Source organism: Hemiscyllium ocellatum, chromosome 25 (assembly GCF_020745735.1).
Source record: "Hemiscyllium ocellatum isolate sHemOce1 chromosome 25, sHemOce1.pat.X.cur, whole genome shotgun sequence".
Lineage (NCBI taxonomy): Eukaryota > Metazoa > Chordata > Chondrichthyes > Orectolobiformes > Hemiscylliidae > Hemiscyllium > Hemiscyllium ocellatum.
Window position 1 is genome coordinate 3,477,993 of NC_083425.1, and position 72,089 is coordinate 3,550,081.

A 72,089-nucleotide genomic window follows, 5' to 3' on the forward strand; every position below is an offset into this window, starting at 1 on the left:
CCATTAGAGTCACTGATCATCAGAAAATTATTTTAAGAACACAATATCAACAAAGTCAAGCTTCAGACAAAAGGAATATGCAGGTGAGGGTTTCGGAAAGATTTCATTTACATCAAGCAAGGCTATCCATCGATGTAGGCAATTGTTGCATGTTCCTTATTTTCTATGATAGTGCACAATGAAACCAATACTAAATATTAAATGAATATATTAATACTGTGAAATAAAAGATCTCCTTGATCTGCATCTGGTCTCATTTTACCAAACCTTTTCTCAGTGAGCTTTCCAGTAAATTGGACAGGAACAAGAAAAGGCACAATTGTCCAATTCAGCACCAGTTCTAAAGTTTGCTTTAACTTGGACTTTCCTGCACAACCATGCAAGAAAATGCAAAAACCAATCCGTACATAGAATTAAACTCTTGTGCCAAGGTGGGTCTGCTCAGTCTGAGCTAAGTGGGTGCTGCACTGTCAATGGTACTGTCCTTTTGATGAAATATCCATCTGCATGCTATTCTAAAGCAGGTGGATGTAATGAATCACAGAAAATCATACTGAAGAAGTGCAAGGTCACTTCATGTGTCCCCGCTATTACACCATTTTGCAAACAATATCAATTTTCAAAAGGCAAACTCACTCTTCAGCTTATCCTCATTTTCAAATCCCTCCATGGCCTCACCCCTCCAACTCTCTGTCATTTCTGTTATCCTATAATACCTCTTCAATCCTCCCTATAACATTTTGACACCAAGAACAGCAACACAAGAATCCTATATTGACTACAGTTCAGCCTTCAACACTATTAATCCCTCGAGACTAATTACTAAACTTAGTGATCTTGGACTAAGCCTCAGTCTCTGCAACTGGATCCTCAGTTTCCTGACCCACTAGCCGCAAAGAGTGAAGACTGGGGACCATATTTCATCCTCACTAGCACTCAACTTTGGAGCCCCCCAGGGATGCTACTGTACTCACTGTATGACTGCATTGCCAAATAGCAGACTAATACCATTTACAAGTTCGCTGATGACACAACCATAGTTGGTCCAATTTCAGATGGTGATGAAACAGACTACAGACAGAAAGACCTGGAAGAATAGTGAACTGAGAACAACCTAGCTCTCAATGCCGACAAAACCAAGGAACACATGATTGATTTTCGGCAGGATGTTACTCATTCCCCCCTACACAATAACAGCACAGAGGTGGAACGAGTGGAGAGTGTCAAACTCCTGGGAGTGATCGTCCACAACAATCTTTCTTGGACTCTTCATGTGGATGCATTGGTTACAAAGGCCCAACAACGTCTCTTCTTCCTCCGACAGCTGAGGAAATTTGGCATGACGGTGAATACCCTTGCCAACTTTTATACGTGCGCCATTGAGAACATTCTGTCTGGGTGTATCACTACCAGGTGTGGCAACTGTACCATTCAAGATCGGAGACGGTTACAGAGAATGGGGAACTCAGCCCGGACAATCACAAAGGCCAACCTCCCATCGATAGAATCCATCTACCAGGCCCGCTGTCAAGGAAAGGCCGCCAGCATTCTCAAAGATCCATCCCACCCTGGCAATGCTTTTCTACAACCTCTACCATCGGGGAGAAGGTACAGAGGCCTGAACACACGCACGAGCCGGTTTCAAAACAGTTTCCACCCGACTGTTGTTAGAATACTGAGTGGACTCTCAAACACTTAACATTCGCCTGTACCTGTGTTTTCATTTTTGCCGCTGTTGACCTATTATTTACTATTGATGCTATTTAACTCTGCGACCTGCCTGTATTGCTCACAAGACAAAGCTTTTCACTGTGCCTCAGTACATGTGACAATAAACTCAATTCAATTCAATTCAATTCAATACCCTGATTCTCTGCACTGCTCCAATTCTGGCTAATTGCATATCCCTAGTTCACACTGTGGTATTATTGTTGGAGGTTCCTTTAGGCTGCGCTTAGGCCTTCAGCCCTGGAATTTCCTCCTTAAACCTTTGAGCCTCTTGCCTCTTTAGGGATACTATTTAGAACCGGTGCCTTGGGAAAGCTTTTGATAACGAGCCCTACTATCTGCTTACATGGTTCGGTGTTAAAATTGGTTTGATAAGGTTACTGTAGTATCTTGAAACATTTTACCATGGTCAAGATGTGATATAAATATGAGTTGTTGTTTATTGTATGATTGTAGAATTTAATCCGACCAAACCTGGATGCTTGATTTGGCTACTAAAGTCACTGTGCTGCATTGCATGTGACTTATTTTGAGATATTTGAGATGATTTTACAATATCTAAGATTTTTCCTTTCTTGTTATAGGATAATGAAGACATTTTCGATATTGTGAAGGAAACTGTCAAACTCATCCTAGAAGATCAGTACTCTGTCTACAGTATTTACAGATCATTGAAGACAGGACAAAAATTCGGAAGTTAAGAACAAAATGGGAAATTAGACTGACATTTTTCACAAAAAGATTAATAAAGCTGGTAGTAGGTTACTGAAGGTTACTGAAAACAACAGATGAACAGAGAGGCTCTTGAATAAGAGTATGAGGTGGGAAACAAAGTTGGACTGCAGAAAGGGACTGAGGGTTTGTGGGAGAGAGGCATCTAATGTTCTCTTTCTGTGGATAAAATTTATAGTATCTGAATCCATAGAAATATTTACATCCACAAAATACTAGCTGGCTTGGACCACATTAGTTACCACATTAGTTACCACAGACCTCTGATATATGGCAACACACTGATGCAGGGAGAACAGCATGATCTATCACTGCTTCATCAGGACTACTGCTCTTTCTTAGTTAGCATGGCCAGGGCTTTTCATTAAACAATATGTGTTGCAGCCAGTCCATCTTGAAGATTGGAACTTCCACCCTGATATTGGACGAGATTGCAGGTGGGTGTGTTGGCACCATCGCACCCTTGAGCTATTTTGCGGGAGGCTGGGCTAGGAGCCGAATCTGCAGCTGTCCATCTGTAATTTATTCTGAATTTGATGACCCCTGCACAAAACCTATTAAATGTGAAGTTTACAACAAAATTGAGACATGCACACTTCTGTCAAGGAGAAATGCTAAAATCAAGCTGTTTCTGACAGCACACTAAACAGCTGTCACACGGCAGACAATGAAGCATTTGGTGCGATGATCCAAGGCCAGATTATCGCCCTCAGCCCAAATATCGTTTCAAAAACTTTAGGGTGGCTTTCAAATAAGATCCACCCCCCAGTCCTCTCTAGTCTCCGGAATGCTGGAAGACAGTGATTTTTGTGTTGTAGAGAGCCCCGCAGCTCCAGCACTCGATGAATACTGTCACATCCATAAAGATCCTGGTTAACAATGACTTACACTAAAAAATTTCCTGCCAATTTCAGCAAAGGAACCATTCCACCATCACAGTCACATCACAAAAAAGGAAGAATACAAAAGTCAGAATTTGAGAGAGAATACATGGCACAGAGAAACATGGTGACCTTGCAGATAGATCTGTTTCAAATCCTATGATCTAACAAAGGAACAAATACACTATCCTCTAAATTCAAATCTTGCTCTCAGTTTCTAATGAATTTTCCAATCAGGGTTGAATCTATTTCTTGTCCTTGCTGCATGATGGAGTTTCTAACAACATCACAACACTGCAGCAGAATATTAAAGGCTAGGAAAGCTGTTGTCCTCCTGGGAAATGGAACAATGCTGAGCATGTTCTGCCTCTATAGTCTGCTGCTTTTCTGTTGCTCAAACCCTCAATTACTAATGCCTCAAAACAGCAATTTACCGCTGGTTTTACAGCCCAGCGTTCACCCTGACATCTATTGTTGCCATTTACTATACCGGCCTTTTGCAGAAGCTAATTGAAAAAGAAATCCTCCTGTCTATTTCTCTGCCAAAGATATTTACTTGTTTTGGACTATAATTTTACAGAAGTCAGTCATCATCTGGTGGCTACTCCCTGTGGTCAGTCATTAGTTCTGCCTGCTCCAGAAGTGTGTAATAACATCTGTGAACAGGTTGATTAGAAAATATCTATATAATCTTAGACACAGTGTGGGGACAGGCTGCTCAAACCCAGGGTAGGAGGATCATAATTGCCCATGACCTGTCCTTACATAATTTTTGTCACACACACGCGCCCTCACACATTAACACATGCACACCACCCCTCCCTCACATCCAAACCCTCACAAATACCCACAGCCTCACAAATACACCTGCACAAACATATATCCATAGACACATACTCTCATACAAACACATACACACGTTCAGAAACATATGCTGATGTACACAGACACTCATAGACATAACCCATACTTTCACACACAAATGTGCCCTCACACACATTTGTCAAACACAACAGCAGTGGTGCTTTCCAAAGTGAACTGTAATATTAACTGTACTTTGCTGACCAAATTCAACTTCAGCTTTTCTGCATTAAACATCATAGTTTTTTGATTAGGAACTCTGAATAACTGGTAATGGGATGTAAGTTTGCTCGCTGAGCTGTAGGTTTGATATCCAGATGTTTCATTACCTGGCTAGGTAACATCATCAGTGGCGACCTCCAAGTGAAGCGAAGCTGTTGTCTCTTGCTTTCTATTTATATGTTTGGCCTGGATGGGGTTTCTTGGAAGTCGCCACTGATGTTACCTAGCCAGGTAATGAAACGTCTGGATATCAAACCTACAGCTCAGCGAGCAAACCTACACCCTAAACCTCAACCTGAGCTACAAACCTTCACAAACCTTACAATAACTGTTAATGATTTTCAAGTTGCGATAAGAGGTCACTGCTGGTGGATACAATTTCCAATTTCCCTTGTTTGAGGCATTAGTCAATAACAAAAATAACTTGTCTCACAATTTCTGATGATGCTGGATGACAGTACTTTTACTTCTGCCTCAGTTCGGCTACACTTTTATTTGCTTGGCCAGCTTTGAGTCACTCTGACTTTCATTCCTGGCTTCAATGTGCAATTATGGGTAACTGTGGTGCTGTCACATTTTCCATCAGCTTCAGTAACTGGTGATGCAGTGACTCAATGCTGTCCTCTGCTGTACCTTGAAGTGTGAAGGTGGCACCAATTACTCTTTTTAGCTGGCATACCTTTTCAGAGCACCAATGCCAACATACCTCAAACAATCTTCCAGAGTGTGTACTTGGGAATTAATTTGTTTTCCATTTTCCAAACCCAGACTTACTTGATTCAAGATTCTCATATTCCAGAGAGATTACACTTGAGATTAGATCCTCCAAGACTGGGGGGTGTGGAATGTCTGGTTCATTCATACTGGTTACCTTCCTCCTTTTTACATCAGTATATTGATAGTTTTTTAGATTCCAATTAGATCCAATTCTTAGATTAGATTAGTTACAGTGTGGAAACAGGCCCTTCAGTCCACAAGTCCACACCGACCCTCCGAAACGCAACCCACCCAGACCCATTCCACTAGATTTACCTCTTCACCTAACACTACGGGCAATTTAGCATGGCCAATTCACTTGGCCTGCACATCTTTTGGACTGTGGGAGGAAACCGGAGGAAACCCACGCAGACACGGGGAGAACGTGCAAACTCCACTCTGACAGTTGCCTGAGGCAGGAATTGAACCCGGGTCTCTGGCGCTGTGAGGCAGCAGTGCTAACCACTGTGTCACCGTGCTGCCCTTATTCTACGTTGGAAAGATAGCATCATTTGTTCAATGCATCTACACAAACATTTAAACATGCCTCCAATTCACAGCTTTATCATGAAAGATCAAATTTGATATTTTTCTAAGATATCATTCTATTTTAAAAATGTCCCAAAGTATTTCACACTTTTATAGAGGTCCCTCACAAATGGCAACAAAGCAAATGATCAGTTAAGATGGTTTTGTGGTGTTAATTAAAGGAGAAATGTTGCACAGGGGGAGTTTGCTGCATATTTTCTTGAGACCATAAGACATAGGAGCAGAAATTAGGCCATTTTGCTCATTACGTCTGCTCCGCTACTCAATCATGGCGGATACATTTCTCAATCCCATTCTCCTGCTTTCTCCCCGGAATCCTTGATCCCCTTGATACTCAAGGACCTATCTATCTCAGTTTTAAATATACTCAATCTCTGTCTTAAATATACTCAATCTCAGTCTTATATATACTCAATCTCTGTCTTAAATATACTCAATCTCTGTCTTAAATATACTAATGACCCGGCCTCCACAGCCTTCTGTGGAACTCCACAGATTCCCCACTCTCTGGCTGAAAAGGTTTCTCCTTATCTCCATTCTAAAAGGTCTTCCCTTTACTCTAAGTGGTAAGTTATTGTGATATCCTGGAGTCTTTAACATCCATCTCAGCTGGCAGAGGGCTTTGTGGCGAAACTCTCATTTGATAGCCATTAGTTTGAAAAGTATGATCCTCTGTCTACCAGGACTGATAATGGATCCTTTGACTTTCAAGGTTGATTCTATTCTAATCTTCTTTCTCCCTCTCTCTTTTCCTCCAGTATTCCATCAAGTTAAATTTCTCCAATAGTAACTCATAGCTACTATGTGACAACACAAACATGTACTCTTCCACAGTTAAATGTATACTGTTAGCAATATATTTGATTTGTATTTTGCAAGACTCATATCCAGTTAACTAAAACTCCATTATTAATGGTTACAGTGTAAGAATTCAATTGTTCTATTGTTGGATATCAATACAAATCATAAAACAGTCTATTGACCAATGTAAAAATATTATAAAATGGCATTGAAAAATTTACAAGGACGTTTGTAAGGGGTTCTCGTTTTGAAAACAGCATTGTGTGAACTATTCAAATGGATTATAGCCCTATAATCACTGAAGAAATATGCACAATGTAAAAATGTATACATTTCACCTATTTCAGTGATTCATCATTTCATTTCAATGTTTTGAGTGAAACATTTGCAACATAGCACTGGCAAACGGGAGCATGCAGCTTAAATGCTATTGATCCAGAACTTATTCGGTAAATAAGCAATATCTGTTCAAAGCATGTCCACAAAATTTGCTGAACTATTCCTATGATTGGAGACACATTGATGCTAACCAATCAATTTAAGAGAAATTTAGAAGGGAGATGAAGAACTAGGTGAAAACTATCCCAACATCAGTACCATATAAAACCTCGTGAAGACTAATTAAACATTTTTTTCTTTTTAACCATTTTACTTGATTTGTTTGAAATATTTTGAATGAGTGAATGCTGCTGATATCATTAGCACCTCCATATTAGTAGAGTTGATTGATCCCAACCATATAGGGAGGGAGCAAGGCTGATATGTACAGATGTTGTTACGTTCCCCCTTACAGCTGAGTCGACAACTTTTAGCATAGTGTCCCCACAAGCACAGTGGGTTCAATTCCCACCTCAGGTGACTGGTTGTGTGGAGTTTGCACATTCTCCCTGTGTCTGTGTGGGTTTCCTCCGGTTTCCTCCCACAGTCAAAAAATGTGCAGGTCAGATGAATTAGCCATGCTAACTTGCCCGTAGTGTTAGGTGAAGGGCTAAATGTAGGGGAATGGTTCTGGGTGGGTTGCTCTTCGGAGCGTCGGTGTGGACTTGTTGGGCCGAAGGGCCTGTTTCCATACTGTAAGTAATCTAATCTAACCTAAGCAGTGTTCATAATACCTCCAAGTCACTATCCTCAATGAGCCCACTGTTTACAGTTCAACCAAAAACTCACAGTAAATGCAGAAAACCAAAAAAGAATGAAGGAAAACAACAAAAACACACCTGGATAGTCAGCATCTGGAAAGACTGCTTTAAAAAAACACTCACTTATGCAATATCTCTAAAGTGTAATTATGTTACTACAGTTTAGGGAAACATAATTGTCAATTTAAGTATATTGTACATTAAAGCTTCAATTCCTAGAGTGTGGCTCAAACCAAACGTAATTCAACCAATACATTTAATTTTTCCAACTGGGTTTCTCCACAAAACTTCAGCTCGTTGTTTTGAGTTTCTGATGCTGGAAGCAGTAATTTGTCCTTTTATAGATTCATAGAGATGTACAGCACAGAAACAGACCCTTCGGTCCAACTCGCTCATGCTGACTCTAAACCCTTCCTGTTCATAACCCCATCCAAATGCCTTTTAACTGCTGCAATTTCCATCATTTCCTTTGGCAGCTCATTCCGTACACATACCAATGTCTGCAATTGTGGCCGTCAATGATCAAAATCTGTAGCTCCATTTGCATATCCATCAAGAACAACTGAAGATCTGCACCAACATTGATATACAAAGACATCCAGGCAACCAACGCACCTATGAGATAACATTTCAGTCTGTGTGTGTGAGGAGCCACAGTTAGCTATAAAGAGTGGCTGCAAAGGTTAGGGCATTGCATTTGGGTTGAGTTGCATAATGTGCAATATAATGAGGGATGTGATTATAGACTGCAGCTACTGGTCAGTGATGAAAAAGTGAAAAGGAAAAGGGATGTTAAAAACAAAAGTAATTATTGATAGACTCTGCATAGAATCTATAATTTCTGCTCTCGTTCTTATTTTACAGCGCATTCATTGCTTGAACAAAGAATAGAGGACTTTATCTTCCCTTATTTTGACAGAGACATTTTCGTTGAGTTGCACGGATCTAATGGGTTTTCTCACACAATGGTCTTAAGGTCCTTTCATTAATTACTCACCACGTCCCTGTGGTGTCCCTCTTGTCTGATACTAGCCCAAATCTCCCCCTTACTGGAGCTGGAAGTATTCACCACTGCTGGGAATGTCTTGCCTTCCCTGGAACCGGCACTCACTGCTGCACATCCAGACAAGCTCTGTCAGTCTGGAGCAGCTCTGCACAGTTCCTGATATTTGCCCCATACAGGGAGGCTAAGGGGAAAATGGTGGCCTTTCAATATGGACAGGGAACTGGAAGTCCTGGTGGACAGGGTGGACCACAGGAGTACGGTCCTCTTCCTACAGGACACACAAGGGGGTAGGGCACAGAACCAGATGCTGCCAGCCTGCTCTGAGGTTTCCACTCAGGTCGGTGTGGTCTCGGCCATTTGCAGGAACACGCAGCAGTGTGATAGAAGGTCAATGAGCTGTACTGCTCTGCCAGGGTAAGTGTTACCATCATCTCCCAGCTACCTCACACTCACGCTACCTCTGCCACTGCACACAGCTCCCAGCAATGTTCATGCTCTTTCATCCTCTCTGTTCCCTGCAACATCTTCCCTCACTCTCTCTCACCCACACAACTCCCCCACACCACTAACCCTGCAAGACTCCTGTGCCTGTAACTCACTCACTCAGGACACCTCACCACCTTTACTGACCTGCACTAGCACCAACAGCCATGCTCCTACTTTCATCTCACTCAATCCCTCCCTTTCTCTTATTCCAGGTGAACATATTTACATGGCTGTTTGCCTGAAGTACATGCACTTTGTTTAATGCATACAATGCTAGCACAGGGAAAAGATGTGAGACTGACATAGCAGCATGTCCACCTCTTGATTCAAAACCGCTGGGAACCATGACAAGCTTTGAATCCATGGTTAAAAGTAGGACACAGAGAGCTACTGTGCGCCTGTTAGCTCTGGGGTAAAACACTAAAAGGCATAAAGATGCTAACAGCATCTAGGCAGGTACTGATTTAGTGAGTACTCAAAGAGCAAGTGAACAGGCCTGACAAGCAGCCTTATCCAACCTGTGAGCTGGGCAGCTGACCCCCATTGCAATGACAGTTGCTAACGTGCCCCTAAGTATGACAACCACCAGATGAAGGAGCAGCGCTCCGAAAGCTAGTGCTTCCAAATAAACCTGTTGGACTATAACCTGATGATTTTTAACTTTGTCCACCCCAGTCCAACACCGACACCTCCACACCATAAATATAACATGACAGTGTATAAAGATATTGTAAGTGGATTGGGTCACGATGGTGTGGAGTGGCTGGCACATGTTAAATATCAGCACTGTGCACACGGAATGCATACAGCCACAGCCCCTCGGCAATTAGGGATTTTCATCGGAACTTCACTCCATTTGCTTGTGGCTTGGCAATTAGATCACTTTTCAGGGGAAAAGCGATTTTTTCCTGGTAATATGGTTTCAAGAGAAGTTGAGATTAGTGGCAGGTTTTAGCTGCGCATGGAGTGCTTGTTGTTTTCTGTTCCAATGTTAAAAAGCAAACTCAGGAAAAGAGTTCAGAACTGTATAATCAAAGACACTGGAAAGCCCAGAGTTTTAAACATGTGACAGTGCTTCTGGATGAGACAGTTCAAGCTAATGAGGTGGTTATGATATTTCTTGTCAAAAGGCATTGTGTATTTTCAGAACTAACTGTCAGTCTCTTGATGCCACCTCAGACATAATGAGTTTCAACAGCTTTCTTTCATGGACACTATTTCATGGGAATTAAAATTGTTACAGTCAGGTGAGGAAGGTGATTGGCCCTTTTCTTTTTAACTCTCTGTTGATCAGTTGCAACAAATGTTTTAAATTTCTTTTTTTTAACACACAGCTTTGACATTTTAATTAAATGAGATCCAAATAAAGGAGTAATTCTTGAGTTAGAGAAAGGAATGTTTTTCAAAGAGTGTGGTGCTGGAAAGACACAGCAGGTCAGGCAACATCCGAGGAGCAGGAGAATCAATGTTTCGAGCATAAGCTCTTTATCAGGAATGTCTCATCCCTGATGAAGGGCTTATGCTCAAAACATTGACTCTCCTGCTCCTCAAATGCTGCCTGACCTGCTGTGCCTTCCCAGCACCACACTCTCGACTCTGATCTCCAGCATCTACAGTGCTCACTTTCTCCCAAAGGAATTTTATTACCTAGTATTCTGAAAAACTAATAATAACGTGATATCAAACGTGAACATTAAAAAGAGGCGATAAGCTTAGAAATAAGTAGAATGGGGATCTGTATGAATGTTAAATGATTACAAGTGATTAATTATTCATTTTCACTAAAGCGGATGTATGTGAACATTATCTTTCTATCTTGTTTATGGTGAGCTTTCAGTTACAAGGTCAACATGAAAGAACAATACAAAAAAAAACTGGAATGAGAACATATGCACACTCTTCATTAACTCTCTGCATCCTAACTTGGATTTAACACCTGTTTGGGACTGGCAGACATCTTGCTGGCTGGTCACATTCCCAGTTTTCACTCTTCACCACTATATATCAGATCCAGGCATATTTACAAGTTTGGTTTCTAGGAGATTGGTCGGTGGTAATCTGAGATTTGCTTCCTATATGGTGTCTAGACTTGCATTTTATATCTCACTTCCACTTAACTTTACATCATTAAACATAACTGCTTGAGGTCTAAGTCTTGGTTCTATTCCTTGATCCTCAAGTGGGTAATTCTGTGTTTAACTCCCTGGAATGTCCCCGGTGAATTCCACCAGTGGTGTTTGCTATAGTGTATGCTCCCCTTCATTTTGCTTTGTTTTGGGCATGAGTTTTCCTCTAAATGGATCCACTTTCCCTGGAACACTAATGTCACCAGTAGCTTTCCCACGGTGAGACTTCACATTCATTTTCTTGCCTTCCTTTGTCACTATTGGCTTAGGTCTTGCCTTCTCGTTCCTTCCAAACCAGTCTTGGTATTTTCTGACACTTCTATCTTGACAGCCCTATCCGAATTGATTCACCCTTTTGGGGCTAGGGCAGGTTTTACAGCTGCCTGTTAGGCATACAAACTTCTTTTGATTCCTGGCCTCTTTGTCACTTTGTGCTGGTTAAGCTCTAGTGAGTCTTCATTAACCATCCCAACCCCCATGCATTTTGATACAAGCTGTTCGGTTTCCAATCCTAGTTCATTTTCTCTCCCATTTTCCCAGACCCACTGGGCTCTCTTTTCTCTGTTTAAAGCAAACATTTTGCTGCAATAAAAAGTATTCCTCAACAAAATATCTATCGCTGACATTGGCAAGTTTGCGATGATCCCAGACCTGTAGGACATTCTCTCTATACATGAACATCAACCAGTAGCATGTGTGTCCTCTTTTCCATGGACCTTATTATCAGCATATTGGAAGTTATCTGCTCCAGGTGAAACATCTTCTATTGCCCCCACTGAAAGGCCTATAAACACCTGATATTTTGGAGAATACTGACCTCTTTCTCCGGAAGCTTAAAGCAGTCAGATGTCACCATTCTTTTTGACACTTAACCTGACAGCTAGCCAGGTCAAGAGACATGCCTGAACAGACACTGAGCAGCCCTTAATGCTGTGGATGTTAGGTTGGCAACATGAGTTTCTGTTAAATGCCAAAACCAACAATTTTACTTCACATGTCGTGGTTTCCCACCATGGAAGCCCAAGGGGTAGCTTCCCTGTTTCCCATCCGATTCCCACTTTTCAACGTTCAAGGAATCTGTCTTCTCCATCTGGCCTCTCTCTTCTCTCCAGTTTATCTCAGAATCAGAGAAGGCTGACTGTACATATGGAGCTTATTCAGCACATCAGGGGTAACTGCTTCATCATTATCCATCTCTGGCCCTCAGTTAATTCATAGCCAGGACGACCATTTAATCCCGGCGCTAATTTTTCAAAAGAGAGAACGAAGGTGTCCACCGCTTCCTCATCAAAGCAGAGGGGAGACAACAGCCTAGTGGTATTAATGCTAGACTGTTGATCCAGAGACCCAGGTAATGTTCTGGGGACCTGGTCTCACATCTTGCCATGGCGGATGGTGCAGTTTGAATTAAATATAAATCTGGAATTAAGAGTCTAACATCATCCATAAATCCATTGCTGATTATTAGTAAACACCCATCTGGTTCACTAATGTCCTTTAGGAATTTCTTTAATTGCTTGCAGCTATCCAACTTCAAATAAAACTTCATTAAATAGATCAAAATTAAAGACTATTAAAAGGTTTCCCTTATGTAAAGTACATTTAATTGTCTATTGCCTTGAAAAAAATGAAGACATCCAGGTATTTCTGGTATAACACGACAGTTGTGTTTCTCTGCAACCTTGCGCTATAGGAAACTGTGCTATGAAAAAAACCACAATAGAAAATTGCGCCCCAGAAGACCACTATACAAAAATCAGCATACCCATAGAGTACAAAGTTCACATTATCCAAATAGAGTCCACAATTCATCAAATGCATCATTGCCAATTTGCATTGATGAAACACACGTGATACCAAAACTACTTGTATCATCAAACAGGCAATAAACTTAAAAAGAACTGGATATGGTGGAGGGTTGGTGGTGTATACAGACAGACAGACAATAAATGCAGTTGCGGCTTCAAGATTTTAGTCCTTAGTACACAAAGAAACGTTTAGTTTCTTCAGATAACCGTGATTTTCCAACTTATGGCACTTTTCTACCAATGTTAGTTTCTGTGATTGAGATAGAGAGGAAGAGAAGAGTTCTCAGTATCCTTACTGATATCATTCCATGTTGCTTTCTCTCCCCCTTGTTTCTCAAAGGCAGCTGTTGATTTATAGTTCCTTTGTGGTCTCTATGCCAGTATTTCATTCTAAGCTGGATAGCTGTAGGAAACTTCTCTAAATATGTGATTTTATCATGTAAGTACAAATAAAACAAGAATACAAATTCCTTGACCCTTCACTAAGATTCAGTATCTCAAAATTAAATTGAAATTGCAGTGCAACTATTTTTGTATAATCCATGTGGGCAGCCAGTTTATGTCAAGTGATCACAGCAACTAGGTTTGGTTTGTAGTGTCTTTTTTAAAAAACATTTTTTAGTACATAGTAGTCTTAAGTATTAAAGTCAAATTGTGCAAGTTGAAAATTGATAACCTCTTTTCACTACAATCATAACAGTCCAGAAAGTCAATGTCCAGTTAAGGTACTTGCAACTGTCTGTTTTTCCATAATTCCCTTTTCGTAGAAATTTGGATGCAGGTGGTTGCAGATGGAGGTGCAGCAATGCAATTCTTACCGAATGGAAGTGAACTTATTAAGATTAGAAGTTTCTTTCCCAGAAATCAGGTTTCAAAGAGGTTGAGAGTAGAGGCAAGATGGGGCTCAGTCTTACAGAATTTATAGTTCTCTGTTGCAAGGTCAAAAGCAGACTGAAAGCTGTATAATTAAAACTACTCACAAATTGTGTATTTCAGGGTCCCTGGATGAGGCAGTTTAACTTAATGAGATGGTTTGGTGTTTCTGGTCAAAAATCATTGTGTGTTAAAGAACTGGTTGAGCAACAGAGAGTAGTAGTTGAAGGAAGTTTCTCGAAATGGAGAAAGGTGACCAGTGATGTTCCACAGGGATCAGTCCTGGGCCACTGTTGTTTGTGATATACATCAATGATCTGGAAGAGAGAATTGTTGGTATGATCAGCAAGTTTGCAGATGACATGAAGATTGGTGGAGTAGCAGAAACCATAAGGGACTGTCAGAGAATACAGGAGGATATAAATAGACTGGAGAGTTGGGCAGAAAAGTGGCAGATGGTTTTCAATCCAGACAAATGTGAGGTGATGCATTTAGGCAAGTCTAATTCTAGAGTGAATTATACAATGAACGGAAGAGTTGATGGACAGATAGATCTGGGAGTGCAGGTCCATTGTATCACGAAGGTTGCTGCACAGGTGGGTAGAGTGGTCAAGAAGGCATATAGGATGCTTGCCTTCATTGGACAGGGTATTGAGTATAAGAGCTGGCAAGTCATGTTAACATTGTACAAGACATTGGTTCGGCCGCATTTAGAATACTGTGTACAGTTCTGGTCGCCACATTACCTAAAGGATGTGGATGCTTTGGAGAGGGTGCAGAGTAGGTTAACAAGGATGTTGCCTGATATGGAAGGTGCTAGCTATGAAGAGAGGTTGAGTGGGTTAGGTTTATTTTCATTAGAAAAAAGGAGATTGAGGGGGGACCTGACTGAGTTTATAGAATCATGAAGGGTATGGACAGGGTGGATAGAGACAAGGGTAAAGGATTCAATAAAGAGAGGTCATGCTTTCAAGGTGAGAGGTGAAAGTTTAAGGGGGATACACGCGGTAAGTACTTCACACAGAGGGTGGTGGACGTCTGGAACATGTTGCCAGCAGAGGTGGTAGAGGCAAGCACGGTAGATTAATTTAAGATGCGTCTGGACAGATGCTCAAGTAGGTGGGGAGCAGAGGGATACAAATGCTGAGGAATGGACCGACAGGTTTAGACAGTACATTTGGATCGGCTCGGGCTTGGAGGGCCGAAGGGCCTGTTCCTGGGCTGTAAATTTTCTGTTTTTTGTTTGTTTTATCAGCCATCGATAACCATGGAGCCATTAACATCACTTCAAGTATAATGAGATTCAATGGGGTTTTTTCACACCAACCCAGCTGGGGAAAGGCACTGTCTATTGCTCCTTTTTAAGGGTGACATTGCAATGTTCACACAATGGGAGGTGTGAGATTCCAGAGAGTTAACTTTTGTTCTCGTAACTGCAAGAAACTGCCTGAACAAGGGTTACACAGAAAGGCTGACGTAAGCACCTCCAGGTGCTGCCTGGCTTGCTATGTTCTTCCAGCCTCCTGCCTATCTACTTTGGATTCCAGCATCTGCAGTTTTGTTGTCTCTAAAGAAATTTCTGTAAGTAACCAACGTGCTCATTCTGGAGTTGAAGTAGCCATTTCAAACCAAGCCGAGGGTCCATTTTTAAAACTGACCAAAAGGTAATACTTTTTTAAAAAATGAATAATTTCTCTTCATGTCTTGAAAGTCTGAGCAGATATGTATAAGGTTTGGCATGCCTGTTCCATTGGCAGTTTGAGGAAGCTGTAGTGGGTGATGGAGAGGTGATAGCCGAGTGATATTATCAATGAACTGTTAATGTAGACACCCAGCTAATGTTCTGGACAGCTCGGATTGAGTCCTGCCATGGCAGATGGTAAAGTTTAACTTCAATAAAAATCTGGAAATAACAGTCTCACGATGACTATGAATCCATTGTTGATTGTCAAAAAAACCCATCCGGTTCACTCCTGTCCTTTAAGGAAGGAAATTGTAATGGACTGAATGAATCCAATTTAAGCTATATCATTCTATGATCACTAGTATATAACCAAAGCAAACTTTGCCAGCTGCAACCGTAATGTGTCTGCACTATAAGGTGCAGCTATAAGGTGCCCTACAGCAATCGACTGTAGCTGTATGGACTGTACATATAGTGTGGTTAGAGTGGTCAGGTCTTCATATTCAGTTGACTCTTAACTGCCATCTGGGATGGACAATAAATGCTGGCCTAGCCAGTGAGGACTTATCTGTGAATGAAATGAAAAAAAAAGGTAAATTATAAAAGATGAGATCACACTGAGGTTCTTGATTAGTTGCCCATGAGTCAAGGTACTGTACTTGTTCAAACATCCAGTGGGGAGATTTCCTACTAAGATGTCTTCCAATGTGAGGTGCGCTGCCTGAAAGAGTGGGAGAGACCGAATCATTAATATTTCAAAGGGAATTGGAGAAGTATTTTAAAGGAAAAGATTTGCATTACTCTGGGAGACAGCAGAAGGGGTGGGATTCTGGCACAATGGGTTGAATGATCTGCATTTGAGCTATAGTATTCAATGATCACTAGTGTATAGCCAAAGCAAATTTTGTCAGCTATAGCCATAATGTGTCTGCGCTATAAGGTTTAGGTATAAGTTGCCCTATAGTAATTACTTACAGCTGTGATATATCCTACAGGAAAAGGACTGTATACATAGCCTGCTTAGAATGGTTAGCTAATGTTAAAGCGAAAGCATATCAACTATATTTTAAAAATATTAAATTTAAAATAATTATGTCATGCTTTTCAACTAGTTTAGACAAAATATATTTGTACTGAAGTATCTTAGGCAAAAATATTGATGTAGATATGGTTGAACTGGAAATGCTAATATTCCATGTGAAAGAAAACTGCATTCTGCGATAGGCAACATTGAACCAGCTGACATTGAAACAAAGACGATTTTGAGATATCCTACATGTGTTGGGTAGGTTCCCTTTTCATGAACGCCACAGTGTATGAGAACTGGATGAACGATATAGTTGATATGATCATCAGAATTCTATTAAAGGTATAAGTGAAAAGATCTCCACAGATACACAGACCAGAGGCTGACTGTTATTGAAACATCACCTTTAATTTACATTGAGTCGACAGTAAAAACAAAGGCTGTAATGCATGACTAACCTGTGGCAGCATTTATACACCCGATATCTCATCCTCTAGCCCAATCAGCAGATCTTCCATTTGCTTCTGAGACCTTTATCCCATTTCCCCTTAAACATATCCATGTTATTTACTTCAACCACTCCATGTAGTGATTATTTTCACATTTTTTCTGTAGTCTGGGTAAAGAATTTTCCCCTAATTTTCCTTTTGGTTCATTAGTGACCACCATGTAGACCTCTAGGGTTGGATTCCACAAAACTGGAAACATCTTCTCTATATCTACATAAACTTCTCCAGTGCCTCTTTGTCTTTTATGCAGTATGGAGACTAGAGCTGTTCATAGTGGTTGTATTGAGGGTAGGAAGGGGTGTGGTGGAGTGAAGGTTGAGACCAGCCAATCTGATTGGCTGGAGACTCCAATGAAGTAGCCGCAACATGAAGGCTCAATTGGATGTCCAGATCAGGTAAGATGGGTTGGCAGGGGTTAAGCACCTTAGGAAGGGGAGTTAGAGTGAAGGGGATGATGGTGACATGGAGAGATGTGTCTTAGTTCCAGCCAGGAGGAAAGAAGGAAAGCACTATCTTCTCTGTGCCCCAAATGTACAAAGGGCACCCTCTAACGATTGTACCCTGACCTTCCCCTCCCACCCTTTAAAGCGTTCAAGATATTTTACCCACCTGACCATACCAAATATATTATGGTGTGAGCAAGATAATGGGACCAATTGATCCTTAGTTATTAATTTACATATGTGCACTGGCTGTCAATTTTAACACATGGTCAGCCCTTGGTATTGTGGTCAACCTGTGAGTGGGTTGGTAGATGGTGACCTGGGCACCCCGTATTTGAGTTGTAACTCCTCACTAAAAAATGTCTCATGGAGGGAGGGGTGCAAAACCCAGCCCAATAATCAGAACCTCAGTTTAATTAGATCCAACTAGCTATAATTGAACTGAAACGTTATTTTGCTGACTTTTTTAGATTAGATTACTTACAGTGTGGAAACAGGCCCTTCGGCCCAACAACTCCACACTGACCCTCTGAAGAGTAACCCACCCAGACCCATTCCCCTACATTTACCCCTTCACCTAACACTACGGGCAATTTAGCATGGCCAATTCACCTAAGCTGCACATCTTTTGACTGTGGGAGGAAACCGGAGCACCCAGAGGAAACCCACGCAGACACAGGGAGAATGTGCAAACTCCCCACAGACAGTTGCCTGAGGTGGGAATTGAATCCAGGTCTCTGGCGCTGTGAGGCAGCAGTGCTAACCACCGTGCTACCCCATAACAATATTCCAAAGTTGCGAACTTGACAAACTGTTAACTCACAGCTGTAGCATGCAGATACTCTTTCCAATGGGTAACATATTTTTATTTTGAAACTCAGAAATGATGTTGACTTTTTTTGAATAAAATTTGGATAAAGCTGCACATATTCTCCCACGAGGGAGTTGCTCAAAAAATATGCTACAAATCTTTACATAGTGTTGAACCAGCGATGGCAACACAAAGCCTAATATATATTCAGAAACTGAGGAACACTGAAAATGGTGAAACATTTCACACATCCTTGGGAACTAAACCAAAGCAGAAATCCATTCTGTTATATAGTGTCCAAATTAATTAAAATAATTAACAAAACATGAAAATCACCATCTAATCTGGCCTCTTGGTCAAGCTTTTAGAAATAGCCTTAGCAGCATCAACACCCACAGTGCTCCCCTCTAACCGCAGGGCACAAAGACAGGACAACTGTGCAAATGCTTCTGTTACCTTCACAGCTAAACAAAAAGGGAAAACAGAAAGTAGGAGATTCATTCCCGAGTGTGACCATGTTTGTGTTCCTTCTGAGGGAGGGAGATTCAAGACGCTTCTGTTTTCATGCCTGCTCAAGAGAAAGCAGTTTCAATATTCAGTCTTCCAGCTGCAAGTTTCAAAGAGTAAATTGCATGTAAGCTGCAGTTCATATCATGGACCATCTAAATGGAGCACTGGACCAACACCCAAAAATGCAGAAGTTAATCAACCTCCTGCAATTAGAAAAACAATGTTTGAACTAAGAGCGTATGAAGCATTGGTCAGTGCAATTCTCACCTTTCCTCCTATGTACTGCACAGCCCTGATCAACGCAGCTCTGGTTAGAATAATTTCAAATCTGTTTAGAAAGAATTGGACGGGAGACAATAATTGGCCTGGTATGGACTGAAAAGTGTTTATCATGTTACAGCAATCTTATGCAGAGACGGACATGATCGTTGTTTCCAAAGACCAAGAGAAGCCTAACTAAGCTTCTTCCTGTTCTCTCCTGTCAATGGAGCATCCATGAGTAGCAAGGAACCCCTTGATCATAGTCACAGAGGCAGAGATCTACTGCACAGAAAAAGACCCTGTAACCCATCGCATACACGCCAGTCAAAAACCACCATCTGGCTGTTAGAATCCCATTTTCCAGTTCTTGCTCCCACTGTCATCGCAAATGCACACTGAAGTGTTCTTTAAATGTTTTGAGGGTTTCTGTTTCTACCATCCTGATAAGCAGTGAGCTCCAGATTCCCACCACCTAATGAGTGTTAGTGATGAAGGAAGGATGATGATAAACTCGAGTCAGAATAGCAGGCTGTAAGCGTTAGGATTAACGGTTGGAAAACGTTCCAACGTTCAAAAGCTTGCTGATCAAGACCATTTCTGAAACTGATATATTGGCAGGCAGAAAGCAACTGAGAGTTAGTAAAGACTAGGGTTATAAACCTTCAGGAGTGTTGTCTGCATGAGAGAGCAGGGAAGCCAGTGAAAGGAACAATATAAAGAGAACTGAGTCTACACGTACATGGGTTACAGTCTAGTTGGTTCAAAACAAGTTTGTAATGAGGAAGACAAGCAGAGGGGGGCCAATCTGAGCACAATACACAGTGATGCAGACTTTTCCATGGCCTGACAGGGGACCCGGTCAAAACCACCTCACTGCAGGTTCCGAAATAATGGTTTGGGGAATTGAATGTTTGGTGAGCAATACCGGCTCCTGCTGGAGCCTTCTGAAAATCTCCAATTAGGTGGGTTCTGATGAAATTAAAAAATAATTACTCAGGTGAAGTTAGATTATTAAACATCTAGTCTAACTCCTGAGTAACTGTTCAACAGACCCTATACTTCTATCATCCACACCAACACCTCTGCCAGACTCCTGACAGCCCCAGACCTGACCAGACATCTCCTGGGCCCCATTACACTCTTTTGCAGCTCTGCACCTAAACAGCCTTTCCCCAATCCAGGGCATGACCCTCCCCACCCCCCCTCCACCTCACCCTACACTGCTTCACATCTGACTCCCTTATCTCTTTGTCAGACTTTTGCCCTCCCTCCCATGCTCTGCACTTTTCTTCTGCCATTGGATGTGTTTCCCCTTCCACTGCTCTGAAGCCAACTGCCCCTTCTCCTGATTTTCTTTCAAACCTCTGACCCTGCTGCTGATTTTAAACCCATACCCCCCTCTATCCCCTGGACTCAATTTCTCCCATCCACCCCAACCTACTCTAAACACTGCATCTTTAATTAGCCTCCTTGCCAACTTGAAACCCTGGTGCCTTGTTCACTTGATATCCTACCTACCTGGCAATCTACCATTACACCATCATTGTCTCAGAAATTACCCACCAGGCACCTGACTCACCTGGCACTCAAACCCAATACACTTCTGCTATCCTATACTCCTAGCATCCCAATATCACAGTAATTTTGTAGATTTACTGTCTAACAGCAGTTGTGAAAGTGGCTGTTTGTGAGTCAGGACCTTCGGACTAACTTCAAAGTAGCTGTATTTCCATTACGCCAACTGCCTGCAGTTTGCCTTCCCCGAGAATTCTGCATTTGCAGACAGTTGTTATAATGGAAATACAGCTCCACATTTCTGAAGGAGTCCTGATTGGAATCTCTTCTTAAAGATGCACAGCTCCTTCTTTCAGAGAGAAGAAGGTACAGAGTGCGTGTGATCAACTTTCCTTAAAAATCCAGCCCATTGTGTGGGAAAGGCAAGGGACAAACAGAATCATTTCAAAATGTGCACATGAATTTGAATGACAAAAAAAGACAATGGTGCATCAAATATCTTGTTCAGATTTGAACTGAGAAATCCACTGCCAGTCTTTTGTCTTGCTACCATAATTTGTGGGTGAAATAATGCAAGTTTTTAGAAGATTATAAAAAGTATTTAAAAATACTGTTTTCTTCAAAAATACCTGAAGGAAATATGAAGGAAAAATGCCTGAATTTACAGGCACTTTATAATGCTGTGTTTCTAACAATATGGTCTCAGTGTAAAGGCCTGCATGGGCTGTACTGTACATCTTTAATGTTGGATACCAATTGCCCAGATTGAATAGAGACTTAATCGAGGCAGTAACAGAATCCAGATTAAACAGTTTAATCAGTGAAACAGGCCACCAACGTAGGACAAAACACAAACAAGTCGGCACAGTTTGAACGATGAAATGGTTGAATAATTAGCAATTAAATGAATCTTCAATAACTATGACAAGCAAGGCGATTACTCCTTGCAAAGAAATCAGCAGTTTCAGTTCACATTCGAACATTAGGTGGCATTAACCTGACAGCATGTAAAAGACACCTTAAACTGTGGGTATGTAACCCGCAGGCTTCTAACAATCTGGCTTCAAAGTCCCAGGCAATTCCATCCTAATTATGTTCGTATTTCTCACACACTGGTTTGTCTTGTAGTTTTGCACTACTGCCTCACTACTGGCCAAATAAGTAAGTATTTGAAATTTGAAATCATATCCCTGTAGGTGAGAACATGATGCTTTGCTCGTTTCACAGCTTGAGATATAAGCCAATATTATGGGCAGCATGGTGGCTCAGTGGTGAGACTGCTGCCTCACGGCAACAGGGTCCCAGGTTTGATTCCAGCCTCGAGTGACTTCTGTGTGGAGTTTGCATATTCTCCCCGTGTCTGTGTGGGTTTCCTCCGGGTGCTCTGGTTTCCTCCCACAGGCCAAAGATGTGCAGGTCAGGTGAATTGGCCATGCTAAATTGCCCATAGTGTTAGATGCATTAGTCAGAGGGAAATGGGTCTGGGTGAGTTACTCTTCGGAGGGTTGGTGTGGACTTCCTGAAAGGCCTGTTTCCACTCTGTAAGGAATCTAAGGAAACAAATGTAGATACAGCAGGCCGGCGGTATGCCCTGGTTGCTCTCAAGTGTAAACAAGATGACCCACAGTAAACCCAAGATTAATAAACAAGGTTCCAACACTTCATCATAACATGGACCCTAGTCTTAAACCTGTGTCATCCAGTTGGTTGTCCCCATTTGGTTAACTGAAAGCCCATATGTGGATTAACCATATTTCTAATTGATAACTGTAAATTAAGCAATACTTATTTGCACAACGTGAACTTTAACCTTTCTATGTGTTGTTAGTCAAATGGCAAAATAAGAGCAGAATAAGTTTTTTTTAAAAGCTTTGCAGGAAACAAAATAGTTCTGAAATGTAGGGAATGTATTATAATGTAGGGAAGAGGCAATAAATTTCCATATGGTAAGCTCTCACAAATTGTAATTCCATTCATTAGCTAACGGCTTTTAGCGATGTTGGTTGGGAAATAAATATTGTCCTGGGCACATATGAAGTATATTTAGTTACATTTACTAAATACAAATCAAAACATTTCCACTAAAAATGGCAATTGTGATTAAAACAATATTCCTGGCTACATTTCTGGCGAGTCAGCTATTTCCACTGAACAGGACTGCCTTAAGTGATGAACACTGGTCATTCCATCACTAGGCACTGCATTTTAATCACTTGTTAAATATATTACGTCTGTGCTGTCTTTATAAAGCAATTAAGGGAGATGGAGAATGCATACTAACCAGTTTATCTGGCATGACTAATTGAATGACTGATAACTCTGAACACAAGTGAACCTTCGGAAGAAATAAAATTTGATGCAGCCTCGAAGCTGCCAACAGAAATCTTTCTGTTGAGAACTGTCACGAGTTTGAGCGACTGTGGGTTAAATATTGAACATAATAATGGCCCTGAAATTGCTGAAATTATTTTGTTCATTTATCTACCATTTATCTGTCAAGAGATCATAGGTGTTGCAGAGGATATACATCAAATGAGACCTGGAATGACAGATTTCAGTTCTTGCTGAACCTGGAGAAGTTAACCTTCTTTTCCTAATGCAGAGAAGGTTAAGAGGAAACTTAATCGAGCTGCTCGAAATTGTGAATAGTTTTGGAGCAAGTTTCCAGCAGTGTAACTACTGATGACCAGAATACAAGGATTTAGTATCATGGAAGAGAAACAGTGGGAACATAAGGAATATTATTACTCTATAAGTTGTTACAACCCAGAATCCATGGTCTGAAGAGGTAGTGATAACAGGTTCAATCATAACTTTCAAAAGGAAATGAATAAATACTGGAAGGGAATTTTTAAAAACCCACAGTGCTAGATGGAGAAACATTAATTAACAAGCTCCAACAAAGAGTTGGAAAAGGCATGCTGACCTCCATCCGTACTGTGATACTGTGAAATTAAACAGAGTTAGACAAAACCATTTCATAACATCTTCAGCAATTGATATGGAAATACCATACACTTCCGCTGTCTCGAACAGACTAACTGGGCAGTCATCCGTGCTCATTCAAATAGGCTGAAACTGTGGTTGCTGGTTTGAAGGAGCACAACATGCAATGGACCTCCTTTGTAAGTTAGTAAGGGCTAAGCTCCAGTTCCATCCTGGTTGACAATCTGAGTTGAAGCATTCTGGAGGGTCTGCAGCCATCTGGTGCAACAATCTTAGCCTGTGGAGGTTCTGCTTTTCTAAGGAGGTCAGGGAAGTGGCAGTGCTGACTGTACACATGCACCATTGTCCAGCTGCAGGTCCCAGCATTTCCTGCTATAGATGGTAATTGGGCTCCACATACAAGGTTTAAAGCGACCATTGCAGCCAACTATTCTGAATCCTTCTGTTGTGAACACCTCCAAATTTTGCTAGCACGTCTTTCACCCCAACAATGCTCAGCAAACCACTCCCCAGATGAGAGACAGCAGCTGGAAACAATGTGTCTGGATGTAGATTTGCTCACTGAGCTGGAAGGTTCATTTCCAGACGTTTCATCACCGTACTTGGTAACATCTTCAGTGGGCCTCAGGCGAAGCACTGCTGATAATTCCTGCTTTCTGACCATAGGAAATGACATCACCACAGGAAATGGCATCACCAACCCAAAGAAACACAAACATATAAATAGAAAGCAGGAATTATCGGCCCACTGAAGATGTTACCTAGTAGGGTGACAAAATGTCTGGAAATGAACTTTTCAGCTCAGCGAGCAAATCTACATCCAGAACCTCAACCTGAGCTACAAATCTTGTCAAACTTTGCTAGGAAATGATGGGTCTTTCTTCACATGAAGACACATTGGCTGTTACTAGCCCTGTGACACATACCTGTGACTTGTAGCTAAAGGAGAAAGTGAGGACTGCAGATGCTGGAGATCAGAGCTGAAAATGTGTTGCTGGAAAAGCGCAGCAGGTCAGGCAGCATCCAAAGAACAGGAGAATCGACATTCCGGTCATAAGCCCTGTTCCTTGGATGCTGCCTGACCTGCTGCGCTTTTCCAGCAACACACTTGTAGCTAAACCTCACCTGTGTTTTACTGCTGTTTGGTCCAAATCCTGAAGACCACTACCCCCACAACCCCCCACACCCTAAACTACAGCATAAATCCTACCCCTCAACACTTCACTTCAGCTCTGATGAAGAGTCATCTAGACTCAAAATGTTAGTTTGCTCTCTCTCCACGGATGCTGCCTGACCCGTTGTGATCTCCAGCATTTGTTGTTTACAGTTCAGATTCCAGCATCTGCAGGAATTTGTTTATATAGCTCTCCACACTCTGGATTCTACATCAAATTCTTTTCAATAATTGTTTTTAACTGCAAAAATGAAATATTGCTCAGTTTACAAAAATCTAATTTATGACTGACTCGAGTTACGTGGCAGAAAAATCAGAAAAACAACATCAGAAGAGAATTTAACTACAAAAGATTGCTGTCAGTGAACTTGACAACAGTACAGGGTTCTGCAATAGCAGAAATAGAAGTATGGTTCACTTACATTCTATGACCAAAACGTTTCTAGTGCATCTCTACTAAACACTCCAGAGAAGCAAAAACAATGTTTGACATTATTGTGAAGTGTAAAAAAAATTACTCTAACTGAAAGTTCTGCTGCGACCCCAAGAACAACCAATTCCCTGCTTAAGATATGTGAATTACCACCAGCCAGTGATGTCTGTGCTGTGATTACACTAGGGACCATGTCTGTGCCTCTCCCAAATCCCGGTCATATTACTGCGATTGGTGGACAATAACTCTCTGATTGATAATACGCACATTGCTGAACAACAACCATTTTCTCTTAACTAGAAGCAGATGAGCTCCTGATCGCTTAGAAACTCCGAATCTAACACTGACACGAAAGTCAGAGGAGACTGATTTTATTTTATTTCAAAACAGAACTCAATTTAAGACTGAATATGTTCCAACAGACATGGGAACATTTTTATACACATTTTTAAATGTATTCTGATCATCATTGCACAGTAGAGGTGATACTGGAGCTGTTAATACTGTGTGGATACATAACAAGCAACATTATATGGTGTCTGCACAGGACAACAAGCATAAAAAAAGGAGGAACTAGAAACATTAATTTTAATGAACCTGTGCAAACATATCATGACACAGCTCTGAGGCAGGTGGGGTGTGATCTGGCTGATATTCCACCACTAGGACACAAGATCCTCAGGTGAAAACCCAAATAAAAACTCATGTTTCCAATGCTAATGAAACACCCTGGCTGGTTTTAACTGTTAGCAACTGCAAATCAGTTATCCGTTAAACACAATTGCTTTGTTGTTCCTATTACCTCCTCCAGATTTACAACTATCTGAAATGCTCCTCCAATTTTGGACTCTGCCACATATTTGCAGTTTTAAATCCCCATATCATTGGCAATTGTGCACTTAGCTACCTAGAAGGAACCATTTGTGATCTAATATCAGCCTGGATTGCTGCATTAAAGTCTTGGAGCGGAACTTGAATACACCACCATCTAACTCAGAGACAAAAGTCTCACCAACTGAACCGTGCTGAGACACAAAAGTGAGACACTATTGTAAATAAAATGCTAACATTTACACACAAACTGAAAGCCAGAAAGAAAGAGGTGGTGTTTATCCATAGTCCAAGTTTTGGAGCCATTCAGAAGAGTCAGAAGGATGACTGCCTTATACATAAGGATCTATACCAGGTCTTACAGGATTATGCACTCACACACACACAGGCACAGTGCATTCTCAAGCTTTCACACAGATCAACTCAATCAGGTCGACACACAAACACATACATCAAGTTCCTGATCTCATCCAGGACACTCACCGTTTTGGGACTGACCAAGTGAGTAAGTGGTGGGACAAAGGCCTTACAGGGCAGTCCAAATTGACCTGTAGCAATATCTGGAACACTGCCGGGGTTATTTAAGAGCCATTTGAAAATCATTATATTTTTTCAGAAAAATGTTGCTTGTCATATAAAAGCTGAAATAGGTTAAAAGAAAGATGATGGTTCTATTCTCATAGAATCATGGATCTGTAGCATTGGGTCTTATAGCGTGCATTGAACAAACATTCGGTGAATTCATTCCTGTTTCTGGCAGGAATAGAGATCACACTGTACAAGAGGGAGATATTATGTACCAGTAATTAGAATAATTTGGGTTGTTTTTAATTGTCTAAGGGTGTCAAAGGAGAGTTCTTCCACTTTGGTTTAAGCTTTCAACCCAATATGATGATGATCTTTTCCAGGAGACCACATTTCAGGTGGAGTGAGGATTGTACATTTTTGTGAAGCACCACATAGCCCAATTGCACTGGACAGATGCAGTGTTGGAAAAGCACAGTCAGTCAGGCAGCGTCCAAGGGAGCAGGAGAGTCAATGTTTTGAATAAAAGGTCTTCATCAGGAATGTCCTCCTGCCTCGGGTGCTGCCTGACCTGCTGTGCTTTTCCAGCACCACACCTTTTGACTTTGATCTCCACCATCTGCAGTCTTCACTTTCTCCCAGATATACTGGACAGCCTAAATTGGCCAGTTAGGCTTTTTCTGTCCATCATATTTTTCATACAATCATAATTCTCACAGTTCAAGGGCAATAGTCACCATTTCTACCCTCCAGTATCTCCAAATGAAGTAACTATTCTTTAAAGATTCAAGGTTTGCATAGATATTTGGAGCTTGGGTATCAGTTGTTGTAGTTGTGGGTATGTTTGATGAGCTGGGAAGTTGATTCGCAGATGTTTCAACCCTGTCTTGGTGACATCTTCAATGCTTTGGAGCCCCCCTCCTCCCCCTGTGATGTACTGCTGTACTGTCTCTGCAGGAATTTATTTGGTTCTGTCCCTGCTGCTTCTGGTTGTTCATTGTAGTGGCCGGTATATTGGGCCTAGGTCTATGCATTTGATTGGATTAGATTACTTACAGTGTGGCAACAGTCCCTTCGGCCTAACAAGTCCACACCGACCCGCCGAAGCACAACCCACCCAGAACCAAATAAATTCCTGAAGAGACAGTACAGCAGTACATCACGGGGGGAGGAGGGGGCTCCTGAGCACTGAAGATGTCACCAAGACAGGGTTGAAACATCTGCAAATCAACTTCCCAGCTCATCAAACACCCACAACGACAACAACTGATACCCAAGCTCCAAATATCTATGCAAACCTTGAATCTTTAAAGAATAGTTACTTCATTTGGAGATACTGGAGGATAGAAACGGTGACTCTTGTCCTTGAACTGTAACCCTTTGTGAAGTGGTGAGAATTATGATTGTATGAAAAACATTCACCCCTTCACCTAACACTATGGGCAATTTAACACGGCCAATTCACCTAACCTGCACATCTTTGGACTGTGGGAGGAAACCGGAGCACACCCATGCATTCACGGGGAGAATGTACAAACTCCACACAGACAGTCGCCTGAGACGGGAATTGAACCCAGGTCTCTGGCACTGTGAGGCAGCAGTGCTAACCACTGTGCCACCGTGCCACCCTTTTGAACAGGGACCCTGCTTGTGTTTATTCCACACCAGTTGCATCTCACATTCCATCTATCTCCTCTCACCCTTTCAACACTTTTTGCTTCCTTTAATGTTCAGGTTCTCATCTAGTTTCTTTGTGTAAATAACTAAATTATCAACTTCGTCATGTCTTTCCACATTGTTAAAAATCACACAACACCAGGTTATCGTCCAACAGGTTTATTTGGAAGCACTAGCTTTTGAAGTGCTGCTCCTTCATCAGGTGGTTGTCTAAAGCTAGTGCTTCCAAATAAACCTGTTGGACGATAACCTGGTGTTGTGTGATTTTTAACTACGTCCAACCCAGTCCAACACCGGCACCTCCAAATCATTTCCACATTGTATCCACTCTCACTGAGTAAAGACATTTCTCCTTAATTCTCCATTGGATTGATTATAGAGTCAAAGAGATGTACAGCATGGAAACAGATCCTTCGGTCCAACACATCCATGCTGACCAGATATCCCAACAAACTAATCCCACCTGCCAGCTCCCGGCACATATCCCTCCAAACCCTTCCTATTCATATACCCATCCAGATGCCTCTTAAATGTTGCAATTGTACCAACCTCCACCACTTCCTCTGGCAGCTCATTCCATACACGTACCACCCTCTGTGTGAAAAAGTTGCCCCGTAGGTCTCTTTTATATCTTTCCCCTCTCACCCTAAACCTGTGCCCTCTAGTTCTGGACTCCCTCACGCCAGGGAAAAGGCTTTGTCTATTTATCCTATCCATTCTCCTCATAATCTTTCCCCTCTCACCCCTCAGCCTCTGACACTCCAGGGAAAACAGTCCCAGCCTGTTCAGCCTCTCCCTATAGCTCAAATCCTCCAACCCTGGCAATATCCTTGTAAATCTTTTCTGAACTCTTTCAAGTTTTACAATATCTTTCTGATAGGAAGGAGAGCAGAATTGCACACAATATTCCAATAGTGGCATAACAAATGTTGTGTACAGTTGCAACATGACCTCCTAACTTCTGTACTCAGTACTCTGACTGATAAAGAAAAGCATACCAAATGCCTTCTTCACTATCCTATCTACCTGTGACTCCACTTTCAAGGAGCTATGAACCTGCACTCCAAGGTCCCTATGTCCAGCAACACTCCCTAGGGCCTTACCATTAAGTGTATAAGTCCTGCTAAGATTTGCTTTCTCAAAATGCAGCACCTCGCATTTATCTGAATTAAACCCCATCTGCCATTCTCAGCCCATTGGCCCATCTGATCAAGATCCTATTGTAATCTGAGGTAACCCTCTTCGCTGTCCACTACACCTCCAATTTTGGTGTCATCTGCAAACTTACTAACTATACCTCTTAATCTAGAAGTAGGGTTGGATTCTCCCACACAGGGAAACATCCTCCCCACATCTACATTAACCAATCCATTCATCATTTTATAAACATCACTTAGGTCACCTCTAACTCTCTTCTTCTAATGAAAAGGACTGTAAGTAACAAGGGTAATGAAACACTGCCCTCAGTCCATGGTTACTAGAATTATCACAAATGTAGCAGGAACAGAAAAAAAAATTGGTCAAATACTAATAATGGTACTTCTGTGCACAGTTTTCCAAAAGGGAGACAGGTTTTGATAGATCTTGGCTTCCAATTTCATTTTTCTCTGTCCCACAACAAACCTTGACCTTTCAACAATTTTTACAAAATCAATAGGGTTGGCTTTTAGCCAAACACAAACTGCGATTTCATCACAAAACTTCACTGTCAGAGGGATTCCAGTCAGTGAAATATTCAAAAGCTCCTGTGAATCAATAAAGTTTGAAGACACACCACCACAGATCTCATGCCACAGGCAAGTCTGCTTTCAGAACATGTTGGTGTCTCACATTTTACAATGGAAAAGTTAACTTCTCTTTGAGACATCTCAATAACTGTTCCACTAGCCCCTTTATGCTACTGTGTAATATAGTGAGTTGTAGAAGTTGCTCCCTAAATAGGTTTTAAAAAGCTTATGCAAGTTATGTAGTGTATGTCGACCATCCAGGGGATAATTTGGAAAAAAAATGCATATTCACTTTCGAGACATTTGATCTTGTCTCTTCCCAGTTTCCCCATAACGAAAAACAACAATCCAATCCACTATGGAATCAGACTGTCAGTGGGCAAGTATCCAGTCTGATCAGCTTGTGTAAACCTCAAAGGACAGATGAGGTAAAGCACAGCCAGAATTATTCATTTCTTAAGAACACATTTTGGACCAGGTGGCTGTTAGAATTTTGTCAGTTAGTAAGCTGACATCTGCAATTAAAGAATATTACAATTCTAAAAGCAAAATGTGCTTGACATCTTTTACCACACTGCCTACAGAAATTTGGCCACACAGCAGAATTGTCAAAGTTTTATTTTAGTCGTGAAGAAGACTTGTCTTGTGATTTATGACAAACTCCTAGTCTGAGAAATACGAACAAGAGTCTTTCACTCATCAATAATTAAACCCAAAACATTTCCTTTTTTGATCATTACTAATGGACAGCCTTTTGTTCTACTTATGTTTAGTTCCAACATGTATTACTAAACCTTTATCTAAATTAAAATCAATTCAACATTTCTTAGCCCATCTGATTAATTGTTTCAGACCTTGTTTGCATATTCAGACCTGCCTCTAAACCATCCCATCACTGCTAATGGACTCACCTTTGTTAAACTATGATTCTCTTCCAAATTGTATTACAGATATTTATCTAAATTAAAATCCATCCAACTTTCTTTGTGCAGCTATTTAATGGCTCCAATCTTTGAGTGGTGTCTCTTCTCTTTGCATTACCTGTTACTTACTTTCAGAAAGTCAGCAAATGTTGCAATGCTACAGGTAATGCCCTCAAAACGGTGAGTAGCAGAAGGTCCAGAGCACACCTCTGTAGAATTTCAGAAATTATGGGTGGCCAGTCTGCATATTTTCCATTTGTAACCAGCTTTTGATTCCTATTTTTAATCTAGTTGCTAGTCAAAGTAGCACAATTCCCAATAATGTAGTGGTTCTGTTCACCGAGCTGGAAGTTTTTGTTGCAAACGTTTCGTCCCCTGGCTAGGAGACATCATCAGTGCTCTGGAGCCTCCTGCGAAGCGCTTCTTTGATGTTTCTTCCGGTATTTATAGTGGTCTGTCCTTGCCGCTTCCGGGCGTCAGTTTCAGCTGTCCGCTGTAGTGGTTGTTATATTGGGTCCAGGTTGATGTGTTTGTTGATGGAGCTTGTGGATGAATGCCATGCCTCTAGGAATTCCCTGGCTGTTCTCTGTCTGGCTTGCCCTATGATAGTAGTGTTTTCCCAGTCGAATTCATGTTGCTTGTTGTCTGAGTGTGTGGCTACTAGGGATAGCTGGTCGTGTCGTTTCATGGCTAGTTGGTGTTCATGTATGCGGATTGTTAGCTGTCTTCCTGTTTGTCCATATAGTGTTTTGTGCAGTCCTTGCATGGTATTTTATAAACTACATTAGTTTTGCTCATGTTGGGTATTGGCTCCTTTGTTCTAGTAAGTTCCCAATAATGGCACAAGCTTTATTTTAATTGAGGTTCTATCTCTGAAATGTTATCAAATACTTTCTACAAAAAAAAACAAGCAAATTGCATTAACCAGATAGCAAGACATAATCTATTACTACCAAATCAATGCCAATTGCTCCTTTAAGCCTCTGTGCTCTTTAAATTAAAATTGGCAGCATACCTTAATGCTCTCAGGCACACTACCTATTACATGCTTAGCTAACTGGTCTATAATTCCCAAGTTCACTTTTCTTTCAGACATCAGGATAACATCTGCTATCCTCAAGTCCTCAACACATGTGCCAGCATTCACTTTTACATCTCTCTCTGTTCAAGAGTCGTTAATACACAGAGTAAACAAGCCAGAGGTTTTCACTTTGAGCTTATGTTTGTGGGGAATATTTCAAATGGACTTGAATCAAGGAACTTACAGGCACCTAATGATTGTGACCTTTACAGACTCCTGGCTGAGGGGTGATGACACCTTCTCTATAAATGCAGTCTCTCACCTGTCAATACCTTCCTCTACTTGACTCACTGAGACCCTCACAACGGCAGTACGGCTTTCATCATCAAACTACACCATTACTGCTCCAATACTCTCTGCTTCTTTCACCCCCTCACCTTATTCTTTGTCAGTCATCCCATCCCCAATGCTTCACTGAGGCATTCCTCAGGCACTCCAAGGTAGAACTCCTCATAATCAATTATTTCAATGTCACTTCTCTGCATTTAGTGTCCTGATATCCTAAATGGCTCCAAAATTGTCTGAAATTCTACTTAATTAACATAAACTGCCATCATTCCATGTCCTGACAGCCAAAGAGAACACCTTTGTGTTCCTCCAAGGTGGATTTCGGGACAGGCAGCAGAGGAAAGTGGCCGAGCAGAGGCTGATAGCTAAGTTCGGTACCCATAGGGAGGGCCTCAACCGAGACCTTGGGTTCATGTCACATTACAGGTGACCACCGTTGCACTACACACACACATACACACACACACACAGATATTCCTACACACACACACTCTCACATACACACGGACACAGGTACACACAGACGCGCACACAGACATCCTCACACACCCTTATAGACACACACACTCCCACGCTCACACATGCACCCCCTCTCAGACTTAAGACATTCTGCACCCACTACACACACACACACACACACACACACACACACACACACACACACACACACACACACACACACACACACACACACACACACACTTCACCCCAGACAGACAGACACACACACAGAGAGACAAAGACCCACGTGCACACATATATTGTGTGGGGTGAATTTGTATTGCACATTGCTCAAAAACTGCATACATTCATTTGGAACTCTGAGCTCAAAAACTGCAGGAATTTATGTAAAACACTGTTATCTCACTTATTAGATTAGAATCAATCTAAACATCAGGTCATAGACGAGAACACAAGGGGCTAACATCTTCAACATTTTGTCTAGCAATCACCATTGTTAACAGCTAACCCGAGAATGCAACTTTAAAAAGAAGGGTTTTGTGATTTACACATGAAAGAAGTGAAACTATCACTGTATTCTAACAGATGAAAGGCTTAACAGACAATCAATTTTTCAATGTATAATTTCAGTTACATCACACTGCAAATTTTTGCTATAAATTCTGTGTTACGATCGAGCCCTCCACTATCACCTGATGAAGGAGCGTCGCTCCGAAAGCTAGTGTGCTTCCAATGAAACCTGTTGGACTATAACCTGTTGTTGTGTGATTTTTAACTTGGTGTGTGTTCAACAACCACGATCAGAAAGACTTAGGTCTGCACCTGCTGTGGGAATAGGAGCAGGTGGAAGGAAAAGGAGGACACTGTGGTATGGCGAGTTCTGCAATACATTTATGGTGTTACATTACTGGTCATCCACTTACCAAAGCAGGGAGACGTCTGTCTCTCACAATTGTTTAATCACATTTCATAGATCCACAAAAAGGCTCGTCTTCTCTCTTTCTTTCTTAACCAACTTGTCACTGGAAAAACACCGGACTTTTTTTCAAAATAAAAGATCATTGAGTCAACCAATGGAAATAAAGGTAAAAAACCAGCCCTTTTTAAAAAATTTAAAACAGTTCCATTTATTAATAATCAATGACAACCACGGATAACGACAGCTGATTCTTGCTCCATTGAGCCTCAGCTGCTCTCTACGATCTGTGGAGCATTTCCTGGATAATTCTGGTAACACCATGGCTCAGTGGTTAGCACTGCCACCTCTCAGAGCCAGAGACCCAAATTTGATTCCAGCCTCAGGCGACTGTCTGTGTAGAGTTTGGTGTTTCAAAAGGGAAGTGGTTATCATGCACTTCACATGGGATAGGTTCATCATTTCAAAACTGGGCAGAAACAGCACAGTTGTCTCATCCGGGCAAAGTGCGTTGTCTGCATTTTGAGTACTCTTATGACTAAGACACTCAGGTTCAAGTCCCGCCTTCTCAAAGGTGTAATAACATTTCTGAGCAGGTTGATGAGAAAAGTAGATTAAATGAAAAACACGTTCCTGGTTAATTCTTTACGAATTCTTGTGGTGCATTGGTAGTGTTGCTACCCATAGGCTGAGAGACCCAGGTTCGAGTCTCTCCTGCTTCAAAGGTATGTAATAATGTCCCTGAGCAAGTTGATTTGATACTATCTTCCTGGTAAATTCTTAAAATCATTTACAACATTGTCAGCCAGAACGTTTGCATATTTTTCAAATCAGGTCAAGGTAAAGTTTATAATATTCCTACACCAAGGCAGCCATGAAACAGCAGGAAGGAAAATTGATGGAGGATTGTGTAGTTCACATGGTGAACATAGAGTTTAGCAAGGCATTTTACAAGATCTCACATGGTAGACTGCTTATATTTTTTTAAAAATGGGATCCAGGGCAATACAGCAAGCTGGATACAAACTGAGTCAGCAACAAGAAACAAAACACATTTGTTGACAGGTGATATTGCCATTGGAAGGCTGTATCTACTGGAGTCCTGCAGGTTCAGTACTAGCCTCATCTTTTTGAGGTACATATTAATGATTTGGAATTAAATGTAGAGGTATGATGAAGACGTTTTCAGACAACACAAAAATTGACTGCGTAGTTGATAGCCATGAGGAAAGCTGTAAACTTCAAGAAGGTACCAATGGACTAGTTAGATGGACAAGAAAGTGGCAAATGGAATTCACCCCAAGTGAAAGAAGACAAAGGAATAAACAGCAAATGGAGATGTAGAGGAAAGATAGGTTACTAAGATAGGTTTAAGAAGGCACTTGGAATGCAATCCTTTGTTAGCCAAGCATAGAAATTACAGCAGGAAGGTTAAAATAGAGCTATATGAAGCATTAATTGGCCACAACTTCAGGCAGCTGACCATGTCACGATTATGATAAGTTGTGAAATCAATCATACAAGAATAATTCTATAATGATAACTCCCAGGCTTTTGTCAACAGATAGGGAGACATGGCAAGCATTTTTCAGTTAGCACTGCAGGCAATTCTTTTAAAATGTTTAAAGGGTCACAAATTTAGATGCTTTGACAGTTCCCTTGACAGTTCCAGTGAGTTTATTCACTTTCTCAGACATGCTCATGTCTACATTTTACAAACCTAAAGTACACCCAATCTCACCTAAAGGAAATATATTCGAGGATCATATCCAAAAGGGTACCTTAACTCTGGTAATACTCTGGTAAGTTTAGTCATTTTACTTATAAGTCTAAAGTACAAAAGTGGTGACTTGGCCATTCCACAGAAATGGGATGTGATTGAACACAGCTGCACTTTAACATGTGAAGGTGCCTCTGTAAACCATATATGTGATTCGGGGCAGTGTAGTGGTCAGTGGTTAGCACTGCTACCTCACAGCAGAGACCAAGGCTTGATTCCACTGTCTGGTGATTGTCTGGGTGGGGTTTGCCCACTCTCCCCATGTCTGCATGGGTTTCCACCAGGCGGTCTGGTTTCCTCCCACAGTCCAAAGATGTGCAGGTTAGGTGGATTGGACATGGGAAATTGCCCGTAGTGCTTAGAAATGTGCAGGCTAGGTGGGTTAACCATGGGAAATGTAGGGATATGAGAGTGGGTCTGGGTGGGAAGCTCTTTGGAGGGGCAGTGTGGACTCAATGGGAGAAATGGCCAGCTTCCACACTGTAGGGATTCCATGTACAAAGTAGAGTCCACCTTCAAAAATGATGGGGACCAGTTTCAGGAGTAGGAGCTTTAAGCCATCATCTGCACATAAATTCAGGCTTCACTTTACATATGCCACTGTAAGGAGAAAGTCAGGACTGCAGGTGCTGGAGATCAGAGCTTAAAAATGTGTTGCTGGAAAAGCACAGCAGGTCAGGCAGCATCAAAGGAACAGGAGAATCGACGTTTCGGGCATTATGCTTTTCCAGCATTTTTGAGATATGCCACTGTAAAATGGACAACCTGTTTCAATTAATGTTATAAATGCTATTTCACTGCTGATCCCTTCAGATTAGCTATATTAGAGTTGTTATTTCAAAGCTGCATAGTCACCCAACTAGAAATTGTACCAAGCTGCTGTTTAACACGTAACATTAGTGCAGCCTTTGGGTTTCAGATGTTTCTACCTGTTAGGCAAACCAGAACCACGGACCATGAAGATTAGCTGATTACTAAAACTCGGCATTTCAGAAAGCACTCATAGGGAGGGAAACAGAGTTAATGTATCAGGTGGATGACCTTTCATCAGTAATACATGAGGGGGGTAAGGTACAGAAGGTCTCTTCTTGGGATGAGATGAAACAAATGGAAGAAGGCTCATGTGAAGTATTAACAACAGCGTAGACTTTAATGCAAAAGAAAAATACTGCAGGTGCTGGAATTCTGAAAATTAACAACCTAAAAACGTTAAAACTCAGCAGGTCAAACAGAATCTTTGGAGAGAAACAACAGTAATGTTTCAGGGGAACCAGCACAGACCTGTAGGGCTAAATGACTAGCTCTGCACTGTAATTTGTATGCAATTGCTTGAGTTATACTTGAACCATTACTGTTATTTTGTTTATAGTTTAAATATATTTGCTCTGTAGTACCTGAGTGACAGCAGATTACACGTCTACCTCAGGTAGCTGCATCCTTCAATACAAATTTGTAATAGGTTCCTCAGCATATACAAACATGCTGCATACCATCACACTTCCAACTTCCTTTTTTGGTGTTGGAGAGTTGCTGACAAGATTCAAAAAGCAATTAGTATTGACAGGTAAATGTGAGCTGAAATTATTCTGCTTTTGAAGTGTTTCTTTCTTCCAGTATAGGTGAACATGAGAAGACAATGAAGTAGTGACGGGAACTAGATATTTGAAGAATATTCCTCAATTGTGTGGGGCCTGCTGTTTTGCTTTATCTGTAACAGCACATATGGGCAAACTGTTCAATAAAAAACTCAAAGACTTTATTAAGTTTTATTCCCCAGCCTCGGTGTTGGCAGGTCAGCAAATGGCACAGTTACAATTTAAAATGTGGGATTACTGGAAACAAGAAATTCTCTCAAAAAAATGTTCAGTGTCTCTGAACCACTCTATTCTTTTGACCTTCTAGCTGACGATGTCAGAAACCAATAATAAGTCTTGTACAATATATGTCGGCTCTCCAAAAAAGGGACACAGTCTGTGTCTCATTAATAGCACTGGATTAGATGGGGCAGGTCGCAGTTTCAAGGTAGAATTTCAACTTTGCTTTATGTCCTAAGGGCCTCTGAATAAATTTTATCTTTTCAATCATACAATGGCATTATAAAATCATGAAGAACAGGCCAAAGCTTATAGCCTGCAGTCAGCAATTTAAAAAGCAACGTTACGATTCTTCATTTCTTTCCAGCAATCAGCCCAGGGTGCCGCATAGGATAAGACAGGTATCAGGAATGTTCTGGTGTAAGTTGAAGCATCAGTATATCACTAAATTGCTAAAGGATTGGACTAATGCCATATTGCAAGGTGTGAAGAATCTCCTGTCGATTGATCTGGGTCCTATCACATCACGGACAAACATGAAGAAGGACAGTCATTTGATAATGTACAATTGCTCTTCGTCATCACTGCAGATGAAATGAAACCACCACTCCACTTTGTCACTTCCTTAGTAGTCAGGAATCATTCATCAGCTTCGGAAGTAGGAGATTTATAAGCTTAATTTACAGTTGTCATAATTTTTTAAAACAGCAAGACACATACTGCAACATACTTTGGATGTGTTCCAGTCTGTGGTTGTAACTGCACATTTTATAATTAAAATTAAATGCACCAGGAAAATCAATTTTTAGAAAATTAATTTCTTCATAAAAATTCTATGTACAACTGTTCAACGCTGAACCAATGTGTAACATGAATGGATCTAACCGGAACACAGGATTGCATTTTAATTTTTTTATTGTCCCCACTGAAGGATAAAATATTCACAAGGCAATTGTTTATTTCTCTGCAAATTTTATTCTCAACATTTATTTTATGTGCAACTCCCAGCAAAAAAAAATCAACAACTCCTTGAAAAAGTATCGTACAAAAAAAAAATTCATTTACACTGTCCCATTAAACACTTCCAGGACAGGGACAACACAGGGGTTAGATGCAGAGTAAATCACCCTCTGCAATGTCTCGATCAAACACCCTCCCACAACAGGAACTACACAGGGTTACATGAAGATTAAGCTTCTCTACACTCTCCCTATCAAACACTCCCAGGACAGGTACAGTACAGGGTTATCTAAAGATGAACATTTCCTCTACGGGTTTCCATCATTTCTATGGACTAGATTCCCTACAGTGTGGAAACAGGCCCTTCGGCCCAACAAGTCCACACAACCCTCCGAAGAGTAATCCACCCAGACCCATTCCCCTACTTACCCCTGACTAATGCACCTAACATTATGGGCAATTCATCATGGCCAATTCACCTAACCTGCACATTTTTGGATTGTGGGAGGAAACCGGAGCACCCGGAGGAAATCCACACAGACACGGGGAGAATGTGCAAACTCCACACAGACAGTCGCCAGAGGCAGGAATTGAACCCGGGTCTCTGGCGCTGTGAGGCAGCAGTGCTCATCACTGAGCTACAAATCAACATTTTTGGAATGTTTTGGCACTCCTCTGGAGCAGGTCAAACTTGAACCCAGGCTTCCTGGCTCACAGCTATGGACATTACTACAGCACCACATTGGTTGAGCACAATATGAGCTAGATTTCGAGCAATAGGTACCCTACACTGGCATTAACAAAATAGTTACATATGAATCTTACAAGAACACCCTTATTTCACAGGTTAACTTATTGATTTTGTAGACCTCCCCTGAGTATAGCTGTCAATTGGCGGTGAATTAAGAGCAGCTGCGGGGAGGTTTTCATCCATTTCTATTTAACTTCACTTAAAAAGCAGGATCAGGATTCTGGTGAAAAGACAGTTTCTGGTGCTCTTGGGAACCTCATGCTTGTGATTTGATAGTCACACTTCCATATTTTAGAAACCAATTTATATACAAGAGCCTCCCTGAGCAGAGATTTCTTTAACATTCAGACAGATTTCAATATTCTGACAGACAATATGTGGGCTGCAGAAAATTTTCATTCCAACAATTTCCAAGGAGAATTCAGTTTTTAAGTAATATTTTTGCAATATTGTTCATTTAGATGACTCATTCTTTTCCACTCTACACACTTTTTTTTGTTCTGCCCAGATCATACGGTGGTCTTGGACAAGAAGTTGGTGAGATCTCTTCCATTTCTCTATTCTATTCATGCTGATGATCATAGGTACACAAGCAATCTACAGCAATCCAGTGTACTCATGTATAAGGAGCTCATCTCCAATCAATGATCAAAGGCATGACTGCAATCAGGAATGCATTGTAACTAAAACACAAATTTATATTTCTCGACTCATCTACATCGCACACAGAATGCACAGACATGCTACTTGCATGTATTTGAGACTGAGGTACATAGATTCTTGATTTTGAAAACCAGCCAACTCAGCCAAACCAACCCCGGGCCAAGGGTTAGGAGAGGCAGACAGGAAAATGGAGTAAGGCCACAATCAGGTCAGCCAGGATCAAACCGAATGGTGAGCATTCCTGTGCTGAATGACTTCCTCCTACTCTGAAGCCCAATGTACCAGTGTTTGTACTTTGGCAAAGTACTAGAGATCAAACCAGTACAAGTGAAGCCAGTTATCAAGTCGAGAGTGTGGCGCTGGAAAAGCACAGCAGGTCAGGCAGCATCCAGGGAGCAAGAGAATTGACATTTTGGGCATGAGCCCTTCATCAGGAATACAGCAGCTCCCAATGAAGGGAAACATCGATTCTCCTGCTCGCTGGAAGCTGCCTGACCTGCTGTGCTTTACTGGTGCCACACTTTCTATTTTGATCTCCCACATCTGCACACCTCACTTCCTCCTCAGCCAGATCTCAAGCAAAGCAGAGGAAGTTGTATGACCCTTTGATTTCTTACTTATAAGTTCTGTGTCCAAAGTATTCTCTCTCACTAGCTGCCTGAGGAAAGATGGGACTCCAAAAACTTGTGGTTTCAAATAAACCTGTTGGACTATAACCCAGTGACATGTAAATTTTGACTCTGAACAGAGGAAGGGTGCTCTTGCCCAACAACAATAATTGGGATTGCAGTTACTCCACCAGTTACAGAGTTCAATGTAAATGACTATGAGTTAGACAGAGGCACAATAGAGGAGAACTTAGTCTTGGCTGGTGATGCAAAATTGATGATACTGGATTGGCTGCCTATTAAAGGTAGCAGCTGATTTTCCATTCCATTTTTATTTAATGGGACATGGGCATTTATTTCCTGCATATCTCTAATTGTTCTTGTTCAGCCATTTTAGAGGGCTGTTCAGGGTCAACATTGTTACAACGGGAATGGAGTTGGAGGTAAGCCAGACCTCCATGTAAGGGTAGCAGATTTTCTTCTATACTGCAAAGAATTTTCGTCAACCAGATCATTTTTTGCTAGTGATCAATAATAGTTGCCATGATTACCATCATTAAGACTGATTTTCTATGTCATATTCTATTTACTAAGTTTAAATTCCAGTTGCTGTGGTGGTGAGCTTTGAACCCCAACATTAACCTGGACCTCTAGATTATTAGCTCAGTGTCAATACCACTACCCACTGCTTCTCACATTACAATCTAACTTCTCCCTTTGTCTATTCCACTGTATTTTATGGAGAGGACTTAATGATGCTTCCAAAATAATTATCAGCTTCCAACCAAATCATCTTGCATCACTGACAAATGGAGATGGAGTAGAGTTTAATACATCAAATGATTTGTCATTAATTCATGTGTAATCAGCCCATATGCACATTTAAGTATTTCTGCGCCTAATCATGGTGTCAATCCTCTTTCAAATAAAAAACTGATCACGCATTACATTGTGACATAAAAAGAATGCAAAATACCACTTCAACCCAATTACACAATTAAACTATTTCACTGTCACTAAACAGATGTACGTATATAAACTCTGACCTTTTGGAGAATTTCACTAATCCTTTAATTACTTTCAGATCTCAGGATTTCATTTACCTTTCACACAGTTCTGTTTATCCATTCTAAACAAAGATCAAAGTTCATGCTAGAGATCCAGTTTTGGGGGAAAGAGTAAAGTCAGTCAAGCACTTGAACTGAAAACTGGAGATCCCAGCAGGTCAGGCAGCATCCATGGAGAGATAGCAAGCTAATGTATCGAGTCTAGACAGCTCTTCCTCAGAGCTAAAGCACTTGTCTACTGAGATCCTAGATTAATCCTTATAACTCATAATTTGAAAGTGATTTTTAGCTAAGCTTTTAGCTACTAAAATAAGCTTATATAACACTTTAGTCAGGCCACATTTGGAGTATTGTGTTCAGTTATGGTCACCAAACTACAGGAAGGATTTTGAGGCTTTGGAAAAGATGCAAAACAGATTTACTAAGATGTTGCCTGGATTGGAGTGCATTAACTAGGAGAGGTTGGACAAACTTGGATTGTTTACACTGGAGTGTCGGAAGCTGATGGTCAACCTGACAGAAGTAGATAAAATTCTGAGGCGTGGATAGATTTGATAGTCAGAGCCCTTTACCAAAGGTGGAAATGTCAAATACGAGGGGCGTGGGTTTAAGCTGAGAGGGGCAAGGCTTAAAGGAGCGTTGTGAGGAAAGTCTTTTACACAGAGGCTGGTAGGTGCTTGGGGAGGTGGGAGAAGCAGACACATTGGTAAAGTTTATTCAGGCAGACACATAAACAGGCAGGTAAAAGAGGGATATGGACCATGTGCAGGCAAATGGAATTAGTTTAAAGGGGCACAAAGGTGGACCCAAGGGCCTATTCCTGTCCTGTTCTGTTCTAAGTATCTCTGTTTCTATAGAGATAGTGGGGACTGAAGGTGCTGAAGAAGTCAGAGTCGATACAGTGTGGCACTGGAAAAAGCACAGCAGGTCAGGCAGCATCTGAGGAGTAAGGGCATTGACATTATGGTCAAAGCACTGAGCACAAGAGTTGGGAGGTCATGTTGCAGCTATACACGACATTGGTTAGGGGCCACTTTTGGAATATTGCATGCAATTCTGGTCTCCTTCCTATCAGAAGGATGTTGTGAAACTTGAAAGGGGTCGGAAAAGATTTACAAGGATGTTGCCAGGGTTGGAGGATCTGAGCTACAGGGAGAGGCTGAACAGACTGGGGCGGTTTTCCCTGGAGTGTCAGAGGCTGAGGGGTGGCCTTATAGAGGTTTACAAAATCATGAGGGGTATATATAGGATAAATAGACAAAGTCTTTTCCCTGGAGTCAGGGAGTCCAGGACTAGAGGGAGGGGTGTAGGGTGAGAGGGGAAAGATATAAAAGGGACCTAAGGGGCAACGTTTTCATGTGTGTGTATGGAATGAGCTGCCAGAGGAAGTGGTGGAGGCTGGTACAATTGCAAAATTAAAAGGCATCTGGATGGGTATATGAATAGGAAGGGTTTGGAGGGACATTGCTTACGTGCTGGCTAATGGGACAGATTAGGTTAGGATATCTGGTCGGCATGGACGGGTTGGACCAAAGGATCTGTTTCCATGCTGTGCTTCTGGCAGGAACAGGCTGCTCCTTTGTTGAGATATTTTAGGTGTTGAAGGTGATTTCTTCAAATTCCAGGACCATCGATAACTGTTTTATATGTTGTTGCATTGTTTTGAAACTTTGGAGGAAAAAAAGTCAAAACAACAGCAGTCTTACAAGGGAGAGGAACAAACAAAGGCAGCACATGGTCAGGTCAGTGCAGGAGAGAGAGAGAGAGAGAGGGAGAGAGAGAAACTCCCACTGCTCCCTGACACAGCAATGAACCTGTGCAGTCACTGCCTTTGCTGCTTGAATTCATGTATCACTGGACATCGGAGTGCGTCTGGGAAAATTAACAAACAGTGAAATTCACAACGGATCTTGGAGGAACCTGTTTGGGAGAGGTCACAGCACAGAAGCAGATAAGTGAATAATTTTACATGAGGCCTTACAGTAAGTCTGCATGAGTGAGGAGAGTGAGTTCTTTCTTGATTATATGTTTAGTTGAGATATGTCTCTGAACTAAACTTCAAAATGTAAGCCATAAGAACTAATTTAACCTGGAGCAGTGTTTTGTAGAGGAATAAACCTGTGCTATTTTCTGGGTCTGTAGATTGAAAGAAGCAAAAATGGCCCTAAGTAGAGTGAAATGCTCTTCTTGTTGGATGTGGGAGTTGAGGGAGGGTTTACGTGTTACTGAGGATTATAGCTGCAATAAATGACATTGGTTGCGAATAATATGGATCAGTTGGAGTGACAGTTAGAGGCAAGGAGGAATTTAAATGAGAAAGAGGATGTAATGGATGGCAGTTATAGGAAGGGAGAAATGTTGCAGATACAGTCACACAGATGGGTTGACTCCAGGAAAGTAAGAGAGGTAGGCAGGAGGTGCAGGAATCTCCTGTGGCTATCCCATTTCAAACACGGATGTTGTTTTGGAAAATGTAGAGGGTGATGGATTCTCAGGGGAATGTTGCACAAACATCCAAGTTTCTGGTGTCAATACAGGCTCTAATACAATGAGATTCCAAGAGATCAATTGTGCTAGGGGACTCTCTAGTCTGAGGCACAGACAGACGTTTCTGTGGCCAGCAGCAAAAAATAAGAATGCTGTGTTGCCTCCCTGCTGCCAGGATCAATGATGTCTCAGAGAGAGTGCAGAATGTTCTCATGGGGGAGAGGAGCCAGCAGGAGGTCATTGTACACATTGGAACCAATGAAATAAAAAGGGAAAAGAATGAGAATATAGAGAGTTACGCAAAAATTTAAAAAGGAGGTCCTCGAGAGTAGTAATATCTGGATTACTCCCAGAGCTACGAGCTAGTGAGGGCACGAGTAGGAGGATAGAGCAGATGAATAATTGGCTGAGGAGCTGGTATGTGGGAGAAGGATTCACATTTTTGGATCATTGGAATCTCTTCTGCAGTTGAAGTGACCTGTACCAGAAGAATGGATTGCACCTAAATTGGAAAGGGACTAATATACTGGCAGGGAAACTTGCTAGGTCTGCTCGGGAGGATTTAAACTAGTAAGGTGGGTGGGGGGGCGGGGTGCGGGGGGACCCAGGGTGATAGTGAGGAAAGAGATCAATTTGAGACTGGTACAGTTGAGAAAAGAAGCAAGTCAAACAATCAGGGCAGGCAGGGATAAGGTAGGACTGATAAAATAAACTGCATTTATTTCAATGCAAGGGGCCTAACAGGGAAGGCAGATGAACTCAGGGCATGGTTAGGAAATGGGACTGGGATACCACAGCAATTACAGAAACATGACTCAGGGATGGACAGGACTGGCAGCTTAATGTTCCAGGATACAAATGTTACAGGAAGGATAGAAAGGGAGGCAAGAGAGGAGGGTGAGTGGCGTTTTTGATAAGGGATAGCATTACAGCTGTGCTGAGGGAGGATATTCCCGGAAATACATCCAGGGAAGTTACTTGAGTGGAACTGAGAAATAAGAAAGGGATGATCACCTTATTGGGATTGCATTGTAGACCCCCAAACAGCCAGCAGGAAATTGAGGAACAAATTGAAAAGGAGATCTTAGCTATCTGTAAGAATAATAGGTTATTGTAGGGGGATTTTAATTTTCCAAACATCGACTGGGACTGCCATCGTGTTAAGGGTTTAGGTGGAGAAGACAATTTTCTGATTTAGTATGTGGATGTACCTACTAGAGATGGTGCAAAATTTAACCTACTCTTGGGAAATAAGGCAGGGTAGGTGACTGAGGTGTCAGTGGGGGAGCACTTCGGGGATAGCGACCATAATTCTATTTGTTTTAAAATAGTGATGCAAAAGGATAGACCAGATCTAAAAGTTGATATTCTAAATTGAAGGAAGGCTAAGTTTGACAGTATTAGGCAAGAACTTTCAAAAGCTGATTGGAGGCAGATGTTCACTGGTAAAGACTGGAAAATGGGAAGCCTTCAGAAATGAGATAACGAGAGTCCAGAGAAAGTATATTCCTGTCAGGGTGAAAGGGAAGGCTGGTAGGTGTAGGGAATGCTGGATGATGAAAGAAATTGTGGGGTTTTTTTGAGTACGAGCAGCAGCGGAGCGGTGTTTTCCCTTTCACAGAAGGAGCGGGAGCAGCGGGGGAGGTGATGAGGACCAGAGGGGCAGCTGGGAAGGAAAGCAGTGACCATATCTATCAGCAAGGTGGCTAAACCCGAGACTCTATAACTGAAGAGTCTCCCACCCGCCCTCCTCTAACCTAGTTAATAAGGTAAGGCTCATTCTAAACTTCCTCTATTGAATATAAGTTTGTTATTAATTTTATAGCAACTTGAAATAAGCTTTCTACTTTAGTTCTGAGTGTGTGTTCAGATAAGTCGGGTATGGATGCTAGGGCAGTTGCTTGCTCCTCCTGCAGAATGTGGCAGGTGGGAGACATGGCACACTCTCCGCTGGCTACACCTGCGGGAAGTGCACCCAACTCCAGCTCCTTGAAAACCGCGTTAGGGAATTGAAGCTGGAGCTGGATGAACTACGGATCATTCGGGCGGCTGAGGGGGTAATTGAGAGGAGTTACCGGGAGTTGGTCACTCCTAAGGCTCAGGATAAGGATAGATGGGTTACAGTCGGGGGGAGGAAAGGGGGCAGTCAGACAGTGCAGAGATCCCCTGTGGACATTCCCCTCAGCAATAAGGATATCGTTTTGGATACTGCTGGGGGGGGATGACCTACCAGAGGAAAGCCATAGCAGTCAGTTCCTCTGGCACTGAGCCTGACACTGTGGCAAAGAACTTCCCTTCTTTGCCACAGTGTCAGGCTCAGTGCCAGAGGGGCAGAATAGAAAAGTACTCGTGGTAGGGGACTCGATAGTGAAGGGAATCACAGGAGATTTTGTGGTCAGGATCGGGATTGCCGGAAGGTATGTTGCCTCCCTGGTGCCAGGGTCCGGGACGTCTCCGATCGGGTGTATAAGGTTCTAAAAGGGGAGGGCGAACAGCCAGAAATCATGTTACATATTGGCACCAGTGATATAGCCAGGAAAAGGATTGAGGATATAAAAAGTGATTTCGGGGAGTTAGGATGGAAGCTGCAAAGCAGGACGAACAGAGTAGTGTTCTCTAGTTTACTACCGGTGCCACGAGATAGTGAGGCGAGGAACAGGGAACGGGCGCAGCTTAACACGTGGCTGCGCAGCTGGTGTAGGAGGGAGGGCTTCAGATATGTAGATAATTGGGATGCCTTCTGGGGAAGGTGGGACCTGTACAGGAAGGATGGGTTGCATCTGAACTGGAAGGGGACCAATGCCCTGGGTGGAAGGTTTGCTCGAGTAGTTTGAGAGGTTTTAAACTAGTATGGCAGGGGGGTGGGAACCTGAGCTGTATACTGGAGGTGAGAGTTGATGCAGATGAGGCAAAAGCAAGAGGTAGACTAGCTAGTGGGAAGGATTTTCCTGGGAAGGAACCAAGGGATCAGTTACAGTGTGTTTGCTTTAACGCAAGGAGCATCAGGAATAAAAGTGACGAACTTAGAGCATGGATCAGTACCTGGTTCTATGATGTTGTTGCCATAACAGAGACATGGGTTTCTCAGGGGCAGGAAAGGTTGCTGGATGTTCCAGGGTTTAGAGCATTTAAAAAGAATAGGGAGGGGGGAAAAAGAGGAGGGGGTGTAGCAGAGAGGGTGTCACAGCTACAGAAGCTTCCATTGTCGAAGAAGATCTGCCTTACTGAGTCAGTATGGGTGGAAATTAGGAACAGCAAGGGAGCAGTAACCTCGTTAGGGGTTTACTACAGGCCCCCCAATAGCAGCAGGGAGATGGAAGAAAGCATAGGTCGGCAGATTTTGGAAGAGTGTGGACGTAGTAGGGATGTTGTAATGGGTGACTTTAACTTTTCCAATATTGATTGGAACCTCCTTCGAGCAGAAGATTTGAATGGAGCTGTTTTTGTAAGGTGTGTTCAGGAGGGTTTCCTAACTCAGTACGTTGACAGGCTGACGAGGGGAGAGGCCATTCTAGACTTGGTGCTTGGAAATGAGGCTGGACAGGTATCAGATCTTGTGGTGGGAGAGCATTTTGGTGATAGTGACCACAACTGCCTCACATTCTACATAGCTATGGAGAAGGAGAGGATTAGGCAAAATGGGAGGATATTTAATTGGGGAAGAGGAAACTATGATGTGATTAGACATGAGTTAGGAAGCATGGATTGGGAGCAATTGTTCCATGGTAAAGGCACTATAGACATGTGGAGACTGTTTAAGGAACAGTTTTTGCAAGTGATGAATAAATATGTCCCTCTGAGACAGGCAAGAAGTGGTGAGATAAAGGAACCTTGGATGGCGAGAGCGGTGGAGCTTCTCATCAAAAGGTAGAAGGTAGCTTACATAAGGTGGAGGAAGCTAAGGTCAAGCTCAGCTCTACAGGATTACAGGCAGGCGAGGAAGGAGATTAAAAATGGTCTGAGGAGAGCCAGGAGGGGACACGAGAAAGGCTTGGCAGAGCGGATTAGGGAGAACACAAAGGCATTTTAAACTTACGTGAGGAATAAAAGAATGGTCAAAGAAAGAATAGGGCCGATCAGGGATAGCATAGGGAACTTGTGTGTGGAGTCTGAGGAGGTAGGGGAAGCCTTAAACGAGTTTTTTGCTTCTGACTTTACGAAGGAAACAAACTTTGTAGTGAATGAAACCTTTGAAGAGCAGGTGTGCATGCTGGAACGGGTATAGATAGAGGAAGCTGATGTGCTGAAAATTTTGTCAGACATTACGATTGACAAGTCGCCAGGCCTGGACCAGATTTGTCCTCGGCTGCTTTGGGAAATGAGAAATGCAATTGCTTTGCCACTTGCAAAGATCTTTGCATCCTCGCTCTCCACTGGAGTCGTACCCGAGGACTGGAGAGAGGCAAATGTAATTCCTCTCTTCAAGAAAGGAAATAGGGAAATCCCTGACAATTACACACCAGTAAGTCTCACATCTGTCGTCTGCAAGGTGTTAGAAAGGATTCTGAGGGATAGGATTTATGACCATCTGGAAGAGCATGGCTTGATTAAATGCAGTCAGCACAGCTTTGTGAGGGGCAGGTTATGTGTGGAGGAACAGAGGGATCTTGGTGTGCAGGTACATAGATCCCTTAAAATGGCCACCCAAGTGGAGGGTTGTTAAGAAAGCATATGGTGTTTTGGCTTTCATTAACAGGGGGATTGAGTTTAAGATTCGTGAGATCTTGTTGCAGCTCTATAAAGCTTTGGTTAGACCGCACTTAGAATACTGCATCCAGTTCTGGTCGCCCTATTATAGGAAAGATGTGGATGCTTTGGAGAGGGTTCAGAGGAGGTTTACCAGGATGCTGCCTGGACTGGAGGGCTTATCTTATGAAGAGAGGTTGACTGAGCTCGTACTTTTTTCATTGAAAAAAGGAGGAGGAGAGGGGACCTAATGAGAGGCATAGATAGAGTCGATAGACAGAGACAATTTCCCAAGGCAGAAATGGCTAACACGAGGGGTCATGGTTTTAAGCTGGTTGGAGGAAAGTATAGATTAGATTACTTACAGTGTGGAAACAGGCCCTTCGGCCCAACAAGTCCACGCCGACCCGCCGAAGCGCAACCCACCCATACCCCTACATTACCCCTTTACCTAACACTACGGGCAATTTGTCCTGGCCAATTCACCTAACCTGCACATCTTTGGACTGTGGGAGGAAACCGGAGCACCCGGAGGAAACCCACGCAGACACGGAGAGAACGTGCAAACTCCACACAGTCGCCTGAGTCGGGAATTGAACTCGGGTCTCCGGCGCTGTGAGGCAGCAGTGCTAACCACTGTGCCACCGTGCTGCCCCACGGGGAGGACTGGAGAGAGGCAAATGTAATTCCTCTCTTCAAGAAAGGAAATAAGGAAATCCCCGGCAATTACAGACCAGTAAGTCTCACATCTGTCATCTGCAAGATGTCAGAAAGGATTCTGAGGGATAGGATTTATGACCATCTGGAAGAGCATGGCTTGATTAAATGCAGTCAACACAGCTTTGTGAGGGGCAGGTTATGTGTGGAGGAACAGAGGGATCTTGGTGTGCAGGTATAGAGGGGATGTCAGAAGCGGGTCCTTTACACAGAGAGTTGAGAGAGCATGGAATGGATGCCAGCAGCAGTTGTGGAAGCAAGGTCATTGGGGACATTTAAGAGACTGCTGGACATGCATATGGTCACAGAAATTTGAGGGTGCACACATGAGGATCAGTGGTTGGCACAACATCGTGGGCTGAAGGGCCTGTTCTGTGCTGTACTGTTCTATGTTCTATGTCCTATATGTCAGGTATTGACAGAATGAATGAATAAGAGTATAAAGGCAGTAGGAGTATACTTAAAAGGGAAATCAGGAGGGCAAAATGGGGACATGAGATAGCTTTGGCAAATAGAGTTAAGGAGAATCCAAAGGGTTTTTGCAAATATATTAAGGACAAAACGGTAACTTGGGAGAGAATAGGCCCCCTCAAAGATCAATAAGGTGGCCTTTGTGTGGAGCCGCGGGAGATGGGGGAGAAACTAAATGAGTATTTTGCATCAGTGTTTATTGCAGAAAAGCACATCGAAGATATAGAATATGGAGAAATGGATGGTGACATCTTGAAAAATGTCCATATTACAGAGGAGGATGTGTTGAATGTTTTGAAACAAATAAAAGTGGATAAATCCCCAGGACCTGATCAGGTGTACCCGACAGCTCTATGGGAATTTCGGGAAGTGATTGTTGGGCCTCTTACTGAGATATTTGTATCATCGATAGTCACAGGTGAGGTGACGGAAGACTGGAGGTTGGCAAACGTGGTGCCACTGTTTAAGAAAGGTGGTAAGGACAAGCCAAGGAACTATAGACTGGTGAGCCTGACGTTGTTGGGGGCAAGTTATTGGAGGGAATCCTGAGGGACAGGATGTACATGTATTTGGAAAGGCAAGGACTGATTAGGGATATCAACATGGCTTTGTATGTGGAAAATCATGTCTCACAAACTTGAAAGCAATTTTTTGAAGAAGTAACAAAGAGGATTGATGAGCGTAAAGCGGTAGATGTGATCTATATGGACTTCAGTAAGGTGTTCGACAAGGTTCCCCATGGGAGACTGATTAGCAAGGTTAGATCTCATGGAATACAGGGAGAACCAGACATTTGGAAACAGAAGTGGTAAAAGGTAGAAGACAGAGAGTGATGGCGGAGGGTTGTTTTTCCGACTGGAGGCCTGTGACCAATGGAGTGCCATAAGGATCAATGCTGGGTCCGCTACTTTTCATCATTTATATGAATGGATATTTGGGTGTGAGCATATGAGATATAGTTAGTAAGTTTGCAGATGACACCAAAATTGGAGGTTTGGTGGACAGCGAAGAGGGTTACCTCAGATTACAACAGGATCTGGATCAGATAGGCCAATGGGTCGAGGAGTGGCAAATGGTGTTTAAATTAGATACATGCGAGGTGCTGCCTTTTGGGAAAGCAAATCTTAGCAGGATTTATACACTTAATGGTAAGGTCCTAGGGAGTGTTGCTGAACAAAAAGACCTTGGAGTGCAGGTTCATAGCTCCTTGAAAGTGAAGTCGCAGGTAGATAGGATAGTGAAGAAGGTGTTTGGTATGCTTTCCTTTATTGGTCAGAGTATTGAGTACAGGAGTTAGGAGGTCATGTTGCGGCTGTACTGGACATTGGTTAGGCCACTGTTGGAATATTGCGTGCAATTCTGGTATCCTTCCGGCTGACAAACAACAGCAAATTCCTGCTGTGAGCCTGTAACAAGGATGTGAAACTTGAAAGGGTTCAAAAAAGATTTACAAGGATGGTGCCAGAATTGGAGGATCTGAGTTACAGGGAGAGGTTGAACAGGCTGGAGCTGCTTTCCCTGGAGCATCGGAGGCTGAGGGGTGACCTTATAGAGGTTTACAAAATTATGAGAGACATGGATAAGATAAATAGATAAGGTCTTTTCCCTGAGGTTGGGGAGTCCAGAACTAGAGGGCATAGGTTTAGGGTGAGAGGGGAAAGATATAAAAGAGGCCTAAGGGACAACTTTTTCACGCAGAGGGTGGTACACGTATGGAATGAGCTGCCAGAGGATGTGATGGAGGCCAGTACAATTGCAACATTTAAAAGGCATCTGGATGGGTATATGAATAGGAAGGGTTTGAAGGAATATGGGCCGGGTGCTGGCGGGTGGGACTAGATTGGGTTGGGATATCTGGACGGCATGGACAGGTTGGACCGAAGGATCTGTTTACGTGCTGGCTATATCTAAATGACTCTATGGGCTTAACCCTTCATCAGGACTGGGAGGGGGAAGGGGCTGAGAAATAAATACGGGGATGGGTTGGGGCTAGGGGAAAGGTAATTGGAATGGCTATCGGGTGTGTGAAGGTCGGAGATGATTGTGATAGGTCGGTGGGAAGTGTGGAGTGGATAGTTGGGAAGGAAGATGGACAGGAAGGTGGAGTTTGGATTTTCATCAAAAAATAAATACCAGTCTGTTTCCTGGCCATATCAATGTAATGTAATTGGTCATGGTAGCAAAATGTTCCCCTTCATTCTTCCTAGAGAAACACACAGCATGCTCAAATCTAACCTGGAGATAAAGACCAGTTTTCTGCTGGTGACTGACACACTAAAAGTAAGTCAACATATTCAAGGGAGAAGTGTCCATAAACCCTTGTTCTATTCCTCCATCAGACCAACTGTTCAGACTCCGTTAGTTACTTGCAGGCTCAGCTGAAATTGATTTTGAAAACAAATACAAGATGTAACACGAAATGGGCATTTCAACAGTTTTTGTCCATTCCACTTCAGGGATCTTGTCCAATTCACAATTTAATCTGTTGTTTGTGCACCAACTTCGAAGATCATAAATTTTCACCCTTTCTTACAGATCCCACTGAAGCCTGGTTCAACGTTCCTGAACGTAGACATTTCTGTTCTTCGGGCTGACAAATGACAGCAGATTCCTGCCGTGAGTCTGTAACAAGCTCTTTTCATAACATCAATCTGAAGAGTAGTTGACAGAGAATAGATAAATTTCATTGACTGATTTATTGGTCCTGCTTCTTTCTCCACAGCTGCTACTTTACCGACTGAGTATATTCTGCTTCTAAAATATCTACAATATCTTGCTTTTGTTTCATTCCATCAGTCTGTGCTGACCTGAGGTTAGGTGCCAGAGGTTAAAGAGCAATGTCTAATTTCATGCACATTCTCTACCCAGCTCCTTTATATTCTCAGTGACTCTTAAAATTGAGTTTGACACTCCAGATTTAAAATATTATAATTTTTACTTTACAATGGGAATGCAATTTTCAGAAGGTTATTGAGTGAAAGAGTGAAAATTGTGTTGTGTGAACCTCTCAGTATGCCCATGTCTAATGCTTTTATGCTATTAATAATTTCTTTCGCAATCATCTTGCAGTAAATCGTGAACGTTAAACAGATACAGAGGAAGCAACAAACCTGCGCAATTCCCCTTTCTGTTGCTGTCACTTTCTTGCCTCGATATTACAGGGCAGTTATAAAGCTATGTCCAACTTATACTACACATGGAGAACTTTAATAATTGTGCTGTTTAGTTTATGTCTTTTCCTTTACAAGCATCATCTTACGCATTACACAATTCATACAACAATCAATGTGCTGTAAAAGGCTGACTCCAAGTCACAGATACCAGAATGAAGAATTTATACCCATCAAACCATTCTGGGAAGTACAGCTTCCAACGCAACCAGCAACCATTAGGTTTGTCTGTTTTATAACAACGAAGAACACATCTTACAAGCATCGAGCAAGATAAGAATCAGATATCCTTTCAAATCTAACAGCTATTGCTTTTGCATCCAGAGCACAAACAGCACTCAGCACATCCAAGTAAATAAAATACTCAAACAAGATCTGTACTAGAATCTCTAATAGCTACAGCTGCAGTTTCCTGACGAAAGGTTTACCTATCAATGATAATACTTTATTGAAAGAGCTGATTGTCTGTTGAAAAGGTAATATACAGAACAAAAATTCCAAAAGGTCAAATTGGGTATCCCAGTGCAGCTGCCAACATGCTTTCAAATAACTTTGAACATGGAACTTTCCAAATGGTTCAATAAATTATTTCATCAAATCGTTGCAATGTCAATCACCATTTGTATTTTGCTGATTTTCTGTCAATTCTACTGATTTATAATGACATTTGACTCTATTATTCCATTTTTACCTCAGGCAATCACTAACACTTTGCTCTGCTCAGCAATCATCCTAAACACAGCTGTACACATTCACAATTGTGTTAATAACATAAATGCATTGAAAAGGATAAACACATGAGAGAAAAATAACAGAACAAATTGTGATGGACAGGAAAAGGCAAGTGTGTAGCAGAAACACTGGCCTGGACAGTTGAGCTGAATGGCCAGTTTCTGTGCCACAAATTCTACAAGACTGAGACTCAAGAGGAAATGATGGAAAAAGATGCAATTCAAATTAGAAACAACCAAATTCCCTGATACCAAGGTCCAAATGGCTGAGCAGAAATACACAGCAATGAATTATTTTCACCACCACACTGCTATAACTAGAGTTATATCAAACAAGCAAAAGTAATAGTGTGAAAATGTAAAGAACTCAAAGCAACATCTATCCTCAGAGAACAAAGGGATTTGGGTGCTGCAGAATCAATCAAAGAATAGATAATAAAAGATTTATGTGCGGACAGGCTCCTCTCTTTCTCTACTGCTGCAATCTCAGTGAACACACCTTTATTGACACGGGAGCGATCCAGGAGGGCTCCGACCACCTTAATGATATTGAACATGGATGAATGGTGTTGCAACAATGCAGACAGTAAATGCAGCTGCTTGAATATCTGATTTGGTAACAAAACTGACGTGAGTTTGTCTTTGCTGGGATATGTTTTCAAGTCTTTATTTCTTTCTTTGCTGTGGCTGCCTTATTTGTACCAATTAATCACTTCCTCAAATTTCAACCATGTATTTGTGGTTTTTTTCTCAGTCTGAACACTGTGAATCAGTTATCAATATTCACTTCAAAACATTGATCAGGAGGTGAAGTGAGAGAGGGAATAGCCAAACTGTAGGGATTATAACAGGTCAGCCAGTTGGACATCACAGAATTTGAGTTCTTTGACTGGGGCTATGAATCTGATCTAATCAGGGACCCTGGCTAACATACAAAAAGGGTGAGGGTCAGAGATACTGACACTCTAGTATCTTACTCTGAATGAGGCAGCACTAAAGTCAAGGAGTGTTCATATGTAAATAAAAGATAACCTGGTGCTAGAATATTGGCCCTTGTGGAATTATTTCACAAACATAACTGACTCCTAAAAAGGAGATGGATAACTCCCTACATTTCTTCAAATTATCTGTAGACAAAGGACATTATTCTGATTAGAAACATGAACTGCTAAAATAAAATAAGTGCCACACAATGAAGAGTGCAGAACGACTTGGATGTCAATCTTGGCAACAATCTTGGATACTGCAAAATGACCTGCACAATCAATGGATCACATCTGAGCTCTGCCCTTCTGCCACATCCAGCTGTGAGTGTTGGTGGACGATTAAACAACTAACAGGAGGTGGAGACCATATAAATATACCCATCCTCAATGAAGAGGGAGCCCATATTAATGCAAAAGATAAGGCTGCAGCATTTACAAACATCTTCAGCCAGAGATGCTGAGCAGAAGATTCATCTCAGCCTGCTCCTGAGGGCCCCAGGATCGCTGTTGCTAACCTTCAGCCAAGTTAATTCATTCATGTAACATCAAGAAACAGTCAAAGGCACAGGATGCTGGAAATGTTCTGAAAATATACTCCAGAATTAGGACTGAAGATTTGTGCTCCATGTTGCAACCCTGATGGGACGAATGTAATGAAAATCAAAATGTGGAGGAGCCGGTGTTGGACTGGGGTAGAAAAAGTTAAAAATCATACAACACCAGGTGAAAGTCCAGCAGGTTTAATTGGAAGCACTAGTTTTCAGAACGCTGCTCCTTCACAACCACCTGATGAAGGAGCAGTGCTCTGAAAGCTAGTGCTTCCAAATAAACCTATTGGACTATAACCTGGTGTTGTATGATTATTTTTTGGAAATACTATTATTGAGAAAAAAGTTTTTAAATTTTTTACAAAATTACAAAATCACTATAAAACGGTAGAATAATCTTATAACATAAGGACAATAACAGTAAACAAACTACTACCCTACCCCAGAACCACTGAGGAGAGAGAAAAAAAAACCTAAGAAAACCCCTGAGGGTGGTACCAGGGGACTGGCGAGTGGCGAATGTTGTGCCCCTGTTCAAAAAAGGGAATAGGGATAACTCTGGGAATTTACAGGCCAGTTAGTCTTACTTCGGTGGTAGGCAAATTAATGGAAAGGGTACTGAGGGATAGGATTTATGAGTATCTGGAAAGACACTGCTTGATTAGGGACAGCCAGCACGGATTTGTGAGGGGTAGGTCTTGCCTTACAAGTCTTATTGAATTCTTTGAGGAGGTGACCAAGCATGTGGATGAGGGTAGAGCAGTGGATGTAGTGTACATGGATTTTAGTAAGGCATTTGATAAGGTTCCCCATGGTAGGCTTATACAGAAAGTCAGGAGGCATGGGATAGTGGGAAATTTGCCAGTTGGATAGAGAACTGGCTAACCGGTCGAAGTCAGAGAGTGGTGGTAGATGGTAAATATTCAACCTGGAGCCCAGTTACAAGTGAAGTTCCGCAGGGATCAGTTCTGGATAGGTTGAGAGTGCTAGGCCTTTTCTCATTGGAACGGCGAAGGAGGTATGGCATTGAGGATACATTAGAGGTTTGGATTAGGAATTGGCTGGCTGGAAGGAGACAGAGGGTAGTAGTTGATGGATTATGTTCATCTTGGAGTGCAGTTACTAGCGGTGTACCACAAGGATCTGTTTTGGGACCATTGCTTTTTGTTATCTTTATAAATGATCTAGAGGAAGGGCTTGAAAGCTGGGTAAGCAAGTTCGCGGATGACACAAAAGTCGGTGGAGTTGTGGATAGTGACGAAGGAAGTGGTAGGTTACAGCGGGATATAGATAAGTTACAGAGCTGGGCAGAAATGTGGCAAATGGAATTCAATGTAGCTAAGTGTGAAGTCATTCACTTTGGTAGGAGTAACAAGAAGATGGATTACTGGGCTAATGGTAGGCTACTTGGTAGTGTGGATGAGCAGAGGGATCTTGGTGTCCATGTACACAGATCTCTGAAAGTTGCCACCCAGGTAAATAGTGCTGTGAGGAAGGCATATGGTGTACTGGGCTTTATTGGTAGAGGAATTGAGTTCCGGAGTCCTGAGGTCATGTTGCAACTGTATAAGACTCTGGTGCGGCCTCATCTGGAGTATTGTGTGCAGTTTTGGTCGCCATACTATGGGAAGGATGTGGAGGCATTGGAACGAGTGCAGAGGAGGTTTACCAGGATGTTGCCTGGAATGGTAGGAAAATCTTATGAGGAAAGGCTGAGGCACTTGGGGCTGTTCTCATTGGAGAAGAGAAGGTTTAGGGGAGATTTGATAGAGGTGTATAAGATGATTAGGGGTTTAGATAGGGTCGACACTGAGAACCTTTTACCGCTAATGGAGTCAGGTGTTACTAGGGGACACAGCTTTAAATTAAGGGGTGGTAGGTATAGGACAGATGTTAGGGGTAGATTCTTTACACAGCGGGTTGTGAGTTCATGGAATGCCCTGCCAGTAGCAGTGGTGAACTCTCCTTCTTTATGGTCATTTAAGCGGGCATTGGATAGGCATTTGGAAGTTATTGGGCTAGTGTAGGTTAGGTAGGATTCGGTCGGCGCAACATCGAGGGCCGAAGGGCCTGTACTGCGCTGTATCTTTCTATGTTCTATGTTCTATGTTCTATGAGGGGTGACTTGATAGAGGTTTATAAGATGATCAGGGGAATAGATAGAGTAGACAGTCAGCGACTTTTTCCCCAGGTACAACAGAGTTTTACAAGGGGACATAAATTTAAGGTGAAGGGTGGAAGGTATGGGGGGGGTGTCAGGGGTAGGTTCTTTACCCAGAGAGTGGTGGGGGCATGGAATGTGCTGCCTGTGGGAGTGGCAGAGTCAGAATCATTGGTGACCTTTAAGCAGCAATTGGATAGGTACATGGATAGGTGCTTAAGCTCGGACAAATGTTCGGCACAACATTGTGGGCCGAAGGGCCTGTTCTGTGCTGTATTGTTCTATGTTCTATATAAAACTACAATTCAATAAATAACTAAAAAAAACCTAAATTAAACCAAGTTGAGCCAAGGTAAATTAAATTACATTCAGTTATTGCACTCAGTGCAATCCCACCAAAGCTCCCCATCACTGGGACCATCAGTAGGCATACTTGTATTTGTTCAGAATTCTTCCTCCCAGGGGCTCCCAGACTGCCAGACACAGCCCTCATGGCTACACCAAATCTTCTTCTATGTAGTTCAGAAAGGGCCGCCACGTTCTATAAAACAGTTCTGTTTTCTGATGCACCATATTTGTAAGGAAGTCCAGGGGGATTGCTCCTTAACTAATCTACCCCACCCCGAGAGTCCTGGGGGATTCTCTGACACCCAGCTCATTAGAATGTTCTTCCTTGCACAGAATGAAAGAATAGTAAACAGTTTCTTCCCATGCACATCCAAAGAGGAGAGATTTGGCAAACCCAAGAGGAGGGACACTGAATCCACCTTGACCTCAGTTCCCAAGACCCCGATACCTACAAAGCTTGTGGCATGACCACACGCAATGAGTAGAGGTATCAGCATCTGTTTTACATTTGGGGCACATTGGGGACGCCTGTCTTAAATTTCACAAGCTGCTCTGGTGCCAAATGAGCCCTGTGGAGTACCTTCATTTGCATAGATTGCATCCTATTACAAATCGAAATTTCCTGACATTCTCCCAAATATCCTCCCACACCTCTGACAAGATCTCCACCCCAAATTCTTGACTCCAGATTCCACACAGCTGCTCAATGTTCTTTGAGACATTGCCTCCTCATGAATGATACAGGGTGCTGACCGAGAGAGTGCCTGTAGACTGGAGCACTCTCCTCTTCATTTCTGACTTATAGGGACTAACCATTAATGCAGTCTTTTGCTGTATAAAGTCCCTAACCTGAAAGAAATGAAAGAGGTCCCTCTTGGATGGTTCATATTTCTTGCTCAGCTGTTCGAAAGACGTCATGACCTCCCCGTTAAATAAATCTCCCAAACAGGAGACTCCTCTAGACTCCCAGAGCTTAAACCCAGAGTCCATTGACCCTGGCCACTATGGGAATGAAAGGGGAAGCTTTTTGTAAATTGCCCTCAGCTTATCGCATCATTCTCCATGCTTTAATCTATGTTAAGGACAATCGGGTTTCTGAAATGGTCCATCACATTCCTCATCTTGTCCGTAAACAACAAATTGATGAGGGGACAGTTTGTCTGGGAGGCCTCAATGTCCAGCCAGGTGGGTCCTGACAAGCCCACTCAGCCACGTAGGATAATAGGGAACTCGATTGATATTTCTTAAACTCTGGGAAATCCAAACCTCCCATCCCCTGGGGAAGCTGCAATTTGGCAATCTTAAGAAGAGACTGCCTATGATGGTGCTGTTCAGCCTCCGTAGTGCTTGCCTGGGCAGCATCAAAGGGAGCATTCGCACGGGATGTAATAAACAAGGAAGAACATTCATTTTGATCAGAGCTACTCTACCCAACCAAGATATCGGAAGATTTTCCCAGCGCCGATGGTCCTGTCTTACCTTTTCGAGCAACTGCAGAAAGTTAGCTTTATATAATTGATCGAAGACTGGGGTAATAAAAATGCCGAAATACAGGAAACCTCCCTGTGTCCACCTGAAAGGGAAACAGGTTCCATCCCCAAGATTGGATATTCTAGTAAGGCTCCCACAGGCATGGCCTCCGACTTCATAGTATTATTTTCATACCCTGAGAATGAACAAAATAAATTAAGCACTTGTATTAACTGGATCACAGATATCATCGGATCAGTTAAAAAGAGTACGTCATCAGCATAAAGAGTGATCTTATGCCTGCCTGACCTTACCTCAATGGCAATTATGTTGGAATCCCTCCAGATGGTCTCCACCAGCGTAAGAGAAGACACCTTTGTCAGCTGCCTCTGCTGATACTAAAATTGTCCGACCATATACCATAGTGAGAACCATTGCTTTAGGGTCACTATATAACACTGCAACCCACCTGGCAAATACCCCTCCAAGACCAAACCACTCCAGGATATAAAAGAGGTATGGCCACTCCACCTGGTCAAATGCTTTCTCTGCATCCAGGGAGACTACCAAGCTCGCAGTCGAACCTTGCTGACATACCTGGACTATGTTTAATACTCTTCTAATATTATTAGTAGACCTACGATCCTTAATAAAACCTCAGGTCCTTCTTTATGGTGAAGGGCAAAATCCTCTCTAACCTTAACGCAAGCATTTTTGACAGAATTTTAAAATCCACATTCAATAACAATCTGGGCCGACACGAAGTAAAATCCGCTGCTGCTTTCCCTCTCTTGACACTAAGAGAAATATTTGCTTCTCCCAAAGGGCAGTCCTGACTGTACGAATAGTTGTACATATCCAGGAGTGGCCCAGCCAGCAGGTTTATAAACTCCTTGTAAAACTCACTTTGAAATCCGTCTGGGCCAGGAGCTTTACCGCCCTGGAGCTGCCTCACCACCTCCTGTATCTCTTGAATTATCAGAGGGGCATTCAAAAAAGATGCCTGCTCTGGAGTTACACCTGGAAGGTCCAAGATCTTAAAAAAGGATTCCATCTTCGGCAGTCTGTTCTCATAGCCCTCCGACCGGTACAGTTCAGAGTAAAACTTCCTAAATGCTGCATTAATCTTTTTGGCATTGCAAGTAAGAGTATCAGCACTCTCTCTAATGGATGTGATAGATTGGGGGGCATTCTTCTTTCTGGCCAGGTAAGCTAGATATCTACCCGGTTTATCACCATACTCGAATAACCTCTGTTTCGCAAAGGAGATTTCTCTCTTTGCTGTCTGGGTGAGTGCAGCATTCAAAGTAGCCCTGAGGGCTTAATCTACTTGGTTATAGAAGGTCTGTCAAAGTATGCTAACTCAGCTACCTTCAGGCGAGTCTTGAGCAGATGCTGCTGCTCTCCCCTCCTTCTGGGTCACCGAGTAAGAAATAGTCAAACCCCATGCAAAGGCTTTGGCAGCCTCCCAGAACACCGATGGATTACTGGCTGTACCCAAATTAACGTCCAAAAGATTTTAAAGTCCCGCGAGAAATACTCAATAATAAACTTGCTACCCTTCAAGAGGAAAAGATCCATGCGCCAAAACCGCGCGCCTGGCGCGTTATCACTGACCTTAACCTCCATGTAGACTGCCACATGATCCGAAATGGCTATGTTCCCGATTCTGGAAGACAGCACCGAATTCAGAAAGGTTGATGGGGCAAAAAACATGTCATTCCTAGTATAGCACTTATGTCGGTGAGAGAAAAAGGTGAAATCCCAACATTCGGGATGAAGACATCTCCACACACCCACCAACCCCAGCTCCCTGTTCAGGTCCACCAACTGCCTGGACTGGGGGCACATACCCGCAAGACCCCTCAGCATCCTGTCCACTTTGAGGTCAATAACGCAGTTAAAGTCTCCCCCTATAATTGTATGACGCACCCCAAGGTCCATCAACCTGGAAAGCGCATCTGTTAAAAATTAGAGGGGATGTGCTGGGAGGCAATATATATTCAAAATCCTATACTCCTTTCTATGTATTAAAGCTTTAAGAATCATAAACCACCCATATTCATCCTTAATTTGGTCTAACAGTTAAAATGGGAGATTCTTCTGGATGAGTATAGCAACTCCTCTAATTTTCGAATTAAAGGATGAGAAAAATACCCGGCCGAACCCTCCCTGCTCAAGTGCTCCTTATCAGTTAGATGTGTTTCTTGCAGCAAGGTTACATTTACCCTCTCTTTTCTGAGGCTTGAAAGTATCTTTTTTCTCTTAATCTGTGAATGACTCCCCTTAACGTTCCAGGTGCACCATTTAAATGAATGGTTAGCCATACCGTCCGAAACAGTCTGTGACCCCCCAGGGCGGCACGGTGGCACAGTGGTTAGCACTGCTGCCTCACAGCGCCAGGGACCTGGGTTCAATTCCCGCCTTAGGCGACTGACTGTGTGGAGTTTGCACGTTCTCCCCGTGTCTGCGTGGGTTTCCTTCGGGTGCTCCGGTTTCCTCCCACAGTCCAAAGATGTGCGGGTCAGGTGAATTGGCCATGCTAAATTGCCCGTAGTGTTAGGTAAGGGGTATATGTAGGGGTATGGGTGGGTTGTCGCTTCGGCAGGTTGGTGTGGACTTGTTGGGCCGAAGGGCCTGTTTTCACACTGTAAGTAATCTAATCTAAAGAAGAACCCCACTCATAGCACACTGAATGAAAACAGCAAACAGTTCATTTAAATTTTAAAAATACAACTGTCAAAACTGGCAAATCAATATTTTTACAACTACTTGTACAACAGACCAACATAAACACAAATGAAAGGAAACATCCCCCCTTGCCCACAGGGGGCGCTTCATATTACCCACTAACACCTCATTGACTCCTTCCAGCTGAAGCTGTGCCCCAGCCCCAGACAACACAAAGTAAGGGAAAGTTACACATGTCTTATAACAAGAAAATTAAAAGTGGGCACTCAACCCGTCCTATCTGTACTTTAACCCGAGGCACTCCTGGTTGAAAAATAATATATAACCCACCCCGCCTCCCCCAACTGCATCCTCCCCCATCCCATACCAAAGGAGAAAAACAAAAAGGAAATGATGAGAAAAAAAAACAAAGGATTGTGGGAAGGGAGAAGATAGAGAAGAAGAAAACACAATTAGGACCCCCACATATATTTTTAAAAAACCCAACAACCAGGTAAACCAGACAAACTACAGAAAAAAAACAAAGTAAATACTATTTGAGCCAGCCATTCTATTTGAAGGAAACAGGAAGTCCTTTGCCTTTTCCAGTGAGTCAAAATTAAACACAGACCCTCTGTGGATGAAACGTAATATTGCCAGATATCTTATGGAGTATCAAATATTCAAGTCCTTTAGCTGTCTTTTTACCTCATCAAAGGCCTTCCTCTTGCAAATCATGACCGCAGAAAAGTCTTGGAAAACATAATTTGTGATCCTTTGTATATCAGACCCTGTGAATCCTTCCCCAATGCTCGACAGGCTTTCAGCACCATTTGCTTATCCCTATATTGCTGGAGTTGCACTGGGACCGGGCGGGGTGCTGGTCTGATCCGAGCCTATGCACTGAGACCCAGTGGGCCCACTTGACCCGCACCTGGCCCATGTCGATTTTCAGCCTCAAACACTGTGGGAGCCATTGCTCCAAGAAGCTGACCAGCGGGCCTTCTCCTTCCTGCTCCGGCAGCCCATACCTGCCATTCCAGGGCCTGGACCCGACACACCAGGGCTTCTACTGCCGCTTCAAAGGCCACGGTCCGTTGCTCCCCCTCTACGGTGTGCTGCCCGAGACACTGGATCTCCGGGTCATGCTCCTGCAACATGACCGAGACTGGTTCCAGCCTGGTCCGGGTCTCCTCCATCACTGAATCAGTCTTCTCTCGGAGTTTCACAAACTCCGAGATCAGGCTCTGCTCCATAGGTAGGCCCCCGGGAACGCTCATGGAGGCTGATGCAGAGGCTGCAGACATGTCCGTTGCTGCCATGGAGTGCCCTGCTTGCTGCAATCTTTGCGGTTCCTTCCTTTTAGTCATTTTTCTAACTATTTTAAACTAACCCACAGCAACTCTGGGGGTCAAACACTAACAATTTCTACCACAATGGGTAATAAAGGGAGGGTGAGGGCATCACTTTGTCTGGGTTCAGGTGCAAAGTTCAGGAGTGCAGATCTACTGGATCGCCGCCATCTTGAATCCCCAGTTGTGTGGTTTTTAACTGAAAATCAAGACCCATAAGTTATCATAAATGTAAAAGTGACCAATTTAATTACTAGGATGCTTAATATCTGATTGTGATTACTATCTAAGCTGAAAATGTGTTGCTGGTTAAAGCACAGCAGGTTAGGCAGCATCCAAGGAACAGGAAATTTGACGTTTTCATCAGGCTCTGGCCCGAAACGTCGAACTTCCTGTTCCTTGGATGCTGCCTAACCTGCTGTGTTTTAACCAGCAACACATTTTCGGCTCTGATCTCCAGCATCTGCAGACCTCACTTATTACTACCTAAGGTAAAGGTACCCAGTCAACCACCAGGTAATAAATTTATTGTAACAAATATGAGTTCTGTAAGAACATACGCAATGCATACAAAATCTATTAATTAAAATATTAATTAATTATTAATATTTAAACTTAAGAAAATGTGCACATAATTCACGTACAAATACTTCGGGAAGAACAGATTGAGACAACCATTTTTCAAAATATTGTGGGTGGAAAATATGCCAGCCAAAGGGCCATATCGGTGGATGAAGAGTCCAAACATGAGGAAATGAGATGACTGTCTCACAGTCCATTTCAGCCTGAGGATCCCCACTTCAGTATCTGGTCATTTAGACCTAGGTCTTTATAACACATTTTACTATATTTCAAGATTTCTCAGCATTATTTCTTTGCCACTCACAAAGCCAGTAGGTGATATCGTTTCTAAAGGCTGACACACCACTGGTCTTTCGCTTCTCAGCTGTGTATCAAATTCTTCTTTTAAACCAACCCAAACACTGTTGTTAAGCAGATTATCTTGTTTGAACCCAGAGAGACCCGGTACCAGCATGTCTCACAGAGGTATCAAATCCAGCTTCTTAAAAAAACATTGCATAACTTATGTAGCAAATAAGTTGCCACACAGTTCCACTTTATCTTCCAGTTGTAATGAAATAAAAAAAAGAAATCCAAACTTCTACTTTTCAGTTTCTATTTCAAAATAGAAAAAAAAATTGTAGAGATAAAAAATATATGGAAAAATGAAATACTATTTTAAATGCTTTTCATCACAAGATGAACATGACATGCATTCAAAAAAAAACACAAAAATTACATACACTCGTGTTCACTCATTCTTTATAAGAACAAGGAATATTCAATTCAGCTCCTTGAGCCTGCCCCACCATTTAATGGGATCACGGCTGATCTCATCTCAGCCTCAGCTCCAATTTCCTGTCCCCTCTCCAAAACCCTTCAATCCATTACTAATTAAAAATCTATCTCCTCCCTAAATTTACACAATGGTGCAGCATCCACTGCATTCTGGGAGAGTGAATTCCACAGATTCATGACGCTTTGAAAGAAATAATTACTTCTCCTTTCCATTTTAAGTCTGTCAACATTTAACTTAAAATTATGACATCCTGTTCTAGATTGCCCCATAAGAGGAAACATCTTCTCTACTTTCACTTTGTCAATCCCCTTTAGCATCTTATAAACCACAATCAAATCTCCCCTCGTTCTTCTAAACCCAAGAGCATAGGCTTAAGTCACTCAACCTCTGTTCAAAAGACAAACCCCTCATCTTTGGAATCAATGCGGTGATCCCCCCTCTAAACTGTCTCCAATGCAAATAAATCCCTCCTCACGTTAGGGGATGAAACTGAGTGCAATACTCCCAGTATGGTCTCACTAATGCCTTGTACAATTGCAGCAACACTTCCTTACTTTTACATTCTTTTCGCTTGGCAACAAGTGCCACAATCCCATATTACCTGCTGTATCTACTTATTAGCTTTCTGCAATTCATACACAAGAACACCCAGATCCCTCTGCACCACTGCACTCTGAAGGTTCTCCCCATTTAAATAACAATGCTGCTGATCAAAATGGATAACCTCACATTTATCCATTTAAACTCTACTACATTACATTACAGTATGGAAACAGGCCCTTCGGCCCAACAAGTCCACACCGATCCGCAACCCACCCATACCCCTATATTTACGCCTTACCTAACACTACGGGCAGTTTAGCATGGCCAATTCACCTGACCCAAACACCTTTGGACTGTGGGAGGAAACCGGAGCACCCGGAGGAAACCCACGCAGACACAGGGAGAACGTGCAAACTCCACACAGTCAGTCGCCTGAGTCGGGAATTGAACCCGGGTCTCAGGCGCTGTGAGGCAGCAGTGCTAACCACTGTGCCACCGTGCCGCCCATGGCAAATTTTGGCCCATTCACCTACCTATCTATATACATTTGTAAATTTCTTATTTCTTTATTGCAACTTACTTTCTTGCTTATTTTAGTATCATCTGTAAATCTGGCTATAGCACTTCCTAGCCTGCATCAAGCTCATTAATGTAGGTTGTAAATAGATGGAGCCTGAGGATCATACCCTTTGGCACCCCATTAGTTGCATATTGTCAATCAGAAAAAGACCCATTTATCCTGACTCATTGTTTTCTGTTGGTCAGCTGATCCTCCAACCAGGTGAATATATTACCCCTAACCCCATGTCAGCCTATCTCGTGTATTAAGCTTTTGTGCTGCACTTTATCAAATGCCTTCTGGGAGTCCAGATGCATGATTTGCAGAGGGATATTGATGGGTTAGGTAAGTGGGCAAAACTTGGCAAATAAGTCCATAAGGCAATAAAACATAAGGGCAGAATAAGGCCATTCAGCCCATCAGGTCTGTTCCACCATTCGATCATGGCTGATAGGTTTCTCAACCCCAGTCCCCTGCCTTTTCCTTATAACCCCTGATCTGTTTACTAATTAAGAACTTCCTGGTCTCTGTCTTAAATACCCCCAATGACTTGGCTTCCCCTGCAGCAATGAGTTCCAGAGTCACCACACACTGGCTGCAGAAATTCCTCCACGTCTCAGTTCCAAAGGGTTGTCCCTTCACTCAGAGCCTGTGCCCTCTGGTTCTAGTCTCTCCTACTAGTGGAAACATCTTGTCCATGTCCACTCTATCCAGGCCTCTCAGTATTCAGTAAGTTTCAACCTGATCCCAGGTTCACCAGGGTGTTGCCTGGTCTTGAGGACATTGACTATGAGGAAAGGTTAAGAAGATTAGGATAATTTTCAGTAGAATGCTGGCAGCTGAGCAGAGACCTGATAGAGATCTACAAAAATATAGAATCATAGAATCCCGGCTGTGTGGAAACAGGCCTTTCAGCCCAACAAGTCCACACCAACTCTCCGAAGAGTAACCCACCCAGACTCATTCCCCTACTCTATTATCCTATATTTACCCCTGACTAATGGACCTAACCTACAGACCCATGGACACTACGGGAAATTTAGCATGGCCAATTCACCTAACCTGGAGGAGAAAGTGAGGTCTGCAGATGCTGGAGATCAGAGCTGAAAATGTGTTGCTGGAAAAGCACAGCAGGTCAGGCAGCATCCAAGGAACAGGAAATTCGACATTTCCTGATGAAGGGCTTATGCCCGAAACGTCGAATTTCCTGTTCCTTGGATGCTGCCTGACCTGCTGCGCTTTTCCAGCAACACATTTTCAGCAATTCACCTAACCTGCACATCTTTGGATTGTGAGAGGAAACCGGAGCACCCATAGTAAATCCATGCAGACACGGGGAGAATGTATAAACTCTACACAGTCGCCCGAGGTTGGAATCAAACCTGGGTCCCTGGCGCTGTGAGAGTGCAGTGCTAACCATTGAGCCATTGTGCCGCCCCCTTGAAAGGCATAGACAGAGCGGATAGTCAGAGGCTTTTCCCCAGGTTTGAAGTTTCAATTAGAAGGGGGCACCGGTTCAAGGTGAGAGGGAGAAAGTGTATGGGAGATGTGTGAGGGAAGTATTTCACGTAGAGCATGGTAGGAGCCTGGAGCGCACAGCCAGAAGAGGTGGTGGAAGTAGGTACGTTGGTGACATTTAAGAGGCATCTGGATGGTTACATGGATAGGGAGAGAATAAAGGGATATGGACCGAATAAGGGCACAAGGTTTGTTTTTTAATTTAGTTAGTGCAAGATGATTGCCAGTGGCTTGGAGGGCCGAAGGACCTGTTCCTTTGCTGTACTTATCTTATGCTATTTTTGTTCTTTTATTCCCCCCACCATCCCTCTAAACTCGCACTGAGACCCAGAGTCTCAACCATTCCTCATCTGACAAGTCCTTCATCTCTGGGATCATTCTTGTAAACCTCCTCTGGACCCCTTTCGATGCCAGCACATCCTTCCTTAGATACAGGGCCCAAAACTGCTCGCAATATTTCAAATGCTGTCTGACCAAATCCTTATACAGCCTCAGCAGTATATCCCCACTCTTGTATTCGAGCCCTCTTGAAATGAATGCTCACATCGCATTTGTCTTCCTATCAACTGAATCTGCCTGAACAAGGATTCCCAAATCTTTTTGTACTTCAGATTTCCAAAGCCTTTCCCATTTAGAAAGTGGTCTACATCTCTAATCTTCCTACCAAAGTGCATAACCCCACACTTTCCCACATTGTATTCCTTATGCAACTTTTTTGCCCACTCTCCCAGCCTGTCCAAATCCTTCTGCAGTTTTCCCACATTCTTAACACCTACCTGTCCCTCCACTTATGTTTGTGTCATCTGCAAACTTAACAACAATGCCCTCAGTTCCTTCGTCCTGATTGTTAAAGTATAACGTGAATAGCTGTAATCCCAACACAGCCTCCCTCCCCCCCAAAATAAACTCCATTAGTCTTTGGCTGCCATCTTACAAAAGACCCCTTGATCCCCACTCCCTGCCTTCTGTAGGTCAGCCAATCCTCTATCCATGCTGGTACCTTGCCCCAAACACTATCGGCACTTATCTTATGTAGTAGCCTCCAGTTTGACACTTTGTCAAAGGCTTTCTGAAAATCCAAATAGATCATGTCCACTGGCTCTCCTTTGTCTTACTAGATGGTTACCTCCTCAAAGAATTCTAACTGATTGGTCAGACATGATCTCCCCTTAATGAAGCCATGCTGACTCAACCTATTTTACCATGCACTTCCATGTACTCCGCAATCTCATCTTAAATACCAGACCAAGGTCAGACTAACCGACCTCTAGTTTCTTTTCTTCTGCCTCCCTCACTCCTTTAGCAGAGGTGTAACGTTAGATATTTTCCAGTCCTCTGGAACCCTCCATGATTCCTGAAAGATCACCACCAATGCCTCTGCAATCTCTTCAGCTATTGCCTTCAGAACTGTGAGGCTTAACCCATCTGGTCTGGGTGATTTATCCACCTTCAGATGTTTCAGCTCCCCCAGCACCTTTTCCTCACTGATGGTCACTACACTCATCTCTGCCCTTTGACTCTCTTGAAGTTCTGGTATGTTTCTGGTGCCTTCCACTGTGAAAACTGAAACAAAGTTCTTATTCAGATCCTCCGCCATTTTTTAAATTCCCCATTACGACTTTTCCAGCAGTCAAATGTCCATTCTTGCCTCTCTTTTACCTTTCGGATATCTGGAAAAAAACTATGCAATCTTTTATAATACTAGCTAGCTAGCTTGGAGTACAATATGGAAAAATGTGAAGTTGTTCATTTTGGAAGGGAAAACAAAATAACAGCATTATTTAAATGGAGAAAGACTGCAGAAAGCTGCAACACAATGGGACTTGGGGGAGCTTGAGTGAAAAACACAGAAAGCTAGCACACAGGAGACCACATCTGGAGTCCAGTGATCTGTTTTGGTCACCTTATTTAAATAAAGATTTCATTCATTGGAGGCAGCTGAGAGACGGTTCACTAAGATGATCCCTGGTATACAGGGATTGTCGTATGAACAAAGGCTTGGACTTGACTTACTCAAAGTTAGAAGAATCAGAGGTGATCGATCGAAACATTTCACATTCCGGGGGGGCTTGATAAGGTAAATGCTGAGGGACTATTTCCCCTCTTCGGGGATCCTAGGACTAGAGGGCATAGTTCTCCTATGTTATTCATGCACAGGATGTAGGTGCCATTGGCTACACCAGCCCCTGTTACTCATTCCCGTTGCCCAAAGGGCAGCTAAGAATCAACCACATTGTTGGAGGTCATGAGTTATGTGTAGACCTGACCACATAAGGATGGCAGCTTCCTCCACTAAAGGACATAAATTGAACCAGATGAATTTTTCCGACAATCAACAATGGTTTCAGGAGACTCAATTCCAGATTCCTTTATTAAATTCAAACTTGACCATCTGCCATGGAGAATTTGAAGCCAAGGTTTCAGCACATTAAACCATTCTGGGGAAGAGCCACTGGCCCAGAAACATTAATTCTGCTTTCTCTCCACAGATACTGTCAGAAATTTTGCGTTTTTCCAGAAGTTTGTTTTTGTCCCCAATACATTACTTGGGCATTAATAGTCCAGCCTCCCTGAGATAACATTCTCAGAATAAAGGGATGGCGATTGAAGATTGAGATAAGAAGGAATCTTTCCCCCCAGAGGTTTGTGAGTCTTTGGAATCTTTGTCACAGTGAGCTGTGGGGGCAGAGTCCTTGTGGACATTTAAGGCTGAAATAGGTGCTTGAGCAATGGGGGAATCAAGAGTTCTAGGGAAAAGGCAGGAAAGTGGACATAATGAATGTCAGATCAGCCCTGATCCTATTGAATGGCAAAGCAGGTTCAAAGGGCTGAGTGGCCTACTCCTGTACCTATTCCTTGTGGTTAGAGTCCCTACAGTGTGGGAACAGGCCCTTCAGTCCAACAAGTCCATACCGACCCTCCGAAAAGTAACCCAACCAGACCCATTTGCCTACTTTACTATCCTACATTTACCCCTGACTAATGCACTTAACCTACGGGCAATTTATCCTGGCCAATTCACCCTAACCTACACATCTTTGGACTATGGGAGGAAACATGAGCACCCGGAGGAAACCCACGCAGACACGGGGAGAATGTGCAAACTCCACACAGACAGTCACCTGAGGTGGGAATCGAACCTGGCGCAGTAAGGCAACAATGCTAACCACTGAGCCACCATGCCATCCCTGTGTGGTCTTGTACTACATCTACAAGATCCCCATTATTCACTTGGCTTTTACATTTTCAAAAAACTCGAGCAAATTAGTCAAACACAATGTACCCTTCATAAAACCATAAAACCATGCTGACTTTCATGGATTGCAATTTTGACTTTCCAAATGTTCTGTTATTATTTCCTTAATAACGGATTCTGATAATGTCCCAATGACTGACATTAAATTGCTCGTCAATAGTTTCCGACTTTCCCAGCAGGAACTTCTTTCTCTCGCTTTTTCTTATTTCTGCCCAGACTGATGCTCCATCTCGATCCCCAATGTTTTAGTATTACTCACTGCAGCCCTGGGTTCTTTCTTACCCTACAAAGCACATCGCCTCCTTTTCTTTCCTGCCTATACTTCTGAAATACTGACTACCCTGGGATAGTCAAGAGTTGAAGGCATTGGATAGTGCAAAGGCTAGGAGCCCAGACAACATTTCAACAGTAGTACTGAAGACTTGTAATCTCATCACCAAGCTGTTCCCGTACAGACACAACACTGGCATCTACCCAATAACGTGGAAAATTACCCAAATATGTCTTGCACACAAAAGGCAGGTTGAATTTGAATGCTGAATGCAGGGTTAAAGACAGGATGTTTAGCTGTCTGGAGGAATAGTGGGATCTTGTGGTCCACGTACATAGATCCCTGAAAGTTGCCACCCAAGTTGATAGGGTTGTTAAGAAGGTGTATGGTGTTTTGGCTTTCATTAACAGGGGGATTGAGTTTAGGAGCTACAAAGTTTTACTGTAGTCCCTTAAAGCCTTGGATAGACCACATTTGGAATATTGTATCCAATTCTGGTCACCTCATTATAGGAAGGATGTAGATGCTACAGAGAGGGTGCAGAGGAGATTTACCAGGATGCTGTCTGGATTGGAGGGCATGTTATGAAGAGAGGTTGAGTGAACTAGGGCTTTTCACACTGGGGAGAAGAAGGAAGAGAGGTGATTTGATAGAGGTGTATGAGATAATGAGATGTTAGATAGAATGAATAGCCAGAGACTTTTCCCCAGGGCAGAAATGGCTGTCACAAGGGGGCATAATTTTAAGGTAACTGGAACAAGGTATAGGGGAGATGTCAGAGGTAGGTTCATTACACAGAGAGTAGTGGGTGCATGGAATGCACTGCCAATGGTGGTAGTAGAGTCAGTGACATTAGGGACATTTAAGCGACTGCTGGACATGCACATGGACGGCAGTAAATTGAGAGGTGTGTGGGTTAGGTTGATCTTAGATTAAGATAAATGCTTGGCACAATGTTGTGGGCCAAAGGGCCTGTACTGTGCTGTACTGTTCTATGTTCTAAATCCAACCTGGTCAATCATCGCCCCATCAGCCTATTCTCGAACACCAGTAAGCAGTAAGGTGATGGAAGGTGTTACCAACACCGCTATCGAGCAGCACCTGCTCAGCAATAACCTGCTCAGTGATGCCCAGTTTGGGTTCTACCAGGGCCACTCAGCTCCTGACCTCATTACAGCCTTGGTTCAAACCTGGACAAAACAGCTGAACTTCAGAGGTCAGGTGAGAGTGATAGCCCTTGACATCAAGGCTGACTCAACCAAGTGTGGCACTGAGGAACCTAAGCAAAACTGGAATCAATGGGAATTGGGAGCCAACCCTCCACTTGATGGCGTCATGCTTAACACAAAGGAAGATGGTTGTGGTTGTTAGACATCAGTCATCTCAGCTCCAGGGCATCTCTGCAGGTGTTTATCAGACTAGTAGGTCCTA